Source organism: Ammospiza nelsoni, chromosome 23 (assembly GCF_027579445.1).
Source record: "Ammospiza nelsoni isolate bAmmNel1 chromosome 23, bAmmNel1.pri, whole genome shotgun sequence".
Classification (NCBI taxonomy): Eukaryota; Metazoa; Chordata; class Aves; order Passeriformes; family Passerellidae; genus Ammospiza; species Ammospiza nelsoni.
The window spans coordinates 1,942,311-2,012,655 of record NC_080655.1 but is presented as its reverse complement, the minus strand read 5'-3'; the positions used below and the strand labels follow the sequence as shown (position 1 = coordinate 2,012,655).

At 54.6% G+C, this 70,345-nt stretch overlaps 1 protein-coding gene across 1 annotated transcript; it reads right to left on the bottom strand.

Annotated features, from left to right (window-relative positions):
* Positions 1-38,495: 38,495 nt before the first annotated feature.
* GRM4 (glutamate metabotropic receptor 4) lies at positions 38,496-67,884 on the bottom strand. The gene is made up of 10 exons (XM_059488063.1): positions 66,844-67,884; positions 60,727-60,943; positions 54,555-54,690; positions 52,134-52,288; positions 51,607-51,747; positions 48,184-48,384; positions 47,289-47,425; positions 45,904-46,839; positions 41,330-41,576; positions 38,496-39,310 (listed from the first exon to the last, which is right to left on the bottom strand). The coding sequence occupies exons 1-10, from the start codon at positions 67,360-67,362 to the stop codon at positions 39,261-39,263; spliced, it is 2,739 nt and encodes a 912-aa protein (XP_059344046.1). The 5' UTR covers positions 67,363-67,884; the 3' UTR covers positions 38,496-39,260.
* Between the last annotated feature and the right edge of the window lie 2,461 nt (positions 67,885-70,345).

The window sequence follows — 70,345 nt, the reverse complement described above, 5'->3', positions numbered from 1 at the left end:
AGGAGCCCTGGGACAGCTTTTCCCCAGCCTGAGCTGCAAAGAGATGTCAGGCTGGTGTTTTGACATCTGCAGCTGCAAAGAGACGTCAGGGACCCATCCTGGTGCTCCCCAGACTCAGCAGAGCTGGCAAAGCAAAGCCCCAGAGCTGGTGCTCTCCAGGGGTTCTTTTCATCCTCAGAGTGTCTGGGAGGATTCAGGATCAGTTGCAGGAAGCCTCTCCTGCTCAGCCCCGTTTGGGGTCAGGCCATGGATTGGGGAAGAACAAAAGCCTGAATTTCTCACCCTGAGCTCCTCACACACCTCGGAGCTGTTTCTGCATCGACTTCCAGAGCCTTTGAATCCACATTTCCCACACTGAGACCAGGCTGGAGCTGAGCAATAACAGGATGCCATAAACTCCATCTCTCCCAGTAGTGAAATCCAGTGGTTCAATACATTCTTAATATTCAATTACTATTTATGTAACATGCAGCAAAGGATTATCCCATTAAACCGAAATTAAGTGCTTCGTTCATTAATTAATACAACTTATTTCAAGTGCTGCCAACATTTATCCCTGGAAACGTATTGTTTAAAACCAAAACTCACAAATGAAGGCAAAGGAAGTTATTTGCTTGCTGCTTTTATGTGTGCTCAGAGATGAGCTATGGAGCCTGTGAAGGATCCACCCAGAACACAGGAGAGGAATCTCCCAGGGAACAGCAGAGGAGAAATCCTGGCTGGAAATGCTTTGTGTCCCTCTGGGTGAGGAGGTCCAGGCTCTATTTCCTCCATTTCAGCTTGAACAGAACAGAGAAAACTCTTCTTTCCCAGCCTGGAGAATGAGCTCCACCAGGCACACCCAGCTCCAGCTCCTTGGGGACTGCAGGATGTCACCACCTATGGATGTGGCATCACCCATGGCGTCAGATCTGTGCTTAGACCCTCTGTGACTGTTGCCAGGGGACACTGGCTGGTTATTCCATCCCTAAATTCCTGGAGAGCCACATCCTGGTCCCACTCACCCTCTAGGAATTACCCAATTGACCCATCAAACCTCCAGCACCGGCAGCGAGCGCTGGGAAGGAGCGTGTAATCTAAATTAAGTCGAGAGCCTCTTTCCAAAACAAATTCCTTCTTGAAGAAGCAAGCCCAGACTTCATTACAACAACCCAATTATCCACGAGGCTGAGCTCTGGAGACAAGAGCTCCCCACGAGTGCTTCTCCGTGCTCTGCTCCCGTCACAACGTCCCCTCCATGCAAATGGGAGGATTGGAACAGCTGGGGCTTCCCCAAAACTGGAAATGGGAGGATGGGGAACAGCTGGAACTTCCCCAAAACTGGAAATGGGGGGATTGGAACAGCTGGAGCTTCCCCAAAACTGGAAATGGGAGGATTGGAACAGCTGGAACTTCCCCAAAACTGGAAATGGGAGGATTGGAACAGCTGGAGCTTCCCCAAAACTGGAAATGGGAGGATTGGAACAGCTGGAACTTCCCCAAAACTGGAAATGGGAGGGTCAGGAATGGCAGGAGCTTCCCCAAAACTGGAAATGGGAGGATTGGAACAGCTGGGGCTTCCCCAAAACTGGAAATGGGAGGATGGGGAACAGCTGGAGTTTCCCCAAAACTGGAAATGGGAGGGTCAGGAATGGCTGGAGCTTCCTCAAAATTGGAAATGGGAGGATTGGAACAGCTGGAGTTTCCCCAAAACTGCAAACAAGAGGGTCAGGAATGCAGGAGCTTCCCCAAAACTAGAAATGGGAGGGTTGGGAATTGCAGGATTTTCCCCAGCATAGCCCAGCAAACAAATCACAGCAACAGAGGCAGAACTGGAGCTTCTCTGTGGCAGAGCCTGCCCGGGGCTGGGTTTCTCTGAGCTCCCTCCAGGGCCACTCTTCAGGGTGGAAAAGCAGAATTTGATCCCCAAAGTGCCCCATCTCTCAGGAAGGGGAATTAAACATGAGTTACAAGAGCTGTAAATTCATTTTTGAGCCTGTGGATCTCTCTCTGTTGAAGGAACTCTGCAGGATTAATACTTTTGGAGTCATCTTTCACTCCACCTTAAGTCCCACTCTGAGACCCTCCTGCTCCAACCCCAACTCCAACCTCCAGCCTCCATCTCTCTTTGGAAGCACCAAGGAACAGTTTTCCCCTCTTTTCCTTCCTGATTCCAGCTCTGTTTCCATCCCAGCAGCAGCTTTCCGTGGGCTCCTGCGGAGGTCACAAAATTCCAGATGCATCAAATCACCTCAGGAAAAAAAAAAAAAAAAACAAAACAAAACCCTGCAGAAAATCTTCCTGACTGTTATTTTCTAGATTGAAGAAAGGGAAAAAAAATAAAAAAAGAAGAATTTACAGGTAATTTCCTTGTCAAAAGTTCCTGTCTGTAAATACAATCAAGATAAGAGTGACACGGCAAATAGCTCCTTTTCTCTCCTGAATGAATTATTCAATCCGCCACTGATCCCCTCTAACTGCTCCAGGATTGCCTTCTGCTTCCCTGATTTATTTTACTTTATTTAGTTCTGTAGAGAAGCTGCCGCCAATAATCGAAAGGAATTCAGGCAATTTCAGGATTCTACAAATCCCTCCCGCAGCCCCGGCAGCTCAGCCCGACCCCGGCTCCTTCCCACTCTGATCCAGGATTTCTTCTCCCTCAGGAGCAATCCCTGGATAATCCAGATTACCCTTCCCTTGGAATGGAGCTGAATTTTGGGACAGGCTGCAGAGAACCTGCAGGAATAGGGGTGTCCCATAAATCTCCCTCCCCATTCCCAAAGGATGGAGGAAACCCCATCCAGTACCTGGGAGTGGGATAACCCTGCTGAGCTGCCAGATGTCTTGTCCCTTAATTTCTCCTGATCTTGTCCTTTAATTTCTCCTCCTTGGAGACACCACAGCCCCCATTAGAGAGTGGGAATTCACCTCTCCCCATCCCCACAGGGAATTATTTTTTAGGACAGCCCCAAAATCCCTGTAAGACATCAATAAAGAGCAGCGCTGCAGCCGGCGTGGAAAGCGAGGAAATTATATTACAGCTGCAAAAAAACGCTGCTCTGCAGCCACACCAAAGCTAATAAAAATATGACTGGAGAACAGAACTGTTTCGGAGCCGCCAAATAATATCCAGAGGGTGATTCAATTACAGGGGATTAGCGCCAGGCTGGCTGCAGAGCCCGAAGTTCCTCTGCAGGGTTGGGAAGGAGAGAGGGGCAGGTGACGACTTCATAAACCCCCAGCCTGCAGTGTGGGGGCTCCAAAGGATGGAGAGGAGGAGCAGCAAAGCAGAAAGCAGACAAATAAACCCCTCATTCGGCTCACGAAACAAATCATGGGGATTTTTGTTCTTTTTCCCCCGGAGCAGGTTTCAGCCAGGGCAGCGTTTCTTTAGGTTATCGATTAGCAATTAGAGAGGTGTTTTAGCTGCTTCTCTGCTGTGTCCGTTCCTCCCTCCAGAATTTCAATTCCACAAGAGCTTTTCCCACCCAGCAGTGGGGGACAGGAGGAAAGCAGCACTGCCTGACCCCCTGCCCTCAGGCTTGCCAAAAAAGCCTCGGGGAGGAGAGGGGAAGGCGGCACTCGGAAAAAGAAAAATAGGCTGGAAAAGAGAAAGAATCTCGGTTCAATCCAGCAGGAAGCTTCCCCCTGTGGTTTTTGGGAAGGGAAGGATGCTCTCCAGCAGGTCTCTCGCTGAGGAGAGGGGTCGGGATGACAGGGCCAGGGTATGGGGACCTGCTGGTGCCTCTGTTACTGTCACCCACAGGAGGTGGCCCCACAAAATGCCACCACGACATCCAGTGTGAGGGGAGGCTCTGTGGGAAGAAGGCAAAGCTGGATGGGTCTTGGAACACCCTGGGGGATGTCCCTGCCCACGGCAGGATGAGCTTTAAGGTCCCTTCCAACCCAAACCAGCTGAGGATTCAGTGATTCCAGCAGTGGCACATTCCAGCCCAGAATCAATGAAGGAAAAACCGCCGGAATCTCTGAGGAAAGAGAGGCCAGACCCTTTCTTCAACAGCAATTTTCAAACCTTTTTATTTGCTTCCTTGTAAAAAGGGGGAAAATAGAAGGAGGAGAAATAACAAACTGATTTCAGATAATTTGCTGGGGCTCCGGGTGCATTGTAAATGTGTGCTCCAGCCAACCGGCAATTTGATGGATTTCACAGCCAGCTTTTGTGCCGAGCTACATCCTCCACTGAAATTGTGGCTGCCTTCATGTTCTCTTTAGCACACGGCATAATTGCCCCCTGCAATTTGTTGCCTGGAAAGGTTACCAGGAAAGAAAGGAAAAGGGAGAGAAGGACAACTTTGTTGGCGGGGGAACAAGGGAGAAGGGGAGAGGCGAAGCTGGCGGCATTTGAAATGTGATTTATTCCATGGCAGGAAGGCACAGGGGCTTCCCAGACCCTGGTGGGGATGGAGATCCCACAGGGATGGGATCCCAGCAGCCCAGTATGGGCTGTACATCCCCGCTCTTGTTGTTAGGAAAATTAATCCACAAACACCAGAGGTTTGTGTCCAAAAAGGAGACAGAGGAGTCCTTTTACTTTATTCCAATAAAGGGAGAGGCCATGGGGCATTCCCCTGAGATCTTTCAAATTTTTGGAGGACTAAGCCTCCCTTTTTATCCCAATTTTCAGCCACATTTCCCTTCTCTCTTTCCCCATTTCTGAGGTACTTGAGAGGTTCAGACTCCCCAAAACACCTGATACCAGAGATTCCCCTCTAATGTACAACCCTCCCTTTTCATTTTTAATTCTTATGGAATTTAGTGCTTTTTCTTCCCCATTGTTTCTTTCCTCTTTCAATGTCTAATTTCATTTCTCAGCAAACCTTGAGTTTATTTGTAAAAGCAAATACGTTTTCCCATTCATCAACCAGTGCAATCCTTCCCATCGTATCTTTTATCTCCCAGAGCTGGTTTTATCCACCAGCAGCCCCACAGCTTGTTTGTAAAGACAAATCTGCCATTCCCCTCCATCCCAAGGGGGCTGAAACGCCAGGAGGAGAAAAGGAGGAAGCAGAGGGGAAGGGAAGGAGGAAATCCTGGTGGAAAGGCTGAGCAGGGTGGGGAGGGGGCGGCAGGCAGCAGCAGCAGCCAGTGTTTATTAATTTTCTGCTTGGCTGCTCTCGGTGCCACAGCTCCGAGATCATGGAGCAGCTCCACACTCTATTAAATAATTCAATCTGCGAAGAATCCAAGTGTGTAAGCGAACACTCTTATGCGTCTTAAAATTTAATTGTGGAGCTAAACAAGATGAAGTGCGAGGAAGACATAAAAGATATGAAAATAGATGCTGCAGCTTTTGTTTCTCAGGCTGCTCCAGCCCTGCCCAGGAGCCTCTCCCCATTTTTCACACGCTGCCGCTAAAGAGCCTGAGCCTCCTTCATCTGCTGCCCCCCTCCCCTTTGCTATTTACAGCTGTGTTTGCAAGCAGCAGGCCTGCAAATCACTTAATATCCATTAGAGCAGCTCCATTCACCCCGCTGGCTCCTGCTCTGGCAGCCCTTCCCTTATAAATCCTTGTGTTCCAGGGTTTAGGGAATCAGCTGGGAGCACTTGCTCTGGCTGCCCCTCTGCAGCCCACAGCCTCCCCCTGGCCAGGCTGGAGAGCCCGTCCTGCTCCTGCAGATCCTCTCCTCCCTTTCTGGAGCCTCTCCAAGCTGAGACTCCATAAATCAGCCCTGCTGGAGGGTGAATCTCAGCTACCTGCAGGCCCTTGCTGCACAGGCTAGCTGGAGGGATGAGGGCATCCCATGCCCAGAAAAGCTGGGAAACCTCAGAGAAGGGATGAGGGGCTGAGATTTATTTGGAAAGAGGGGTGAAATTGTCTCTTGGGACTGGGGGGTGAAGGAGAAGCCATCACTGGCAGAGGATCAAAACCTGAGGCCCCAAAGCCCAGCAGAAACCCTCGTGAGCTCATCCCCGAGCCAGCCTCACATCCAAGGTGCCAACAAACTGAGTGCAGCCCTGGAGGCTCAAAGCCCAGCTGTGAGCATTAGGGATTTGCTCACAACATCTGCAAGTGCACAGAACACCTGCTCCTGCCCCAAAAACCACACACCAGGCTCGGGGCTGGTCCCACAGCCCCAACAGCTGGTCCAGCACTGCTCCCACCTGCTGCCAGAGCACATCCCCTGGGGCTGGATCCCAGGGAATGGCTCAGTTCTCAGCCACGGAGCTGCAAACAGCCCAGGAGAGAGGTTTGGGGTGGGAGCACAGAGCTGAGGGTCCCCTCTGTGGCACAGCCCTGCTCAGAGCTGCAGCAGCACCGCGCAAACCATCCCTGCAAAAACCACTCACACTGAGCTGCTGCATTTCCCTCTCCCTGCTGGAAGATCAATCACAGCCCTGGCTCGTGGCAGGAGCAGCCAGCTCAGCCCCTCCTGCACCCAAATTTGTGGAATTTCAGCTTTGTTATTGTGCCCAGGCTTGCAGGTGTATTCGTGTAATTTCTTTTTGCAAAGGGCAACAAGTGAGACCTCGGGCTGCTTTGTCTTCATTTGCTCTGCTGCTGAGATTTTTGGGTTGTTCCAGGGGCTGGTGGGATGGGAACTGCCACAAAACCCTGCAAAGCCCCACAGCTTGAACCTCACCAGCTCCCCAAAAGACAGGGGGGGTTTGCTGGGTGGGGGATGAGACAGCAAATCAATATCAATAATCAATAAAATACACCAGCAGGCTGAGGCACACTGGGACAGGGGACCAACAGCAGCAGCTCCACATGGATGTCCCCACTCCAAAAAAAATTGAGGGGGTCTCACCAGTCCCCACACTCCTCCCTGCCATCCCCCCGTGTCAGATCTGCTCCAACACTGACAGTGATTGATGGGGGGCAGAGCAACAGGTGAATTAAACAGGCACAGCCACCAGGAGTGGTGCTAAATGTCAGAAAAGATCAACCCTGGCGCTCACAGCGCGGCTCTGCTCCCACCCAGAGAGGTGACGGAGTGGAAAAGCAGCCTGCAGAGAGGGGAGGGCAGCTCTGGAGGGTGCTGAGCACAGCTCTGAGCCTCGCCGGGCGCCGCAGGCGGGGAGCCTTCAGCTCGGATCCATCAGCTTCAGGGTCTGAGCCAACCCACGGAGCAGGGGTCGTGTCCTCCCCCTGGACAGGAGGGACCTCTTGGACACCTCTGAGCTCTGCTTTGGCAGGGGCTGTGTGTGCTCCCTTCCCTGCCATGTGAGCAGCAGGCTGGAAGCAGTTCAGGACAGCAATGAAGGTGTGAGAACTAACTCTAATCCCAACGCTAACCCTAACCCTAATCCTAAACCTAATTCTAACCCTAACCCTTATCCTAACCCTAACCCTAATCCTAACCCTCATCCTAACCCTAATTCTAACCCTCACCCTCACCCTATTCCTAACCCACTGGCTGCTCCAGATGCAATCCAAGGCATCCCAGCCCCACCAGCCTCCCAGGACCTGCCTGCCTTGCACAGTGCCAGGTAAAATCTCCCTGCTCTCCACAAGGGATGTGTCTCTTCCCATCTCCCTTGCCTTCCCCACACGTGGCACAATCCTCCAGGACAACCCCAGAGAAGATAATATCTGTATTCCAAGGACACCAGCCCTAAAATAATGTTATTTTTCAGTAGTGCCACTTTAAATCTCGAGCAGTTGAAAAACCAATTTGCACTTAGAAGCATTCAATTTGTTTGCAGGTGTTTTCCTCTAAAGTGGCACCAGCTAATCGGTGCTGGCAGGGGAGCCCCAGACAGGTGCCACGTTCTGGGGCACCAGCTGAGCCAGGGTGGGACATTCCAGGAGGGTCCTGGGGCTGGAGCACTGGGAAATTCATTTGTCACATGAAATGAGCGGGGGCAGAGAGGGGCTGAGCTGAGCATCCTCCAGCACGTGGTGGTGCGGAGGGGACACCCTTGTCCTGTGGACATGGGGGACAGAGAGGGATGTGGGGACAAAGAAGGACACAGGAAATGGAGAGGGATGAGTGGCAAGGTTGGCTCTTTGCCCACCTGAGAGTCAGGAGGTGAAAAGGAGGGGAAAGAGGCCAAGAGTCCTGTCCTGCTGCAGGAAAGCTGCTGCCGTGGCATGGAGCTGCCAAGGCTTGCTCTGCCCACAAGATTTCCTCTTCCCAGCAAGAAGAGAGAGTGACTAACCCCAAACCCGAGCCATACATCACCTTAATCGATGTCCCTGACACCTGGCACCCCCGTCCCTCACCTTGCAGCCGGAGCCTGGAGGTGTGAGGCTATTGATCCCCGGATGCCCGTGTGATTGGAGTCCACAATCCACTGCCTGCCAAGCCCAGCCGAGCCCAAACCTCTCAAATCATGTTGACACCTTTAGGAGGTGCCGGGCGCTTCATCCTCGCCGGTCCAATATGTAATTATGTCCTTGTCACCGTGATGTAGGGGCTTGGCAGGGCAATAAACCCCGGGGGCCCCGCGCCGCCGGCCAGAGCGGCTGCTGCCAATCCTGGGCTGGGGTCAGACTGCAGCAAATAGAGCTCAATAAAGGCATGTGTGCAGCACCACAGCTGGAAGTTTGTCTGGGAAAGCAGCTGGGGGAGATGTCAGGGGCTGCTGTCACCGTTATTCACTTCCTCACCTTCCTGCTGCCTGCTGTGGAAGGGAGGGAGCAGGTAAGGGCTGGGAGTGCAGGATCTAACCCTGCTCCTTTCATTTCTCTGCTTCAGACATCACCAGCCTGACCCTCCAGAGATAACCAAACCCTCCCTCTGCTTGTGGCATCCTGGACGCTGCTGGCAAACCAGTGCTTCTCTCCTCCCCCGAGGGCTCCAGGGCAGCCCAGGCACGGGTGGGCACAGTGGGTGGCACAGCACGGGGCCTCTCCTGCTGTCACAGCCTGCCGGGCTGGGAGGACATGGGTGGCTTTCAGCATGGCACAGCCAGGTCCTCAGCAGCCTCACGCTGGGCTGCAGCAGCAGCAGCCGTGGCGAATCCCCTCTCTGTGACAGTGCTCACAGGGGTTTTCGGACTGGGGAAGAGACGAGGATCTGACTCCGTGTTTCAGGAGGCTTGATTTGTTGTTTTGTGATATATATTGCATTAAAACTATACTAAAAGAATAGAAGAAAAGATTTCATCAGAAGGCTGGCTAAGAATGGAATAGCAAAGAATGATAACAAAGGTTTGTGGCTCGGCTCTCTGTCTGGACTGTGATTGGCCATTAATTAGAAACAGCCACATGAGACCAATCCCAGATGCACCTGTTGCATTCCACAGCAGCAGATAACCGTTGTTTACATTTTGTTCCTGAGGCCTCTCAGCTTCTCAGGAGGAAAAGTCCTAAGGAAAGGATTTTCCATAAAAGATGTGTGAGACAGCTCTCTGATTCCCAAATCCCTTCCAAGCCCTGGAAGGCTGCTCGGGAAGTTGCCACCGGCCCTGCTGGGAGGCAGCAGAGCTTCTCCCCTGGCTGATTGTTCCCCCAAAGAGCACAAACAGTTCCCAGCAGCTCGATTCCTCCCCTCGGGGCTCGGCAAGCATAATTTTTCTTCACTAATACATCTTTTGCTTGATGAGCTGTCGATGGCAGGAGGATTTAATCTCCCATAGCCTCCCTCTCTCCCAAATCCACTAAGGTGAAGGCACTTCATTACAGAAGCACTCAGCTGTCCGTTCCTATCGATCACACCTTGGCATGGGTGACCTTGGATCGATGAGCTGCCGATAATTTAGTGCCTGTTTGCCCACACCAAATGCCAGCAGGGCCAGCACCAGCACCTGCACCCAGATCCAGACAGGAGCCTGGCACAGTCAGGAGCTCACAGGCAGGAGCAGGGACACACAACCAACTCAGACAGCAGGATTTGCCATCTGGGGACAATTTGTCCCTTCTTCAAGTGGATTCAGGCCTTGGGTGTGATGTTTCCCATGTCCTGCTCCCAGAGCCCATCCTGGGCAGCATCGCTGTGCTGCAGGGCAGTCCCACTCCCTGAGCAATCCCCCATCACAGATTTGCCTTCAGGAACCCAAGATTCCCATCAGGATAAGGGCAGTGAGAGCCAGGACAGCCAGTGATGAGAGAGGCCAGCCCAGAGGGGTGACAGAGTCCCTCACTTCCCTCCCAGACCCAAACCTCCCCCTGCAACTCTCTGGTGATTCATCCGCCTCCACCACGTCCCCTCCAACCAGTCACTGCCTTTCTTTTTTAATCAAATCCTTCGCTCGCCTTCCCCTCAGCAGCCAGAGCCATTTTTCTATTACACCCTGATTGATCAGGCCCTGTCCTGGTGCTTCATTTCCCATCCCCACCCAGCGGGGCCGAGGGCCGAGCCCCTCGCTGGGCACCACCAACACATCCATAAATGCACACAATCAAGGAGAGAAGGCCAGGGGAAGTTTGATCCTGCTTTTGATTTGCTGCCCCCCCAGCTGCACAGCCCGCATCAAAGGGAGGGAGAAGCTGGTGTTAACCCTGGAACACGGGGGCACAGGAGGAGGAGGACACGGAGGTGAGTCTGCACTGCTGCTCAGTGCTGGGAGAAAGAGACTCCATCCTCGTGCTGTGCAAAAAAAAAAAAAGCAGGAGGAGAGACTCCGGGGCTGCTCGTTGCTCGTGCTAATGAGTTGTTTTCCACTGTAAGGAATCGGGAGAACAAGCCCAGACTCTGCTAAACAAGGACTGTGGCTACGCCAGGTCAGAGATCAGCCACCCCCCGAAGAGAGCGCTGACAGGGTGGTAAAAACACGGAATTAAACCTCTTTTCCCTCCTCCCTGCTCATTGCTTGGCAAATTGAATGGCTCCTGTGTGCACAGGCGGCTGCAAAGGCTCAGTGGCACCTTGTGTGGCACCTTGAGTGGCAGACACCCCTGGGATGGCCCAGGTGGGCTGGGAAGTTGTGACCGTGTTCACAGGGGTCTCAGGATGAGGGAAGAGATGAGGATCTGACTCCATGGTTCAGAAGGCTTGAGTTATTATTTTAGGATATATATTATATTAAAACTATACTAAAAGAATAGAAGAAAGGATTTCATCAGAAGGCTGGCTAAGGATAGAATAGAATAGAATAGAATAGAATAGAATAGAATAGAATAGAATAGAATAGAATAGAATAGAATAGAATAGAATAGAATAGAATAGAATAGAATAGAATAGAATAGAATAGAATAGAATGATAACAAAGCTTCTGTCTCAGAGTCCAAGCCAGCTGACTGTGATTGGCCATTAATTAGAAACAACCACGTGAGACCAATCCCAGATGCACCTGTTGCATCCCTCAGCAGCAGATAACCAATGTTTACATTTTGTTCCTGAGGTCTCCCAGCTTCTCAGGAGGAAAAATCCTAAGGAAAGGATTTTCCATAAAAGACGTCTGTGACAGAAGTGGCTTTGGGAGGGCGAGTTGTGCCTGTGCTCCACGGGACACAGCCAGGACAGGAGCCTGCCTGCCTGAGCTCTGCAAAACCCACACACAGGTGAAGAGAGAGGCTGGACCAGTCCATCCTCAGTGTCACCAAGCACAAGGCAGGGACAGCTGGCTCAGCCCATCCTGCCCTTCCCCTGCTCCTGAACATCCCTGCTGGCCTGGAGCTGCCTTATCTGTGCTGGCACACAGCTCAGGGCTGCCCTGCCATCAGCCACCGGCGGATTACAGAGGTTTATCAGTTTATTAGGGGACAAAAGGCGCCCGGCAGAAGGGTTCTGAGACAGTGCAAGCGGCTGATAAGAGCTCCTCAGACACCTCAGCCGTGTCTGGCGCATCGTGGGCAGCGGGACCCTGGTGCAGAACGGGAGCTCTGGGCATGGGTGGCACTCAGGGAGGCCCAGCTGTGCTGCCTGGATGGGCAGGGATGTGGGAGAGGCTCCCTGGGAGCACCTCCTGCCCGAGCCCTGGGTACCACTCTGAGGCACGAACCCCTTGGGGTCCCCCTGGGCGTGACAGTGGCAAAAAAAGAGCAAAAACCGCTCTGGATGAAGCACCAAGGCAACATCTGTGGGAGCACCAGTGGAAAATCCTCAGGAGGTTTTCATTTTCCTTCTAAAGTTTCACCTGACTCCATCACTTCTCCTTCTCCTCTTCCTTTCCTTTTTCTTTTTTTTTTTTTTTTTTTTTTTTTTTTTTTGTTTCTCCTCCTATTCCTTTTAATTAACAGCGTAATGGAACTCAATTCATTCGCAATCTATTCTGGCAAGCAACAACCCTCCCCGGACTCCCGGACTCCAAATGACCTGACTAATAGGGTTAGAGGCTGTAAAAAAGCGCACGGCGAAATTTTTCAGCTTCCTCATCCTAATTATCTCCTCTGAGCGCCGCGACAGCGCCGTGACACAGCGGCACCGGGGACACGCTCTGCCTGGCCAGGCTCCCTGCATCTCAAAGCTGCAATAAAAAAGCAGATTTTTCCCTCAGCCTCCCATAACACACAGCCCAGGGCGAGCAGAGGGAGCTGGGGAGGGATGAGGAGCAAGGGCCGGCCAACTGGGCGAGCTGGTGTTGGAGGGTGAGAGGGCAACGTGGATAAATAGGCTGCCAGTTAATGCTATTTAGAGACAGACAGACACAGCAGGTAAATAATGATAATTATCTTCTAACGAGCTCGCATCTGCACAGCACCTTGCCTCCCGACTGGATCCCGAAATGCTTTACAAAAAATAAAATGGTCCCAGCACGGTCCTGCAGCCTTTTCCTGGTTTGTTGCCAGTACTGAAGGGGGAATGCTCAGTTGTGCCCAAGAGCACCCTCGGGACAATCCCACATCGCACTCCAGGACCTGTTTGGAAAAGCCCTTCCTGGTGGCATCCCTGAATTTTTCCCGGCCGGACATCTCCCAGCTCTGGGAGCATCATTTATGAGCTCTTAAACTGATTATTTTGGGATGTGATCTAAAAATGAAAGGTTTGATCCAGGCCTTGGTTTCCTCACAATCTCGGAGCAGAAGCTTTCAACAAACCTGGTTGGGGGCAACCTCCAAATCCTGATCCACCTCCAGGTTAATCACCACAGTAACCTGGAGATGTTGGGAGCTCTCTGCAGGCTGGAATGGGTGTGATTCCCCAAGCTGTGGGGGAATCTCACCTCCAAACCCTTTGGAGTAAAATATGAGTATTCAGGGCTCAGTTCCAGTGCAGCCCTGCTCTAATTTCCAACTCTATTTGTTCTATTGAGTGGTTATCAAGTTAAAAATGCAAGGACTATGGATTTCTCTCCAGCTTAAACATCTGAAAACAAATGTGCTAATGAGCAATCTGACCACTATAAAAATGATTACTGACAGCACTTCAAGGACCCGACTTTGCTGCCTTCAGAAGCACCAAGAGCAGCAGAATGCACCCGGCAGTGCCAGGGCCATCCATCCAGCCTTGGCCAGCGGGGATCTCCTGATGAATGCCTTGGGGAGAATAAAACAGTCAGGGAGGTAGAAAGGAAAGCCAGGAATCAAATCATCTTTTGCCAAAGCTGCTCCAGGTCTCCCACAAGTGATTCCTGCTTAAGAGGCCGCAGGATGAGATTTGCAGATGCTCTGAATCTCTTCCACCAGTGCAGCTCGGCAGAGAGAGATGCTCCAGGTGGGAAGGGACACTCCCGATGCAGGTGGGGCTTTTCCTTCACCTGGGGCTTTTCCTGGTGGACATTTCCAGGTCTCGCCTCACCGAGGGCTTTTTCCTGTGGGATATTTCCTCCTACACCCACCAAAGGGAGAGAGGGAAGCAGGGAAAGAGAGAAATTACCGGGCTTCAGCTTGGAGGTATTGAACAAAGCCGTGCCCTTCCTCCGGGCCTGGTGACTGATGGTGCAGTCGGAGCTGCCCATCTGTTAGGATATAATCCTCACCGAAGGAACAAAGAGGGGCATTAAAATCCAAACCCTGCTCCATTTGAACACAGATTGGAGATTTATGGGCGTTTCACCGGCCCCTTGTTCCTCTGGTGATTGCCCATTCCGGGCGCTCTTTGTTTTCACAAACAATCGCCCATTCTCTCCGCGCCACCGCCTCAGAGGCAGGGAAAGGGACAGGTGCCAAAGACAAAGTTATTTAAAGTGTCGTTCTAGCATCCCCTGGAACGGACAGGAGGGACGGAGCCAGCCTGAGGCCACGGTGCCAGCACAGATGGGATCCACTCCCATGCCCTGGCACGGCTACTCCTGTGCTGGCACAAGCAGGGCTGGCACTGGGCATTGGGAAGGGCTGCCATGGGGGATCCCATCCTATCCTATCCATCCCATCCCATCCCATGGATCCCATCCCATCTCATCTCATGGATCCCATCCCATCCCATGGATCTCATGCCATGCCATGCCATGCCATGCCATGCCATGCCATCCCATCCCATCCCATCCCATCCCATCCCATCCCACATCCCCTGGGGCTGCTGGGGAATGCAAAGATTCCTCGGGGGACTCTCTGGCCTCATCCCACGGTCATGCCCAGGGCCCTGCAGGAGCAGGACAGGGCAGGAAGAGGCTGAGAGCGATGCAGGAGGGTGGCATCAGTGACTCAGCCACCCCAGCCTGGCCATGCCATCACTGCACAGCTCCAAAACTTCTCCTTCTGGGTGAGACTGAACGAGGCCAGGGAAATGGCCTCATTCCCCCTCATTCCCCCTCCAGGAGGAGGAGGAAGAGCAGGTCAGCTGAAGCTCAGCTCCAAGGCATGAACAGAACTCTCCCGTGCTGGCAGCTGGGCCAGAGCAGGCAGCTGGAGGCAGAGACACACTCAGGGTCACGTCCCGGCTTTGTCACCGATCTGCTGTCCCTCAGCTTCGCTTGCATCCTCCTTGTCCCTCCAGACTGGAGCATCTTTCACACCTGCCGAGAACTCACAGCCTCCCCACCACGGACAGCTCCAGTCCTCCCCGCAGTGGAATCGGTAACACAAATAAAAAGGAGAATAAAGAGCAAGAACGTTCCCTTGGGGTGGTTTCCTCCCCATGCCCAGGGCCAGCAGCCCCAGGCAGAGCTCAGGGTGCTGCTGCAGGTCTGCCCTGTGCAGGCAGCCAGGAGCAGACAGAATTCCCAGTCCCAGGGCAGCAGCAGCAGCCCAGGCTGACTCCGAGGGCACGCCAGGATACAGAGAACACACTCCTGCCTTCAGATGAATTGGAAGTTAACCACAAACTGCTAAAAGCGTTTGGGGGATGAAAGAGGCTCTGCTGCTGACTAATTGGAGCTCAGGAGCAGCCCAGCTTTGGGTGGTTTTGCCAGAGCTGCCGTGGGCATCCTTGCCCTGGCAGCTCCAAGGCGGGTTTGCTTTAAGCCCTGGTGCATTTGCCAGCCTGGCTGCCCCAGCCCTGCCCTCCCGCGGGGAACTGAGAGCCCAGGGCTGGTCCTGCAGCCACCATGGTCCCTGCCATGCACAGCAATCGCTGCAGCTGCTGTGCCAGGAGCCAGTGCCTCTGCTGGCACCCCCAGCCGGCTCAGCCACGACAGCTCCTGATGCTCCTGAGCACCACGGACATGCCCAGCCCATCCCCTGTCTGCTGTTCCCTGTCCACTCTCCTTTGTCCCCTGTCTGCTTTCCCCTGCCCACTGTCCTCTGTTCCCTGTCCCTTGTCCCCTGTCCCTGTCCCCTGTTCCTGTTCCTGTCCCTGTCCCCTGTCCCCTGTCCCCTGTTCACTGTCCCCGGTCCCTGTTCTGTTTCTTGTCCCTGTCCCCTGTCCCTGTCCCCATCCTCTGTCCCTGTTCCCTGTCCCCTTTCCCTGTTCCTGCCTCTGCCCCCTGTCCCTGTCCCCTCTCCCTGTCCCCTGATTCCTCTCCCCTATCCCCTGTCCCTTCTCCCTGTCCCTGTTCCCTGTCCCTGTCCCTGTTCCTGTCCCTGTTCCCTGTCCCCTGTTCCCTGTTCCCTGTCCCTTTCCCCTTTCCCCTTTCCCCTGTCCCCTGTCCCCTGTTCCCTGTCCCTGCCCCCTTTCCCCTGTCCCCTGTTCCCTGTCCCTGCCCCCTTTCCCCTGTCCCCTGTTCCCTGTCCCTGCCCCCTTTCCCCTTTCCCCTTTCCCCTTTCCCCTTTCCCCTTTCCCCTTTCCCCTTTCCCCTTTCCCCTGTCCCCTTTCCCCTGTCCCCTGTCCCTGTCTCTGTCCCTTGTCCCTGTCCCCTGTCCCTGTCCCTGTCCCCGCTCCAAGGATCGATGGGGATGAATCAGGCATCTCGGATCTCCGTTTTTCTCGAGCGCTGCTGGCGGATCACGGAGCGCATCCTCCCTCCCTGCCAGCAGAGCACTCCAGAGAGCCTTCGCAAGCAATTAACGTCGCCGGCCCCCCGCGGGCAGCGGGGACATTCAAGGGAACGAGCTCCGCAGCCGCACAAACTCCCGTTAATTTGTTGACACCGCGGATCGGTGTTTTCTCCTCGCTCCCGCTTCCCAGGGAGACCTCCATCACAAGGAGCTGAGTCGAAACCCAAATCTGTTTTTTCCTCTCGAGTTCCTCTGAGCTTGCTCCATCCTCAGAGTTCTCTCCTCGCTCCGGTTTTGCCAAGCTGGGGCTGGTCGTTGATCCCCAGCCTTGTCCGTCACCTCCAGGCCATCCTCAGGACCTGTGTCCACCCCCGGAGGGCAGGCGGGACATCCCCATCGCTGGCACTAAAATCCAGCTGTGCTCCTGGACCTCAGCAAGACACCAGCTCCCACTGTTAGGAAAAGTAATCCACAAACACCAGAGGTTTGTGTCCAAAAAAGAAGACAGAGGAGTCCTTTTTGTTTGAATAAAGGGAGAGGCCATGGGAATCTCTCAATTTTTTGGAGGACACAGCCTCCTTTTTGTCTCAATTTCCCGGCCACATTTCCCTTCTCTCTTTCCCCATTTCTGAGACACCTGAGAGGTTCAGACTTCCCAGAATATCTGATACCAGAGATTCCCCTCTAATGTACAACCCTCCCTTTTCATTTTTAATTCTTATGGAATTTAGGGGTTTTTCTTCCCCATTGTTTTATCTCCCAGCGCTGGTTTTATCTGCCAGCAGACCCACAGCTTGTTGCAAAGACAAATCCACGATTCATCTCACCATTGACCCCACACCCTCAACTTCTCTCCTGGCTTTAGGATTTCATAAAGAACCAAGCAATTTGTTCAAGCAGTTGATGGGAAGAGTTGAAACTTCAGTGCCCCCAAGCCCCAGGCCATCCTTTCCTCCCCTAAATCCTCTGATTTCTGATTTCCTAAATCCTCTCCATTCCTGGGGAGGTGCCCAGCAGGCGCAGGGTGATGCTGCCAGTGCAAACACCAATAATTACAGCATATTTACACCCCACGGCTTGCACTGAGCTGGATGAACTCATTTAAGTCAGCAAGCACGGGTCAAGCCAACAGCAACTTGTCTCCATCAGACCCTCGGCAGGGCCAGGGGAGCTGCGGGAGGGAGAAACCCTTTTATCCTAATTAAAGCACAACCTGGCAGAGCTCAGCTCCCACCTTTCCAACACCTTCCACCAAACTGCTTAATCACAGGCAAATGAGTTGCTGTAATTACAGCAGGAAGGGATTTATCTCGGGATGCAGAGGTGGAGAAGCACGACCTGCAGAGAAAGGCGGTGTCAGCAAAGAGGCTGCTGGACCTGCAGGGGGATCTCCGAGCTCCTAAATCCCTCCCTGATCCATTCCAGAGCCAGCAAACATCAGTTTCTGTGTGCTCAGACTCCGGGGATTGGCTCTGTGTGCTCTCTGTGCAGGAGCATCCCTGGGAAGGGAAGGATCCACACCAGGTGGGCACTCACCTGCTCTCTGCTCAGGGACTTTTGTTCCTGGCTGAGAATCAAACCCCAAATCTGGTTTTTTTTTTTTTCCTCTCAAGACAAATGAAGATGTTTTTCCAAGCTGGAATGGGGTTTGATCACTCAGCTGGGTTTTTTTTCCTGCAGCACTGTTCCCTCTCCCCTGGAACTTTACCTGCAAAGCTCTTTGGGAACAAGGGACAGCCAGAATGGAGAGGAGAGGGGCTGCATGGAGGTGTGGGGATATTTCTTCCTTGGCACAGCTCTGTAACATCATGGGTGATGTTTTGAGGGCTCAGGCTGGGCAGGGAATCCACAGGAACCTTTTGGTTGTTGCACTGAAGCAGAAACACCAAGGAGTCACAGCGTGAGAGAGCCAGAGGGGCGATGAGGGCACTGGAAAGGGGCTCCTGCAACAGCTCCCCCTCCTCTACACCCAAACCCTGCCCCTGCACACAGCTGGAAAAAGGCATTCCTCCGCTTCACCGGGGTCTCGTCGCAGCAATTGAGTTTAAGTCAATATTTATTCACTGCGTATGGCAACTTCAGTAAGGGACTCAGGAACACAAACACCGCTCAGTGCCTGGGAAAGGCAGGGTTTGTCTTTGCACCATCCCCATCCTGGTGAAAGCTTTGGAGCTGGAGCTGCCCCTGGAAAGCTCTGGAGCATTCCACTGTCTCCAGCAGCATGGGGACCTGCCCGAAGCCACCAGGATCAGCACAATGTGTGTTTTTCTGGCAATTGAACCCAGCAGAAGGGGCTGCAGCCCCGGCCAGCCCGGTCTGATCGATGCTTCTCACATGCAAATAGGCAGCACGGCCTCTCTCTGAAAGCTCAGCAGGATTTTTCCATCTCCGTGGGCTCTCCAAGGAAAACTGCACGGAATTCATTCACGACAGCCATCACCGGCTCCATTGCCCAGAGCCTGGCTGCACGTCCCTCAAAATCAAGAGGAAAAACATTTCCCTCGTGCCCTGGGTTTGGAATTAAGTGCATGCAAAGCACTCAGAGCAAGGCAAGGAAGGGGCTGAATGCTCCCAGTGCTGCCCATCCAAGGCTGCCCCCAAAGTCCTGCCTGGCAATTGTTTGGGAGCTGCAGATCTCTGCTCGCTTTCTGAGCACATTTCCACAGCAGCACCCTGGCCTTTCCCAGCTCCTTCCCCTTCTTTGGCCACAGATTCTTCCCTTCCCACAGCATTTCCCACCTGAGCAGGGTCTGGGCTGCACCCCCTTAGCAATCCATGGGCTCGGTGGGAAGCAGCTCCAGCCTTTGGATTAAACAGGCAGGAACATGAATAAAAAACAAAAAAAAAAAAAAAACACTCAAAGACCAAAACTGCAACACTAACAACAACAAAAATCAGAAGCTTCTGTTACACCCAGAAGCAGCAGGTTCATGCACTTTTGGAAGCACTTCTGAAAGGCAGATTGGATCAATGCAGAGATGGAAAGCACACAGGCAGCGGTCCCTTGTTTTATTCCACACAGACTCACATTAAAAAAAAAAAAAAGAAAAAAAAAATCGCCTGAACCAAAAAAAAAATTACAGTCAGAAAAGCAGAGCAGGAACAATGATTTTTTGATTTCCCATATTTTATTTTCCCCACCAGCGACTTCCAGATCAAACCCACTCACTTTCCAAGCTCCAGCGAGGGCTCTTTGCCCCCCCAGCTCAGGCTGAGCTCTTTGACTTCACAGCCCGACCCCAGCAGGAGCCTGCGATGGCTCCGTGCCCGAACTGGGCAAAAACAGAACCCAAAACCCAGCCGGGTTCATTTTCCTGCCCGGGGACAATGCCCCAGGGTGCCGTTCTGGGGGCTCCGGCAGCACTCGGTGCTTTCCCCATCCATTCACCCCCTCCGTGCCCAGAGCTGGCACCAGCGCGGGACCCGGCGCGTTAATTAAAGGTTAATGAACGTGCTCAGAGCGCAGACATCAGTGCCCTCTGCTGGGACCAGTCAGAAGGTCTGTGGGGAGCGCTGGGCGCCCTGAGGGGGTGGATGTGCCCTGGCGGGGGTGGATGCCCCGCTGGGTGCGGGGGAGGCGCGGTACCCGCTGGGGGAGTGCTCCTCGCACGGGCTCTTCCATCCTCATCCCCATCCCATCCCCATCACCACCCCTGTCCCCATTCCCTTCATTGTCCCCATCTCCATCCCATCCCCATTTCCACCCCTATTCCCATCCCCATCCCCATTCCCATCCCCATTCCCTTCCTTGTCCCAATTCCTGTCCCCGACCCCATCCCTGTCCCCATTCCATTCCATCGCCATTCCTCTCCTTGTCCCCATCCCCCTCCACATCCCTGTCCCCATCCCCATCCCCATTTCCATCCCCATTTCCATCCCCATTTCCATCCCCATCCCATCTCCATCCCCGTTCCCATCCCCATTCCCCTCCTTGTCCCCATTCCCTGTCCCCATCCCCATCCCTGTCCCCATTCCTGTCCCAAACCCCATCCCATCCTCATCCCATCCCATCCCATCCCATCCCATCCCATCCCATCCCATCCCATCCCATCCCATCCCATCCCATCCCCTCCTTGTCCCCATCCCTGTCCCGGTCCCCATGCCCGGCTCTGCCGCCCCTCAGGGCTCCCCCAGCCCCAGCACTCCGTGTCCCACCCCCGGGGTGGTGGCGTTGTCCCTCAGGGAGCGCAGGGAGGAGCTGTCCCTTGTCCCCAAGCCGGGCTCCTCCAGCGCTGGGAGCGGGATGGGCTCTGACAGCGCTCGGGAAAAGCAAATCCCCAGGGCAGGGAGGGAAGGGGAAGGTGGGCTTTACAATTGCTAAATCCACTCTCAGTTTGACTGCATTAGCTTTGCCTTAGGCTCCAAAACACGACGAAAGCCAAGCGGGGGGGGGGGGGGGGGGGGGGGAAGGGATTGGGGGGAGAGTGGGGATGGCAACGAAGGAGAAAGCTGTAATTGCAATTGCTGGAATTCACTTTTAATGCTGGTTGCTGAATACAGTAAACACACTCTCAAGTCCAGGGAATAAGCATTGATTTTTTTTTTTTTTTTTTTTTTTGCAAGTGTTCCAGTGAAAAGCTTCAAATCAATCCTGTTCTGTCAGACACTTTTTTGCCTCTTGGCCTCCAATTACTCACTGCCCACATCCACCCTTCCCAGATCTCACCTTCACAGGCACACCTGATGCTGAAGAACTGTTTGATCCAGAATTCACCCTGCTCAGTGGGGCCAGGGAGGAATTCACAACCTCAGCACAGGAAGGGCTTTGCCTGCAAAGCTCTCTTGGGAACAAGGGACAGCCAGAATGAAGAGGAGAGGAGAGGGGCTGCATGGAGATGTGGGGATATTTCTTCCTTGGCACAGCTCTGTAACATCATGGGTGATGTTTTGAGGTCCTGTTGTCGCACAGACAGGGAACACAGTCTCCTATAAACTCAAGGCTTACTCAATGATCTTGGAGGTTCTTTCCAACCTTTTTTTGTGACGATGAGGCAAAGCTGATTCTTTGTCAGGTTTTACTTTCAGGCAAGGCTTAAACAGCTTCTCTGCTCCTGTGGCAGAGGGAAGCTCCAGCTGCCCACACTCGTGACAGAATCCCACACTGGAAGCACAGTGGGACAGGGCTGTGCCAGGGAAATGCCACCCACGAGGGGGACAGAGCTGTCCTGGTCAAACACATCCTGCCAGGGAGCCAGAGCTGACATTTCCTAGCACAAAACTTCCTCCAAAGCAGACACAGATGGAAGCAGACGCATCCCACAGCTCCTGCCACACATTCTCCCGTTTCCTCCCCGTTTCCCCCACATGGATCAAGACCTCCTGGCACAGAGGATTTGCTCTCTTTCCCAACACCCAGCACAAGGAAGAGTTACCACTGCAGTGACATGACCTTCAGCTGCTCACAGCCCAGATACTTCCTTCTGACAGCTCCCACATTCACTCTCAAATTATATGTACTGTATATGACTGTTAAGAATAATCACAGTATTTGCAGTGGTGTGTTAGGCACCAAATTATGTATAGGCAAAGCGATTAGAGAGCAGAACAAAGTGGTTGTTCATGCAGCTAATGGCCAAAGTACCACTATTTTCCATCAAGACAATTTGCAGCCAGCGTAGCATCTTCTCACTCCCCGGCCAGGAGAAGCTTTGCATGAAATCTTCAAAAACAACTCTTGTTATCACAAGTCTCAACAGCAGAGCTCGGAGGGGGTTGTAACAGCCTTGATAGTCTTTAATTCTTCTCACCCCACTGCCTTCCCCTCCTGTCCCAAATGCCTTCCTCTGGGAGATGTGGCTGAGCCTTGTGGCAGCCAAGTTGTGTATCCAGCACTTAATGGCATTAAAACTTGTGCTGACTCCCATCTTTAGATAAAAACCTGCTCTTTAGGTTTGTTTACTAAAAATCAAAATCAATAACCATCTCAGCTTGCTGTCCTACAAGCCTTCAGTCTCAGCCAAGCATCCAGAGCCCTGAGGATGCAAGAATATGCTCAAACCATACACAAAATCTGTGCCCTTCACTGTCACCAAAGCCTTTCCATGGGTAAAATATCCTGGTCCAGCCCCTCCTGATGTCCTCCCTCCTTTTTTCTATGGGTCTTGACCCAAAGCCAAGCACCTGCTTTATAAAGCCTGTCCAAGCCTAGAAGGAACTCTCCTGTGCCGGGCCCTTGGAAAGAGATCCAGCACAGTAATTCCTCCAGCCAGACCAACAGGGAGATTATTTTAACAGCAGATTGTCCCATGGGGTAGGAAGGAAACGCCAGAACTTCTAGGGAGAGGAGGAATCTCAGGCTGGGGCTGATGAGAACCTCAGACAAAGGGTGGAGAAGGTGCAGGAGCTGCAGGGAAGGAAGGGATGAGGCTTTGGGAGCAGGAGAACAGGAATGCTGGTGCCCTTGATAGCTCTGGCTCCAAGGTTGATGGAGCTGCCAGGAGGTACAGCATGTTCTCTCCTATTGATCTATCAATGTCTGCTCTCCACAGGAGGGATTACTCACTTCTGATAACACAGCAAGGCTGCCTCTGATGAAAATCAATGGCTCTGACCAGCCAGCCTTCGTTTAATTACATCACGCTGTAAATCCGGCGGGAGCAGAGCGGGGACATTCTCCACCACCACCAGCAGCTCTGCCTCGTGCTCCTCTCCCCAGTTTTTCACCAGTATCTTCCTGGGATTATCAGGATAAATGGCCTTGACGAGCAGAGTTTCGCTGTCTGTTCTGCAGCCAAGGAAAGGACGCGGGGATTTCTCCATCACCTTGGCCCACAGCTGGCAAAGCCGGCCAGGAGGAGAAGGACACCAGAGATGTGCAGGCACATTCCTGGCAATTAGCTTGGTGGGAACGAGGATTGGATTAAGACCGAGTGCGAGATCAGGCAGCTTTTTACAAGCTAAATAAGCAACAAGCAGTTTGAGAGAGATTTCTCCCCCTGTTTACAAGGCCAACCAAGGCCAGGTTAATTAATCTCTCTTTCCAGCTGCCCTTCTCACTAGGGCTTGTTCTTCACTTTGAGCAAAACACCCGAGACAGCTGCTCAGATCTCTCACATTGCAGGGTGATGAAAACAAAGGCACAGATGAAAATTGCTTTAGAGCTTAGCCTCTCACAGAAAACAAACGTGCCCGTGCTGTAATTAGGAGTAAGCATGCGAAAAAAGCACCAGATCTTTGACCGGTGCTTAACCAGGGATAGTAAATAAAAATAACAACAATCCCTTCCCACACACACAGAGCACACACAGAGACACTAAACCAGGCAGGCCTGTTTTCCTGGAGCTCACAAAAGAGGCTGGTTCAGTCTCTTGATGTGGCACAAAGGCAGATCCCAGGCTGTGGCTCTGTGCATGCTAAACCCGGCAGCGAGGCCCTATCACAACAAGGCGTTCAAACACACTCTGCTGCCCCTGGGGAGGGTTTATACCGGCACAGACAGCAGCCAGCAGAGCTTCATGAATGGCTCAGAGCTGCTCAGCCAAGGCTGCAGTGCAGAGCATCATCTGAAGCTGTGCCACAGCCCCAGCCAGCAGCTGGACGTGCCAGCATTGCCATTTGGAAATGCCCTGCTGCCTCCTCCTCCTCTTCCTCCTCCCCCAGACATGGTTTAAGGCATTTAGTGGCAGAGATAAATTGTCCCGTGTTTATTTTAGTGAAAAGGCCCCCACGATGTTTTCTTTCCCTCACCATTAACAGCACAATAAGAGCTGTGAGGCCTCAGCCAGCTCTCCCCACACAAAACCCTCCATCCTCAGCCCATCCCTGCTCCTTTCCCAGCGCTCATGCAGCAAACAGAAGGCAAAGGCACAGCAGGCACCAGCAGCAGACACTTGCACAGCCCTGCAGCCAGCCACCAGCTAAAGCCAGGAGCTGTGGTGCTTTAACACAGCTGGCAAACATCTGTGTGGATCTCCTGTCTGAAACTCCCCCAGTTTATTGGGGTTTGGGTAGTGGGGCAGCAAGATCTGTCTGGCTGTCCAGAAGTCTCAGTCAGCACCAGGCTTTGCCCTGTCCCAGGCAAACATTTCTGATCTCACCAACCCCACGGACAGCAGCCACAAAAGGCCAAAGAAACAGGTCAGAAAGTGCAAGAGCTGCCTGGCCGTGGGAGAGCCTGCAGGCCCTGAGCATCCCTCACCAGAGATGTCTCCCTTCCTCCTCTGTCGAGGTCTCCTCTCCAAGCTCGTCCTCCCTGCCAGCCGGGCACAGCTCTGCAGCCAGGCTTGGAGCAGGAGGCAGGTGCCAAAGCCTTGAGTCACAGGCTCAGAGCCCTGCCAGAGCCTGGCACGTCCCTGAGAGCTGGGCATGCAGGGAAGGAGCAGTCCCCATGTGTGCTTGCTGCTCCTCAGCATCCAGACGTCATCTGCAGCCCACTTGCTAAGGCTGACGCGTTCCAGGGAGGAATCAGACACCCTTGGGAACAGCTCTTCCTCCTCAGCCAGGGTGTCCTGAAGGAATTGCCAGAAATATGGTTTTCTTTGGGTTTTTCTGAGGGCTCTGCTGGCAAAAGGACAGGCTGCAACTCCAGGGAGAGGGGCTCTGGAGCCAGGCATTCATCCTACAAAAACAGGGGCAAAAGGTTTTCTGGTCAGGAGCTGTCAGCAGCTTTGGGTTGGAAGGATTGTGGCAGGGATTCTCTGGAGAGAGCCCTCTAAGAAAAAAGACAGCGGAAAACACCCTTAATTTCTAGATTATCTTATTTCTTAGCCCTTTGCTATCAATTGCTTTGAGATGTGGCCATGGATATCAGCAGACAGCTTGCACTCCTTATCCCCGGCTGTGGAACAACTCCAAACCGGGGAAACTGCTCCTGGCCCAGTGACCTCGGAGATCAACTCCCCTTTCTCTGCTGTCAACAGAAGGACGGGCTGAGTTACCCACAGCACATTCCCAAGATTCTTTCCTCAATCGTGGCTCAAATTGGCTAATGCATTAGGAGATTACAGGGTGGAAAGGGCAGGGGAGATGGAAGGAATGCAATCACCAGGGCCTCATTGCTCCTGGAAGCTCCATTAATGGACAAGGAGCCTTTTGGCACCCAGATAAACCCCAGGCAGGGGGTAGCAGTGAGGAAGGCAGAAGGAAAATGCCTGCAGGGATTGATGTTTTCCTGTTCCACTGGCACCTTGTCCCAGGCCTTCCCTGCATCAGCATTCAGGGGACAGCTCCCTGTCACACACAGCAGCAGCTGACCGCTAATTAATCCCAATGCCAGCGCTGCCCAACCTTTCCCACTCCTCCCACGTTAATTTATTTAATTTATGGCTGTATTACTGCCAGACCCATGAGTTAACTTCTCTCCAAGCAACTGCAAAGGGGAAAGATCTGGAAGTTATCCCAGGGCCGTGTAAGACAGGAAATCATTTCCCACATCAGGTCCTGAGGCTCATTTTGATCATGTAAACACACACAAATCAATTGGCTGCAGGACGGATGCCAGAGGTGGGAGACAGGTATTCCAGGGAGCCACAGCCACGGCTGCTGGAGCCTCTGCTCTGAGAAGAACGTCCCTTATCCTGGCTGACTTTGATGGAGGGATGCCAGCTGGCATCAGGGAAGATTTATCCCTTGTCACACAGCTCCTCTGCAGAGCTCCACAGCAGCGCTGGGAACACTCAGGCCCAGGAGCAAAGCCTCGTTAATGGATCCAGCAGACCTGGGCCAGCTCTCAGCTCCAGCAGCCTCTGGCCTGGCCTGGCGTGGCCCAGAGCGTGGCACAGCCCAGTCTGGCTGGATTTAGTTCAGAGCTGCTCGCTCGCACCCTCTGCCACGCCGTTCCCTTGCTCCGAGCCCTTCCAGCCCAGCTTGTTAAGCCTCATCACAAACTGTAAAGCTCAACGCTGAGTTCCAGCACTGCCCCGAGCTCGCCACCCAAGCGTTGGGAGATCTCTGCAAGGCTCCAGCAAATCATTTAATCTCTGTTCCTCGAGCCCTCCAAGGGATCATTGCTCCTCCTCTGTTTCCCAATCCCCAGATAAAAACCAAGCCCAGATTTAATGGCTGGCACTGGGGCCCCCGAACCACACAGATGGGGCCCAGCCATTGATGCCTTAGGATTTTAGCTTTTATGTTTTTCATATATTTGTAATCCTGTAATTCTTTAGTGTATAACTCTAAACTCCATGTACAGTGTCAGCTGCTGCTTTCCTACTACTATTATTATTATTATTATTAATTATTTAAAAATTAAGTCCACTTAATGAGACTTTGCTCCTGGGCTGTTGAGCTCTGCAGAGGAGCTGTGTGACAAGGGATAAATTTATTTATATGATTATTTATATGATTATTTATATTTGTATGATTATATGATTATTTATATGATTATTTATATACTTATTTAGGTAATTATATAAAATTTATATATAGTTATTATTAGAAATGAATTAATAATGAATAACGAATAATTAATAATATGTAATAATGATTATTATTAATAATAATGATTTAAAATATATAATAATATATATAATAATATATATAATAATGATAATAAATTAGCAATATAATAATAATAATAACATAAAAATAAAATTAAATTTAAAATTAAAAAAATAAAAAATAAAAATAAAAATAAAAATAAAAATAAAAATAAAAATAAAAATAAAAATAAAAATAAAAATAAAAATAAAAATAACAATAACAATAAAAATAAAATAAATATCACCACTTTTTATTTTCCTAATTTTATCTGGTTTCTGTTTTTAGGTAGACCCGAAAAGGCATCCCCCGATGGAGATGCCGCCGGAGCCCACACGCGCACACACACACAGACACACGCACTCACACACTCACACACAGACAGACACACACACACACAGACACACACACTCACACACTCACACACACAGACAGACAGACAGACACACACACACAGACACACACACTCACACACTCACACACACAGACAGACAGACACACACACAGACACACACACACACTCACACACTCACACACACAGACACACACACACACACACAGACACACACAGACACACGCACTCACACACTCACACTCACACACGCACTCACACACTCACACACACAGACACACAGACAGACAGACACACTCACACACACTCCCCACACGTGCTGCCGCCGCACGCGGCGCTGACCCCGCCGCTTCTCGCCTTCCCCCGGCTCATCACACCTCGGCCGCTGTGTGGCAGCGAGAAGGGAGCGCCGCGAGCCCGTCTGGAGCAGGGCTCCGAGAGCAGGGAGCTGAGATAAACACGGGCCCGCATTGTCAGGGGCTCCTTATCAGCCCGGGGCTCTGCGCGGGCAGGGCAGGAGCCCGCCGGTATCGCAGCAGAACGCTCGGGCTCTGTTCTGGCAGCTTTGCAGGAAAAGGAGGTTTTTATTGCCAGGAGAAAAGGCAGGTGTGCAGCAGGAGCGTGAGTGGGGTCAGCAGCCTCTGCCCAGCACCCCCTGGCACGGTGTGCCCGCAGTTTAGGGGAACAGAAGGATTTGGGGGGTGACATTACATCCTCAGCTTTCAGGGAGGTGTGGGAACAAGGGGAGATTCTCCTTAACCTGGAGATCCCAAGGGGAGCATCCCTGAGGGGATGGTGCAGGGACAGCAAGGCTGGGCACAAAGGGACAATCCCTGAGGGGATGGTGCAGGGCAGCAAGGCTGGGCACAAAGGGACAATCCCTGAGGGGATGGTGCAGGGCAGCAAGGCTGGGCACAAAGGGACAATCCCTGAGGGGATGGTGCAGGGCAGCAAGGCTGGGCACAAGGAGACAATCCCTGAGGGGATGGTGCAGGGCAGCAAGGCTGGGCACAGTGGCTCGGCTATGACTGCTGAGCAGAGGGGGCAGGAGCAGGTCCCTGTCACCCACAGGGCACAAGGCTGGGCTGTGGCAGCTCCCTCCCTGCTCCCAAACCAGCTCCAGTGCCACCATGGATCAACCCATGGAAATGAGCTCCAATACGGGCACAGTGTTGAAACATGCTTAGAGATGCAGTTTAAGGAAATCAAGGCATCCTGGAGCCCCAGGCAAGCTCCCTGCAGAGAAAACACCAATGTGGTGTAAAACAGATTTTTCCTTTTATTTTGGACCCCCTCGGGCTGAGGTGAGGGCAGGTGGGCACTGCCCCACACTGGCATCACCACCACGGCCTCAAACTGCAGATGAGCTGCCCTGCCTTGTCAGCAGAGCGTGTAAGGGGAGTATTTCTAATTTAAAAAAATCAGAAAGCTGCCTCAGAAAGAAATAATTTAAAGAAAAAAAAAACAATTAGGAAAAAACCCCGACCATATCTCAATTGCAAAGTTCCTGCCTGAGCGTTTCATTTCCATTTTGCACCACAATAGGAAGAGAGCAAACAATGGCTGAGAGGAAGCAGCCTGATTGTGGGGAGGCAAAGTGCCACCAGGCTCGTTTTTCATCTAACGTGGGTGAAGTCGATTTAAAAAAAAATTAAATATAAATATATATATATATATATATATATATATATATATATATATGTATTCAAATCTGAGCACCGATTAGTTTGACCACAACCTCCCAAAAGACTCACTTCCTTATTAAACCAGGACAATTATAAATTATATATATTATAAACTATATATATTATAAATTATATCTATTAAAATTTATATATATTATAAATTATATCTAAATATTATACATGTATGTATGTATGTATGTATGTATGAATATGTATATAAAATATGTAAATATTTTCTCACTTCATTGTGTCCCCCCCAAATAACCCCAGACCCACAGGACAGCTCATTGCAGCTCCTTCCCAGCCTCAGACCTGCTCAGACTTCTTCTCTCCCCCCTTCCTCCCCAGACTGGGAGGTTTGGGAAGGAAAGGGACATTCCAGTGCCACCATTCCTGGTGCCACCAAAGTGCCACCTCTGCCAGGCTGGAGCTGGGGGGGACGAGCTCATCCCACCCAAAGAGGAGGAGAAGGAAGAAAATTCCGCCAGCATCACTTCCAGGAGGGCCGTGAGGGCGTCCCTTGGCAGCAGGGCACCTGCTCAGGGTGACAGCTCCGGGTGACAGCGATGGAGAGGCGCCACCAGCGCGGCTTCCAGCGTTCCCATGGCGACGGGCGCTGGGTACCGCCGGTGAAACACTCCATCCGCTTATTGATTGAGCCGCCGTCAAATTCAATCACAAGTGAAAATGGATTTTTTAATGCGACTATTAGCTGCTTTTGAAAGGCAAATTGAGTTCAGTTATACCGAGCCAGCCATCAGAAAACAATTTGCCGTCAGCCAGACGGGCCGGAGAGGAGCGCGGCCGGGAGCAGCCCGCGGGTCGGAGATCCGACACGGGAACCATGGGGAAATCCGGCTTTTCCTCCCCAAAAATGCCCTGGATCAGGAAGGTGAGGCAGGTGAGGGGCTGGCAGGGACACGGCTGCTTGTGGGATCCATGGCTGGAAGGGAGCAGGGGGAGAAAGAGGAGAAACTCAAGGAGAAATTTTAATGGGTTCGCGCCAAAAACCCAAGCAGAGCTTATGGGGATGCACAATGGGTGCTCTCCCCAAATTCTGGGGTGCACAAGGGGAGCCAGGAGAGAAGGACACATGAACCACAGTGCTGTGGTGAAGCCCAGGCAGTGTCACCCCCTCCCTGTGCCACCCCACTGCCACCACAAGCCAACCGAGCTCATTTCCTTCCAGCCGCTGGAAAATAAGATTTTTCCCTCGCTGATTAGGGACGCAGATTCTCATTACTATGTTAAGTGAGGATCAATATCGCAGCCAAGTTTGAAATCAGCCCTGTCTGGCGAGGTGCTGAGCACACCAGTTTCCCCAGTTTGGGGTTGAGTACCATCTCTGGGAGGCATTCACAGCATTGCTCCAGGATGGGGATGGAGGAGGGAGGTGGGACAGGACAGAGCGGTTTTTCACTTTATCTGAATTTGAAGTTCAGATAAAACTCTGTCAGATGTGGGAGGACTTGCCTGTACACACATATTTATAAATAAAACCCTCTATATATTAAAAAAATCCATATAAAAATAAATACATTTTCCCCCCACAGAGCTCAGGGAATGTAATAGACCCTGTTAATTAAAAACCCATCATTTTCACCCCTCCGAGAACCCTCCAATAAAGAATTAAAAATCCAGCTTCACTTTGGGGTGCCAGCTTTCCCAATCCTCCTCTCAATCCCATGAACGAACTTACAGGCCTTATTAAACACTTGCAGGAGCAGTCCAGGAATTTCTATAGCAGCATAATCCAAAGATCTGCTTTCAAAGAGCCTCTGCTTCCCACAAAGCTCCAGCCTCGGCTAATGAGAGCTTAACCACATGTTTGTGGTGGATGAAATAGTATCATTTTGCAATTATTATCATTCAAACATTATTTATTTAACCCGCAGCCACATTATATTGACTGCAGAATTGCTGTCATTTTTACTTTTGATGGCTCTCTCATTGAGCTGAGTGTGAGGAATTGCGTTCTGTGTTCCCAGTGTGGGGGAGGCTCCCCCTGCTCCCTCAGCCTCTCTGCAGACAGGTCCAACTCTCTGCCCCAGAGCTGGTGGTGTTTGGTACCAGAATCCCAAAAAAATGGGCACTTTCCCATCTTTTCCTCTGCTTCACCTTCCCTCACTGGTCATATTTGGGGAGTTAATCCATTCTGACCACCAACACAAAGCCCTGCGCACCAAAGTGCTCCAGGTAAGGACAGAAAGTGGATGTGGTGTCACCTTGTACCCCCCCCCAGCAGCTCTGAAAGCTCCTTTGTAAGAGCTGGAGAGGGAAGGCAGCAGCTGAGGAGCAATGTGCATCCCACAAAGCCCAAATGTGGGGATAACACACAGCCTTGGGCTCAGAACCCTTCTCCAAGGAAGCAGCAGGATGAGCCCCAGCCAGCATCCCTGGGGTTTGCAGCAAAATAAACACCAAGGGGTGCACAGCTCAAGATCTGAATGTCAGCAGGGTAAAATAAATTAAAAAAAAAAAAAAGTCTGGCCTCCCTCTCCCTCCTGGTCCTGGTTCTTCTCTCACACACGTCACTCTCCCGAAGCCTTGCAAGATGTATTCACACAACAGGAAATCCAACATTCCCCTTCGCCTTCTTCTCTCTTCCTCTCCTTTAATTTTCCCCAAATGTAAATGAGGAAGTCATCTCTCCTCCGGTGATGAAACATCTGCCTGGAGAAGCTTGCAGTGCAATGCAACATATTTTGATCACTGCTCCATCTAATTACAGAGAAGAGAAGAGAAAAATCACAAAGCAGAGTTTGGGACTTTTTATTTTTTCCCCCAAAACACAAGGCATCTGGAAAATAATAGAAAAACAGCAGCACTGACAATGAGAGCAGAGGCAGCTTCCCCATCAGCCTTGAAAAACAGCACTGGAATACAGAGCCTGCTTGGAAGGAGAGGGATCTCAGGGTGAGATAGGGGAAGATTAATTGCTGGTGCCAAGGACACGTGGTAATGGAACTGGAATCTCAGAATCCTCAAAGGCAGAGGCTGCTCCAGCCAGGCCACAGGGATCTGGCTGCACATCCATCCCTTGGGGCTCAGCAGCTGCCTCACACCTACTCCAGAGCAAGGGAAAGGAGGGACGCAGGGGAAGAGCCTCAAAGAGCAACTGATGCTCATCAGGACCCACCAAACACTTGATGTTCAGGAGCCAAGATGCAGAAGGAGAAAGGCTGAAGCTCAAAACAGGGGTGGAATGGCTCAGCCAAGACGGGAACAAGAGGTTTTTCTCCAGGAGCAAGCCCAGGTTCTTCCATGGAAGCTCTGGAGATGCTCAGACACAGCTTCAACCTGGCAGCAGCAGGGGCAGAGCCCTCGAATTGGCCTCGGCTGCTGAAGTGACAACGGGAGAGGTCTCAAAGGCACAGCAGGCAGCACCACCCACACCCCTCGGCATTCCAGAGGGGCTGATTGCTTCCCTTGTTTATCTCAGAAAAAAAATCCACCGTGCAGCACCGGTGGGGCCCAGCCTCCAGCCGCTGGAGGAGGTTGTTCACCGCGGGGAACGGAGCGCTCAGGAGCTCCAAATAAAACCCTAATCATAATCGTTGCTGTTTCCCTGTCTTGCTCTTCAAGCTCCGAGGGAGTCCATGGCTAAGCAGCAGCAAACAGCACCTCTAACGAGATCCTGCATGGCAAGGAACCAAGCCCAGCTCCAGGGGAGCCTGTTCAGCAGCCTCACTGGAGGAACGCTGACAGGTTGTTTATAGCAGCTTAGAGAAAGGCAGTGCAAAACAAACAGGAGGCTACCTGCCTTCCACCCCTCTCCCACCTGGATTTCCAAGGGAAAACTTGATTTCTCCTTTCTGAGCGTTTCAAGTTTCCAGAAGAGGAAAAACAAAACGCTGCCTGTGATGAATGGGGGTTGGCAGCTGGTGGGGACAGGTACGGCACTTCAAGCCGTGGGAAAGCGGCTCAAAACGTTCAGGAAACAAAAAGAGCTGATGGGAAGGATGCCCACAGGCAGGCAGGGGGGTCCCAAGCCCCCGTTTTTCTTCACAGAGATCTGTCAGCAGCGTTCTGCTGGCAAACAGGGCCCCGTCCATCCTGCCTGCCAGCTCTGCTCCAAAACAGCTCCAAGGATTGTCCTCGCCGTTTGTTATCCTGCCTGAGCACAGACACACACAAGTGAGCAGCAGGTGCCTGTCTGGAGCCAGCAGAGCACAAGGGTTTAATCCAAGTCCATCTGCACGTGGAGAACAGGGGGGAAGAGCTGGAGCCTACAGAACTCGTCACTGCCACCAGGAAAACAAATGGATCCACTTCAAAATCCTGCCTGCCACGGACACCCTGAGCTGCTCCTGAAAGGTCACATCTCTCCTCATTGTGGGTTTAATCCAAGTCTTGGCTGTCAGAGAGAGAGAGAGAAAAACGCAGGCCTGGGGCTCTCCAAGATGGAATTAGAGCTCAGAATTCTCCCCTGTGGGCACAGGCACGTGTGCTCGGAGGGAGTGCTGTTGTCACCTTGGCGAGCGCCGTGTGCTCCTCCGCGGGTACAGCTGGTGCTGACAAGGTCAGCAGCAAGAGGAGAACTCACCCTGGGCTAACGGGAGGCAGAGAGTTGGAAGATTAGTCACCATGCAGAGATCCACGTTTCCTGGCAAATGAACCAGCTGACAAGGAGGACAGCAGAGACGCAGGACGGTGTGGGACTCTGTGATGGAATTCAGTCCTTGGCTCTGCCCCAAATCCACACAGCCTCTGCCTCCCTCTCTGCGTGTCCTGATTCACCTCCAGCTCCTCTGGGGCACCCGAAGCTCTCTGGGCTTTGCCAAGGGCAAATTCTTGCCAGCACAACCAAAATCCCCCTAGGGTCAGAGGGAGAAGTGGCCCCAGCCCCAGCCAGGACAGGCAGAGAGGGGCTCCTCCCCAGATATCCTGGCTGTCTCCCAGGACACAGGAGTGCTCCCAAACGGATCTGCCGGTCTATTTGGAGCACCAATGTTTGCCTAAGCAAATAGCTCGGAAAGCTCCACAAATAGCAGGAGGGCTGGTTAATTGGGAAGAAGGCAGAGAAGCACAGAGCAAAACTCACGCAGGCAGCACCAGAGGCAGGGGAGAGCACGGCTGAGGGGATCTGGCCACCCCAAGGGCGCGTTTGCCCTCCGTCCATTGCTGTCCCGGTCCCAGCACCACTGTCAACAACACTTTCTGCATATGCAAATAGGACCGTACTCCCGCAATTACACGGCAATCAGAGGCAAATTACATTCTTGCTGTTTACTTTCAGTGTCCTTAATTAATCCGGTTATTAGACGATTAATGAAGCTTGTTGGGTGAAAAACTCATAGCATTTACAGCGTGTGCAGCCGGCTGGCATCTCCAGCACGTGGGGCTGGGGACAGCGCCTGTCCCCAAGGCCAGCAGGGCAGGGTGACACCGACATGGTCCCCACCGGGCCCAGGGGATGCTCAGGGTTGGCTTTTCCAGCTGTGCCTCCTCTCAGCGCTCTCCAGGAGCTCAGCCCTGCAGCTCCAGCCGAGCATCCCTTCCCATCTCCCTGTCTGGAGTCACAGCCCCCGCATCCCTGCTCCTCTCCAAAGGCAGCAGGACCCACACCAGCGGCTCCCACCGCTCTGGAAGCTGCTGGAGAAGGTTCCCAGATCCCTGCGGCTGCTGGACCCCCTGCATCCCTGTCCTCAGCCGGCTCCCAAGGCACCCTGCCCTCCCCAAAGGTCACCGCAGCTCGTGTTTGGTTAAGCTGCCGATAATGAAGTGGCATGTTCATCTAATGATCGAATTGCCGCACCGCGAGCATGAAAGGCTGAGGAGAACTAATTAAGAAGCTCATTTGCATACTCCGGCGTTTCCGGTGCACGTATGGGGTTCCCATAGCAACCGGTACAAAAGCGGGCGATGGTGTGTGGATTTTAGGGGGGTTTGAAGTGCTGTTCCTTCCCTTTGTCATCACAAAGGCTCTGCGATGAAGGTGCGGGGACAGCGGGCCGGGGAGGGACATTTCGGCACACCAGGGGTGGGGGACAAACGAGCTGCGACAGTGGCAGGGGCCTGAGCCTGCTCCCAGTGCCACCAGCTCAGGTATCGCAGAGGGGAGCAGGGATTTGGGGCTTGAGCAGAAATCCTTGGCCTGGAGCTGCTCTATCCAAACTTTCCCGAGTCACTTTGGCCTCAGCTCGGTGAGGAGGGGAGGGAAGTTTTGCAGGGCGCTGCGGCAAATCCCGCAGCATCCCAGAGCCCTGAGGGGACACCGGCTGCTCTGGGTGACACCTGCAGCACGCGGGGCGTGGGGACACTGCAGGATGGCACCCCAAATGGAGGAATGCAGGATGGCCAGGTGAGGGTGGCAGCTCCATCCCAGCGGGTTCCCCGCAGTGCGGCGCAGTCCAGCCCCGGCTCCTTCCATCATGTCACTTTTCCCAAGCACAGAGGTTTCTTTTCTGCTTTGTATTTCTGGCGAGAAACCTTTGCATTTAGATAAGGAATAAAGCCTGGAATCAGATCTGAACTCTGCGGCAGAGATCAACATTTTAATGAATTAAATATATTCCAAACTAAATGTAACCTCTTAGCGCTCGCATTTTCGAGTGAGGCTAACTTAAAGAAAAAGCCAACAATCCAACTCATTCCGGCTCTCCCCGGCTGTGAACTGGCCACAGGCCAATCAATTATCTCGAATTTATTCGTTATTCAACTTCCCTCCGACAGCCAATTTCCAGGCTGTGAATTGCAGGTGAGCGGCTCCTGCGCTCTCCTGCCAGCCCAGTTCGCTGGTTCCACTGGTTCCACTGGTTCCACTGGTTCCACTGGTTCCACTGGTTCCACTGGGCTGCCCAGGAGCACCGCCTGGCCCGGAGCCACCAGCCAGGCAGGACACCGGGGCTGGCACATTCGGCGTCACGCAGCCCCGCAGGGATGGAGGGACAGCGGCTGTTGGACATCCAGGGCGGCGCTGGGAGATGCAAATCGAGCCCGAGCATCCCCCGAGGGCTGCGCAGCCGCTGCCGGGCCTGGGAAGAAGAGATGTTTAATTCCTGGCTGTTAATTGGTGGCTGTGCAGGGAGGGCAGAGCTGCCCCAGCTGGACGGAGCCCTGAGTGCTCCAGATGTTTGCTGCGCCGGGAAGGGCAATTTTGGGAGTGGGGAGGGCAGGGATGAGACCTCGGCTGTGCTGCCCCAGGCTCAGCCAGCAGAGCTGAGCGTTTGGGGGGCACGTGAGGGATGCCAAGGAGCAGAGGAAGCCCAGCTGGTCCTTCCTGCAGCCCCCACTACGCTCAGAGCTTGAGGAACACCGGAGTTCTCAGCCCTGCACTACAAACACCTCACCCAAACCTTTTCCTCTGTCCCCAGCCTACCCAGCGTCCTGGAACGAGCCCCAAACCCATCAAGGTGGAGCCCCAGAGCTCTCAGCCCCCTTCAATTCAAACACTTCACTATTTCCCACTCAAACCAGGAGCTCTTCCTCTGTCCCCAGCCTACCCAGCATCCTGGAATGAGCTCCAAACCCATCAGGCTGGAAGAAGTCCCCTTGCCCGTCCAAAGCTTTCTCCTCCTCTAACATTGTTTTCGTTTCCCACCCCCCCCCCCGCCATTTTTTATTCTCAATAAAAACATAATTACAGGCTTTTTAAAAAAGCAAATTATAGTGACATACTTTAATTATCTCCAAGCAATGGAGGACTAAATTACACAGTCAGGGAATCGGAGGTTACCTAAAAATAAAAGCAAGAAGCTTCATTAAATGCTAATTGCAGCTTTCACCGCTGAAGTGAGATTTCAACACAGACCACCATTGACTCACTGGGCCCTACAAGAGAACATTGGGGCTGGGGAGAAGCCCTCAGATACACAACTCGTGCCTCCATCCGTGGCTGCAGACACAGGGATTGCTCCAAAGGGAGCTCCAAAGGCTCCACATCTGCTGGACCTTCCCCAAGGTGCTGCCACCTCCCTCCACTGTCCCCTCAGAGGCATTTCCCACCTTCCAGCAGCACTGAGGGGCTCATCACAGCTCCTCCAATGCTTTGGAGCAGAGAAACCAGCTCCAGTTTGTTCCCAGAGCTGCTTCTGCACCGTGGATGGAGCCACAGCAGCTCTGAGCCTGAGTCCCACCTTGCTCTGAGCATCACTCTGCTCTCCTGGGGTGAAAATGGGTGAAAATAGGTGGAAATGGGTGAAAATGGGTCCTTGGGGCTCTCCTGGTGGGAGAGGAGCTGAATGGATGGAGCCCTGTCCTGTCCAAACCATTCTCTGCTCTAACCCTGCTCTCCCCATCCCTTCCTCCAGGTTTCCTCCCCAAGCAGGATCAGGAGATCTCCCCAAGCCCAGAGGGGCTGATTTCCCCCAAGACACAGGAAGGGAGGCAGGACGTGGCAGGCAGGCTGGAGAATTCACAGGGAAATTATCTTGTTTTTCCATTTCCCATCGAGCTGGCCTAATTATGCCACCGAAGTCTGTAATTTGCCTCTCACAGAAGAGAGTTAATGACTGGTTCCAGGCTGCTGCTGCTCCAGGCGGGGGCACAGCTCCCACTGCAGCCCCCAGCTGTGCCCTGGGACCCCGAAAATTCCCGTTTGTCCCTGGAGAAGGGAGCTCAGGAGGAGAGCTGGCCATTGGGAGCAGCAGCCAAGGACAACAGAAAGTTCCAGGAGGGAGGAAGAGACACGGGCAGGGCATGGAGGGAGCTGGCACCAGCCCAGGCTTTTTCCTCACCGCTCCTCAAAGTCCCAGGAAAAAAGTGAAAAATCTGCAGGTCAAGCACTCAGGGAACTCAGGCAATTATCGTTGTTTAAATTCAACAGCCCTTCACAGAAATAAGAGGAAAATCACACAAGGGCTTTTAAAGCTCTGAGGGAGGTGAGGAGGAGGAGGAACGATGGCAACAATTTCCAGATACCTCATTAAAAAAAAAAAAAAATACCCAAAATACCCAAAACTAGGAATGTGATATCCAGGAATCACTATCCACTCTGCTCTTCTCCCCAAAAAGATGAAGCAAAGCAGAAAAGCAGAATGTGGATCCTCACAGGCCCCTCCTGCAGCTCCCACGGCGGAGCCTGGCTGGATCCCCATCCACCTCCATGGCTCACAGGCTGCTCCCTTTGAATTAACTCCTCATCATCAAAGAGGTGCTTGGAATTAAACAGGATCAAACCAACCAGCTGTGCTGGGAGGTCACTGGAAAGGCTCGGGAGGGACAGCAGCTCAGGTTTGGGGTGACAAGAATGGGGCATTTCCGCAGGGTTTGGAGCACCCCCTCACAGGCACGGCGAGGGGAGGCAGGTGGGGGCTGGAATTCAGTCAGAATCAGCCTTTCCACTCATTATCGGGCAGAATTCAGGGCGAGAGCTGCTGGTGACACCCTGAGAGCAGAATCCTGAGGCGGGAGCTGCAGCAGAGGCATCAGCTCGGGTTTCCTCAGAGCCCTCTCAGCCAGGCAGGGCCTCACATCCCGCCCGAACAGTGATGGATGCGCTGGGAGCCGAGCAGTTTTTCCTCCTGAGAAGCTCTTTTGACAAGTATGATCTTATCAAAGTTCCCAGCTTTTCATTACGCTGCTTTATTTCTCCTTTTTTAACTCCTGCCTTCAAGGCAGGCTCTGTCCTCTGTGCGTTTCCCTCTGGCACCAATTCCTGGCTGGGGCTCCTGTGGGGTTCAGGTGCCCCCCAAACAGCCCAGGGGGAGAGCAGGGCTGTGATTAACACACAAACAGCTCTGGAAATGTGCAAAATACAGGGCTGACATCACACAGGCTCAGAGAGGGGGAAATAGCAGCATTTTGGGGTTGGGGAAGAGGCACAAAGGGACAGGGAGCCACCCCAGCACCCCATGCCAGGCCAGGTCCAGCTCCAGCAGTTATTGGGCTTTTTATTGAAACAAAGCCTGTCCAGAAGCTTTGGCCTATATATATTATTGGGCTTTTTATTGAAACAAAGCTTCCCACCAAAACTTCCCCTGGCACCTCCTGAAACCAAGTCACCAAGAGACAGCAAACGCCGAGTGCAAAACCAGGGTCTTTTATTAGAAATTCTCCTCGTATAAAAATGATCATGCTCTACACAGTCATCGAATAATTCATAAACATCCAGGCACTGAACTTTGTTTTTTTGTGTGTTTTTGTTTTTTGACTGGTCAGTACATAAAGCAGACATATTTCAATCCATATGGTCATCACATACATTAAGGAACCACCTATAGAAATCAGCACTTTGAACACAGTCTAGGTTTTATTTTATTTTATTTTGCTGTCTGTTTTTTTTTAATGTAAATTTTAAGTATTTTTATTTATTTTTCCTTTTTGCAACATATAGAATTTGGTAGGATATGGGGGGTTGAGAGTGAAGAGGGACGGAGGAAGACAGGAACGAAAGAAAAAGGAGGATTAAAAAAAAAAATAAAAAGAGAAAACAGAAGGCTCTGCACAACCACAAACAATCTCACAAATTCCAGAAAAGGGAAAATGCTGGGGCTCTTATTTTTTTTTTTCCTCTTTTTTGCCAAAATACAGGAAAAAACAAAACCCAAAGACTTGCTGAAGTCCGTGCCCGCTTGCCCGTGCTCCGTCCCCCCTCCGTGGGAGCCATGCATCGCCACCGTGGGCGCTGGAAGAGTTTTTGTGTTTCTTTATGGATTTTTTTGCTGCTGTTGATGGCGTTTTCCCCCAGGATTCTGCCCTGGGGGCTGTCCCCTGGCTGCCACCTGCCTGTGCTGTGGTGCTGTCCCTGCCAGGCCCAGCTCGCTCCTGTTTGCTGCTCCTGGAGCTAAATGGCGTGGTTGCTGTAGCTGACGTAGGTCTGCTTGGTGGCCAGTGCTGGAAGGAGACACAGAGCTCACGTGGGTTATCAGCAGAGCCACCTTCCCCTCCTGGCTCCTGTCCCACCCCCTGATCCTATTACTGCGACCTGTGTGGGCGCTGCTGGTGATAGAGAGACGGTGAATCTTGTTTCTTGAATCAGAAGGCTTGATTTATTAATATATGATATAATACATTATAACTATACTAAAAGAATATAGAGAGAGGTTTGCAGAGCTGCTAGCTAAGCTAAGAAGAGATAGAAAAGAACCCACAACAAAGTTGTGGCCAAGGACTCAGTCCCCTGGCTTGAACTGGTGATTGGCTCTTAATTATAAACATAGAAAATGAGCCAATCAAGGTGAATCCTATTGCATTCCACAGCAGCTGATAATAATTGTTTACCTTCTCTTCGGGGGCCCCTGGCCTCCCGAAGATGCAGAAATGTGAAAGAAAGGATTTCTGTGGAGAAATGTCTGCGACATGATCCAGCTATTATGCCAGCAGGGATGTGCGAGGGTTTGCTCAGGGATCTGGGCAGTGCTGCCACTTGGGGTCCTTCCCCGAGCCCCACAGCAGCTGTGGGTGCTCCTCAAGGACACTTCACCCCAAAAACAGCCCCCAGGATGTGCTGTGAGCAGGGGGGATGTGGTCTGAGGCTCCTGTCCACCTCCCACAGCCACCTCCTACAGACAGACCCGGAGGTGCTGCACCTTCCCAGAGCTCAGCTCGTCCCAGCCAGCCCCGCCTGGCACAAATCGTGGGGTCCCAGAGGGTTTTGGGGTCCCACACCCCTGTTCCCCACTCCACAGCAGCAGCAGGGCACAAAATCCACCACCCTGGCTGTCCCCTCATGCACAGGGTGCCACAGGGACACAACCCTGCTGCCACCCCCAGCTTCCCCAGCGCTCAGACGCACCAGGAGAGGAGGCAGCGATGGCTCCAAAGCCACCACATGTCCCAGGGTGGCACTGGGGGCACAGCAAAAGCCACAGAGCAATGAATTCCCCCAATCCCTGCAGAGCTGTGCCACTGCCCTCAGTGGGGACAATGCTCCGCTGATGTCCCCAGGTAGCACAGGGTCAGCGGGCACAGGGACACCAGCCAAGGGCACGGGCAGGTGCTGGCACAGATGGCACAGCCTGGGACACCCTGAGTAGCACTAAGGGGTCCCCACAGGGAGGGGACACCGGCAGCTCACAGTGCCTGGCTGGCAGTGGAACCTTGCTGCAGGTCTCCAACTGGTGTTCCCAGATAACAATTAGATAGAGCAGAAGGAATTGGAGCTGACAGAGCTATTTGTTAGCCGCGATGTTTTCCTAGCTGATCTGCCGGTATCAAAGCCCCGTGAATTATTTATTCTGTTGTTTATTTAAGGCTACGTGACCCGGCAGTGACAGAGTGAAAAATGTCCCCTCGGTGCCGCGCTGACGTCCCCCGCGCCTCACACCCCCAGCACAAGAAGAGAAAACGAGGAGGGATCAGCCCTTTCCACCCCAAAGCTGCCCCTGTGCCCTGTGCCAGGGAAGTGCCAAGCTCTCCTCTCCCACAGTTTGCAGCTCCCTGCAGTGCCCATTCCTTCCTGACACCACAGGAGCTGCCAGCCCTGCTCAGCGCCAGCTCCCCCAGCCCTCTGGAGCCAGGGGTGTGCAGATGGAGCTCAGCTCTCCCCATTCCCATTTATGATCCTCTCCCTGCTCACTGCGAGCTCCCCCAGCCCTCTGGAGCCAGGGGTGTGCAGATGGAGCTCAGCTCTCCCCATTCCCATTTATGATCCTCTCCCTGCTCACTGTAAGCTCCCCCAGCCCTCTGGAGTCTGGGGTTTGCAGATGGAGCTCAGCTCTCCCCATTCCCATTTATGATCCTCTCCCTGCTCACTGTGAGCTTCCCCAGCCCTCTGGAGTTTGGGGTGTGCAGATGGAGCTCAGCTCTCCCCATTCCCATGATCTCTCCCCATTCCCCATTTATGATCTCTCCCCATTCCCATTTATGATCTCTCCCCATTCCCATTTATGATCCCTGCAGGAGCCACCTCACCTTGCGTCTCCAGGTTCTCGCAGAGCTCCGACTTGGCCTCTCCGTTGGGGCGGAACCCTCCCTTCTGGGAGAACTTGTTGGACATGGTGGCCGCTGTCACCACGGCCTTGAGGCTCCTCTTGCGCTTGGGGACGTTCTGCTCCGGGTGGAAGAGGATGATGTACACCTTGGGCATGTAGAGCATGCCCAGGGACACCGAGGCACTCAGACTCACCGAGATGGTCAGCGTCGTGGTCTGGATGTACATCTGCAAGACACAAGGCCAACCAGCTGAGAGCCCAAAGCCTCTGTGGGATCCAAAAGGGAAAGGAGGAAATGGGGAAACGAGGGAAAGTTGGGGTTAAATGAAAGGAGTGGGGAGGCAGTGCTGGAATGGTGTTCAAGGTGAGGTTTGATGCTCCAGCAGCCTCAGGGCAGGAGCTGCAAGGCACAGCAAGGACACCTGGTCCCAGGGCTCGCCCCACTGCCCTTCTCCCTCCAACAGGTAATTCCCATTCCCCAGCTGACTCCTGGGCTCTTGTCATGTCAGTCACATATTACACACCGACGCTGCCTTTTCGCAGTCAAAACTAATTTCACGCTCACTGTCCAGGACTAACAGTGACAGATGTTTTGCAAAATGAAAGCCCATTAATCTGACTGTAGAATAATCCATTTTTCTATGGAGAGCAGTTTGGCAGGCTCCTCTCAAGCCGGGGCATCTGAAGCAGGTGGCAACTGGAAGCAGAGACCCCCTCCCTCTGCCCATCCCACCTCTTGGGGAGGCCAGGAGGACAGGTCCCTGCTCCGTGGGCATCCCTGCTCTGCCAGCATCTGGCTCCTTCCTCTCCAGCATCCCCTTCTCTACCAGGCTCTGGGGATGAGCAAGGGAGGGAGCTCGGGGTCTCCAGATGCCTTTGCACACACCTGTGTGCAGGACACCCACAAGGCTTTAAAAGGAGCCTTAAAGCAGTTCCTGAGCTTCAATATCCAGGGGTTCCCCAGGTGGGATTTCATGTCCTCGGAGGAGACAGCACCTGGAGGAGGCAGGGAAGCCTGGGGGCTGCAGCAGCAGCCAGAGCAAACCCCCAGGGGCACACCTGAGGGTTTCTGAAGAGAAAAGGTGATGGAGAGCACCCGCAAGGCAGAGGCTCTGCACAGCTCCCAAGAGTGAGAGCTGGTGGGACACAGCATCTCCAGGACCCACAAGTCCCACTTGTGACCCTGTAATGCCAACCAGCACCTGGCCCAGAGCCCAGAGCGTTCAGACTCAGCCCTGGAGGGAAAATGCCACCAAGCTGGTTCTGAGTCAACTGAAAAACTTCGGTTTGTCCCCAGAATAAAACCTCCTGCTGTCACACGCGCCAGTTTGTTTGTTCCACCTTCTCTCTCTAGGCAGTTTTTGGAAATAAAAATGTCATTTCATCAAGCAAAGTCAAAACACATCTCTGTGCCAGAATATGTGTGCTTTTTTATTTCTTCCTTTTTTTTTCTTTTTTTTTTTTTTAATCTACTCCAACTCTCCAGACTCTGCCACGGGCGTCCTGGACCAGCCAGGAATGAGGGAAGCACTGAGAGCCCAGCTCCAGGCACCCCAAGCCCTGCCTGGGAACCAGCCCAGCGTGACCCTGGTGGGGCACAGCTCAGCTCAGCACCCTCACCTCCTCGGCCAACCCAGCCATTTCCATATTTTGTGTCTCTGCAGAGAGTCCCCATCCCTGTGCCTTGGGGGCGTTTCGGCGAGGAGGGAGGGAGGAGCTGAGCCAAGCTGAGCTGAGCCAAGCTCAGATGTCTCCCTGCATGCTCCCCCCTTGATCCTTGGCCAGTTCTCCCAGTGCTACCAGGGATCCCCTGTGCTGAGACCCCCCGGCCCCAGCTCCCCACCCCACTCTCTGCCTCCTGCAGCACTTTTGGGGTCTCACAGGGCCACTGTGGCAACCTCTCCCCCATTATCCGTTTGCAGGAAGCGTTTTCTGCCCACTCCAGCCCCCACAGCCGTGTCTCGCCAAGCAAACCCCTCATCAGCTCAGACAGGAATATTTTTAGCCTGGAGCCTCCACAGCTCTGCTCAGTTAACCTCTTGCCACTGCAAAAAAATGACCATTTCTCACAGTTTCACTTCCCACTCTCTTAATTGGCTTCCAGCCCAGGACCTCGCTTTGCCCCTCCGTTAACGACGCTGGAGCTTCCTCCGGAGCCCTGGGAGTGTGAGCTGTGCTCATTGAGCAAGTTCCAGCTCCTGCTGCCTCCAGGGCTGGATCAAAGAGCACAGGCAGCCCTGGCTCAGGGCAATGATGCTGAGGGACAGCAATAACCCAAAATGACCCCACAGCAGCCCCCAGATCTGTGCTATGTTCAGCTTTGGGTGAGCTCCTCCTGCCCAAGGCAGCAGCCCAGGCTTGAGGCACAGCCCAGGCTTGTGCCTGTCCCACAGCAAATCCCTGCATGAATGGGAAGCTGCCCCCACTCTAAATCCACACCTGGCCCCACTCCAAGGGGTTTTGCACTGTGGTGGGTGCTGGGGAAGGGCAAACCTGCTCAGCATTCTGAACACCACAGGACAGTCCCTCTCACTCCTTCCCTTCTCTCTTTTCCCCGGCTAAAAGCGAATGTGATAAACAGGGAAGCAGACAATGACTCCACTGTTCTGCTGCCACCTTATCAGTGCAGGAAATTGTCTCTTTCTTTAGATGCTCTGTTATTGCTATTCCTGTAATCCGCCGGGATCGGCGGGGATGAGAGGCTCTGCTCAGAAAAGGCTTGGGGGACTTGTTACAATAATGTGCCACCTCCATGCAAAGCTGTGGGCACGAGGTAAAGCAAATAAAAGTAAAAATGGGGATTGTAATCCAACTCCTCCACACCACGAGGAAGCCTTTGCTGCAGCCTCAGCTGGGGTCACGGGTGTGGGTTTGCCCTGTGGTATCCTCACAACCTCAGCCATGAGAGAACAGCCCAGATAACATTTCTGGATTTCCTGTTCCCAAGGGTGCAGAAGCTCCACAGAGCCCAGGAGGCCCTCAGTCCCAGCAGCAGTGGGGTGAAGGGGATGGGATCCCTCCCCACAGTGAGCTGGGGGTGCCCCTGGAGCATCCCAGAGCACCACGGGGGTGATGCCAACACCAGTGCCCCCATCTGTCACCCTCAAAGCCATACCCTGTGTGCAGGCTGTGTAACAGCTCCTTCTCCACCTTTTTCTCCCCAAGAGTGCAAACCAACAACTAAAGCACTGAGGGAGCCCCAGTCACCTGCTGCTCCCTCCAGCCTCATCTGAGCACATCCATCATCTCTCAGCTGTGGCGCAGGGACACTCAGAGCCCATTCCCACAGCCTGGGGACACTCAGAGCCCATTCCCACAGCCTGGGGACACTCAGAGCCCATTCCCACATCGGCAGAGCAGAACTCCAGCCTGGAATCCCCAAGCCCCTCGAGGGTTGGCTCAGCAGGCTCGAGGCAGGGCCGGGCTGTGAGACAGAGCTCCGCGTCAGTCCGAGGGGAGTTGGGAACATCACTTTTTCCGCCTCTAATCAGCTTGTTAGCAGCCTAATAACAGAGCAGGCCTGAGCATTACAACCCCCAACGAGAGGCACAGCCTATTGTGGAGCTGCTGCCTGACAGGCAGCGTTCAGCAGCCCTAAATTATCCCGTGACAAGCTGCAGTGAAGAGGTGAGCAACCTTGCGCATAATCTACAATCATTATCATTTCCATCTTTATTACCCACAGTATGCCAAGCACATTAAGGAGGCTTTCAGGGAGCTTTTGTTTTGCAATAATTTCTTTAAAAACCTGCTTTCTTGTTAGTATCTCCCCTGCCATCTCATCAAAATGGAAATGCTGCAAAAGGCTCCATTTATTTCCTTTAATTCTCCTTCACACTTCCAGCCAGAGAAGGCCTGGTGGGACTTTCTGGTTGAGCCAAGGTCAGAGGTGGCTGGGCAGACTCAGCCGCCTCGCGGGATGTGGATGCTCTGAGAAGAGATGCTCCAGGGCACGACCAACTCAGCAAAAGCTCCCTCAGAAAACCTTTGCAACAGGTGTGTCCGAAAGCCATGGTGTCAGCAGCATGGGGACACACTGGGGGGATCCAGAGAGGAATCTGGGTGCTGGGACACCCCAGGGATTTCCAGGGAACAGCAGCTCCAAGGTTTGTTCATCAGAGCAGCGCTGGGCTGGCAGGCGGGAGCTGTTTGCGTTCAACAGAAACGCGATGATTCCTGTTTTGGCTGGCAGGCAAAGGGATTTGGGTCTCATTCATGAGATTTTTATTCTTTGTTCTTAATCCCTCGCACTTGAGCACGGAGCCTCATCCAGGCTGGCCTCGGTCCCATGGGAACCCAGCACTGGGAACAGGGGCCAGCTGGGCAGCACCGGGTCCCTTTCCATGCAGAAATTGTGCCCATGACACCCTGGACCTGCCCTGGGGGGTCATCCTCCCCCAGCCCACCAGGGGCAGTGGGGCCAACATGGAAAACTTCCCACCCTAATTCCCAAGCTGACCACGCTGCATGGAAGTTCTCCTCTTGCTCAAGGCACAACAGCCTCTCCCAGCCCTGAACACCAGACACCAGTCAGGCTCTCCCTTCCTCCCTTACCTTTTCCGCCGACTGCGACGTCCCAAAAAATATCGGGATGAAGGCTAACCACACAATGCAAGTGGTGTACATGGTGAACCCAATGGGCTTGGCTTCGTTAAAGGTCTCCGGGACCCCGCGGGTCTTAATGGCGTACACAGTGCAGGTGACCATGAGGAGCATGCTGTACCCGAGCAAACAGATGAGGGACAGGTCCGAAATGTCACATTTGAGGATGCCCCGGGCAAAGTGGGGGTTTGTAGTCCGCTGGTCCTCGTAGTCAATGACAGAGTGGGACGGGTCCACGATGAACCAGATGCAGACGCCGACGAGCTGCAGGGAGATGAGGCTGAAGGTGATGACCAGCTGCGAGGCGGGGCTGATGAAGCGCGGGGCGCTCACCGACTTCTTGCCCTGCTCGAAGATGCGGTAGATGCGGTTGGTCTTGGTGAGCAGCGCGGCGTAGCTGATGCTCATGCCCAGCCCCAGGAAGATGCGGCGCAGCGAGCAGGTGCTGAGGTCGGGCTCGGCGATCATCAGGAAGGTGGTGGCGTAGCACAGGAAGATGCCCGTGAGCAGGACGTAGCTGAGCTCCCGCCCCGACGCCTTGACGATGGGCGTGTCGTTGTAGCGCACGAAGGTGATCACCACGAACAGCGTGGCGATGATGCCCACGATGGCGATGAACACGGGCACCACGGCCCAGGGCGAGCTCCACTCCAGCTTGATGATGGGGATGGGCGTGCAGCTGGTGTGGTTCTCGTTGGGCCGCTCGTTGAAGTGGCAGCGCTTGCAGTGGAACTCGTCCAGCTGGTACTGGTAGCCGTCGCAGCGCTCGCAGTGCCAGCAGCAGGGGATGCCCTTCACCAGCTTCTTCCTCTCTCCTGGCTTGCAGGGCAGGCTGCAGATGGAGCTGGGCTGCTGGCTCCCGCCCCCCGGCCACAGCATGTTCTCCACCTGTGGGGTAGATGGCACCAGCCATGCTGAGGGCACTGTGGGCACCTGCTGGGCACGCCTGGGCACGGGGGATGCCCTGTCCTGCTTGGATGTGGACCCTCAACCCATCAGCACATCCCACAAAGGGTCCCAGCCCAGCCTGGCATGGGGCCAGAGAGGCGGTGAAGCTCTCCATTGGCCTTTTGGGAACATTCAACAACAGGAATCGAAATGAAGCCCCTCTATCCCTGAGGAAACTGCATCTGCTCTGATCTGGCTCCTGTCTCCTGTCCCACACCCAGAGTCCCTAGGGTGTGGTCACACGTGCTGAAGCACAGGTGTGTACCTGGGGGACACCTTCCCCTCTGCCCCCACACCTTTGGCTGCCTGGCTTTGCTCCCAGGGGCTCCCAGACTCTCCGTGGTGAGAAGAGAAACCTGCGGGACCTTCCCCTTGGGCCACGCCCTTACCTTGAGGTGCAGGTGGTCTGTCCACTGCCCGATGACTTTGTACTCAGGGGTGGAGTTCCTGATCTGGTACTGGTAGATGTCATAACGCCCTGGAGCATCTCCGTTCTCATTGAATGTCACAGGAGTCCCAGCAATGCCTGTGGGAAAGGGGGGGCTCAGCACCCACAGCACCCCCAGCACCTCCACCCTGCTCCCTGGGGTCCAAGGGGGCTCTGGATTGATGCTCCCCCTCACTGCTTCTTCTAAGAAAGGGGTAAAAGCAGCTTTAAAAGCTAAATCAAGTGAATTCTGGAGATAAACGCTAATGAAAAGAAGGAAGAGAAGAATCAAGAGGGGAAAATAAATAAAAGAGACACTGTGGAGGAGATCAGAGGGTGGAGATAAATAGAAATAATAAGGGGACCAGACAGAAAATGTTTATTAAGGAGAAAGGGCAGAGGAAAAGATGTGATTCCAGAGGAGATCTGAGACAGACAAGGGCAGAGCAGCAGGAGGCAGTGGGACCTGTGCCAGCTGGGAGGGAGGAGCTGGCAGGGGGAGAGGCTGGGCAGGACAGAGGGTGAGGGCAGGATTAGGGCAGGGTGAGGGTAGGGCAGCAGGTGAGGGCAGGATGAGCACAGGGTGAGGGTAGGGCAGCAGGTGAGGGCAGGGTGAGAGCAGGGCAGCAGGTGGGGGCAGGATTGCTGCCGGATTTACGCTCCAAAGGCACTCAGGAGATGTGGAAGCTCAGACCTCCTCACCTGCTGATCTGCCACCCTCCCTCCTGGCTGCACTCACAGTGCAGCAGCTGCCAGATGGTACCACAAATAAACCGTGGGTGCTGCTGTGTCACCCACACTGGGGACAAGCAGAGACCCCAGGGCCGCCCCTGCCACCGCCCCAGGGCACAGCAGACCTGAGAAGTTGACGTTGCGGATGTACTTGAGCAGCTCCACGCCGTCCACGGGGTCCATGCGGGGGCACAGCCCCACCTTGCCGGGGCACAGGTTCTTGTGCATGTTGTGCAGGGCGTGTCCCATGGCGTAGACGGCGTCGATGACGAACTGCACCTTCCCCTCCTGCTCGTACGAGGAGTCCTGGCCGATCCTCTCCCGGTCTGCGGGGACAGGGGAAGGGGGTTCCACCTCCTGTGCCCACCAGGATGTGTCTGCTGCACCCAAAGCCTTGCAAACGATCCCACCCTGGAGTGGAGCAGCTGGAAATTCCAACCCCACTCCCAAACCTGCACACGCAGCCAAGGAACATTCCCTGGGGAATACCCAGCCAACCTCCTCGTTGGGAGGTTCTGGAAATGTGGGTGCTGCAGCCTGCTGTGCTTCCAAGAGCCCTGGGGGTGTCACGTCCCTGTGCCATGGGACATCTCAACTCCCAGATCCCCAACAGGATGCAGGCTGGACTGTGACTGACATCCCTCCCTCATCTCCCGGGAGTTTCCACCAGCTCAGGCTCCAGCAGTGGTGTCAAGGACCATCCAGGATGCATCCATCACTACCTGCCTGTCCCCATCTCACTCCCAAAGCCTCCTGTCACCGCACTCCCCTTGTCACCCCTGCCACCCCCCTGCCTTGCTGACCCCACAGCCTCCCCGGCTGGCAGGATCCTGCAGGGATCTGGCAATTACCAGTGACAGCTGCCTTCCCCCCTGTCAGAACCGCCCCTAATGGGACCACAAACATGTTAATCACTTAGCAGAAGACACCGATTAACGCAGCACGCTGTTAATTACAGCTAAGAGAGCGTCTCCCAAGGGGCACCGCTATGGAGAGCCTTGGCCTCTGCCCCTCCATCCCTGCCCCGAGGCATGGCCAGGCATCCTGCCAGGCCTCCAGTGGGAGGGAGGGCTTGTCAGGGAGCCGAGGGCACCACCTCCCTCCTCTGGAGAGGCGGCACATCCTAGAAAGCCACGCCAGGGTGCCCAAAATTAACTCCAGCTCCACCACGCAGGGATGCGCCCTCATGCGAGGTGGGACTCACAGGGACTGCAGGGAACCAAGCACTGTGTACTGACAGTCCTTCCCTGCTGTGGGGGACTGGGATGAGTTCCAGTGAGAGGGGACAGCCCTGTGAGCTGTGCTGGAGGTCCCTGTGCCGGGACCTGTGCCACTGACATGACACTAAAGCGAACTGATAAGGAACTGACCGACAGGAAAAGATGATATCGGGGAGGTGAATACATAGCCCATCCTTCAAAGTTATAAAAACGCTTTTGGAATGTGGAGATTACTCATGCAAAGCCCGGCAGGTGATCCCTCCTTCCACATTATTGACAGGAGCCATTAATCTTCTCCCTCAACTTCAGGCCCTTCCCCATATTCATCTCCAAAGGCGCAGACAGGCCACTCTGTCTTGTCAAGATAATTACCCATTAAAAGAAGAGCTGTAATAGACTGTCCAGGGAGCTGAGCCCACGGGGATGTCACAGCCCTGCCACCATCCCCAGCACTGTGCTGCCCAGGGCACACACAGGACCTGGGGCTTGTCCTTGCAGCTCCTCAGCTTTCCTCAGTCACCTCAATCCTGCGCGCATCCCAAAATCCAACCACCGCAATAGCACAGGCTGTGGAGGCTGCATTTTCATCCCTGTGCCAAGGCTGAGCAGTGCAGATAAGGAGCCATCCCTGGGGCTGTCCCTCTGTCTGTCAGCACCTTGCCCCCGGCCCCAGCTGCTTTTTTCCAGACGGGAATTAGGCCGGTGCACAGAGGGGCAATGTGTTGCAGACAGACGAGGCTTGTTCCCAACCTGGAGACAATAAATCTCTGCCAAGCTCCAATAGACGAGGGCCACGGAAGGGAGGTGACCTGCTGATTATAATAGCAGGGTCATGCATCGTTTTACAGGGCTGGTAATTAATTTTCAAGAGCGTGACGAGGCTCGGCGGCCCCCTCGGAGGAGGGACGCGGCTCTTGCCGAGCGGCGGATGAGACGGGATCAGAATCAATTCGCAGCACACCACTGGTGCTGCCTTTTGGCAGGACTTAATCAAAATCACTCCCAGCACATCTGTGGGCAGCTGGGGACGGAGAATCTCCAAATTTTGTGGGTGCTGGTGGCAGCACCCAGCACCCCTTGCTGTGTTTTTGGGCTGGGCGAGCCCATCCAGGAGCAGGGATGGTCCCTCCATATGGGAGGCTCGTGGCAAACATCTGATGGGTGCTAGGGCTGGTCCCAGGGGTAACCATCAGGAATTCCATCAGCTCAGCCTTCCTCCCAGCCCTCCCATCCAGGAAAGGGAGCCAGGAGCTGTCTGGTTCAGAGTGGGATCCTTTGGTTTCGTTTTTGGGGTGGAATAAACTAGCCAAGCTGGCATTTCTTGGCCATGTTGGGCTTTACCCAAACCTGAGGGAAACAGCCCCAAACTGGGCATCTGCCATCAGCCCAGCAAGGCAGGAGCTCATGGATCTGCAGGGGCAGGTGATTTGCTTCACCAGGCGTTAGCTCCCTGCTCTATCTGCCAAGGAATCACTCGGGAGATGGTTTATTTGCTGACAAATTCCGATGATTTACAGACAGCTCCTAGGACATTTGCCACATCGTAGTTTCAGCTGCTTCCACTGACACCATGGCCCTGAAATATCACCTGTTTAAAAGCTACATCACGGTGGAGATGAGGAGATCAGTGCTCACAGGGCCTGCTCATGCATCTCCTGGGGCCAAGGGTTCCGTGATGCTCTGGAGAAGGATGAGGAGCTCTTGGCTACCCAAGGCCACGGCCACAAGCCAGTTTCCTGGCGTGCCCTTGCTGCTTGTTCAGCTCCCACCCACCCAGATCATCAGCTGAACCCTTGGGGAATGCCTGCAGGGACGGGGGTGTGGAAGCACCATCTCACTCATCCTCAGTGGTGAAAGCAGGGGGAAAACAAAACCTTCACCACCCAGCTTCACAGGCACAGCCAGGTCCCTCTGTCTGATGCCTTCCAAGACATCCCTCCCAAGGGGACAAAGGGACGTGCCAATGTCCCCAAGCCCTGCGACGTCGCAGCCCGCGAGCCACGGCGCCGTCATCTGTCTTCAGGCGGTGCCAGGCAGGCAGTAAATCTCTCCCATCTCTCAGTAAACATGTCACCTCCCCGAGCCTCCAACCATCACCTGACAGCAGCGCTGTCAGCAAGACAGATCCCCGGCTGCCTTGTTTACTGCACCAGTCCCCAAAGCCTCTTTTGGCTGGAAATGACTCAAAATGCACACTGGGGCTTGAGGGAGCAGTTAGGAACCTGGAATGGGGATCCCCACCAGGATCAGAATAACTCCATGCTCACGAGCAGAGCCACACCCGCCCCGTGAGCCCCCAGCCTCCCAGAGCAGCCCCCCAGCTCTCACTGGTGCATTTCTTGATGCTGCTGCCCTTCCTCAGCGCGTGCCGGCTCAGCTTGCAGTGGAAATTCTCCTCCCAGAACTCAGCAAACCAGATGTTCCTGCGGTTGTTGTCCAGGGTCCTGCTGGAGAAGTAGCGGTCGAAACCTGCCCGGGGAGAAAGGAGATGGAGGGGATAAATCCCAGGGATGACAGAGAGATGCATCCAACGCTCCCAAATTCCCCAGGCAGAGGGAAAGGGAGTTTATGTGAGCCATGGAGACATCAAAGTGTGGTGGGATTGTGTCCAAAGTGTCACTTGTGCTGAGATGCAAGTGGAAAGTCCACTCAGGGAAGATCCTCTGCAAAGCAGAGACTTTCTGGGACTCTGAGAGCAGCAGGAAATGCCTCACTAGGTACGTTGGTGGTAAAGGGAGAGTAGGGAAAACACGGCATGTGGAAAATAAGGAGGTGGCTGGTGGGCAAATCAGGAGGCCTTTAAAGTCCACAGTGGTTTCATAGCCAAAACCTGCATTCAAGGAGGGCAATCTCACCTCTGACTGAGACCCTCTTGGGCAGGATGGTGACAGAGCCCTCGGCCACCTCCTCCAGGTGCAGGACGGGGGCAATTTTGGAGCCCCAGCTGTCCGAGCCCATCCAGATGAAGTGCCCCGTCTGGTTCGCCCTCTTGGCCGCCTCCAGCACCCTTCTGTGGAGAGAAGCAGCAGAGGCTGGGCCACCAACTCCTTGTCTGGCCCCAGGGCAGTGGGGACACAGTGCTGGTGGTATCTCCTGCTCCAGGCACAACCCGGTGTACATGGACACACAAAATCCAGCGGTGCCACTCAGCTCCCACACCCTCTGTCCTGCCAGCCCAGGCACACAGGCTGCTTCTCTCACTTCATTTGCATATTTGCTGACTGGTAATTGAATTTCCCCTTAATTACCCAACATTAAGAAAGGAAAAGAATCAGGTTATGCCGCAGCAGGCAGGGAAAGCAGCAGCGTGGAGAGCACGTGCCCCCAGCATGGCCAGACCTGGGAGAGGAGCAGGCAGTGGTGCCAGTGCCCAGCATGGAGCTAAATTGGGCTCTGCTGAGCTAAACTGGGCTCTGCTGGGCTCAGCTGGGCTCTGCTGAGCTAAACTGGGAGCAGAGATGCCATCGGTCCTGCTGAGCATCCCTCCTGGTGCCAGCCACTCCTGCACACTCTTCCAGTGCCAGCCAGGCCAGGATCTCGTTGTGAGGATGGGAACAGCGCTGTTCCTGCATCTGACCCTGTGGGCTCTGTCTCCCAGGGCTCGCTGTCCCCTTGGGGGCTCCTGTGGGTCCCCAGCCATGTGGGAGCAGGGCCCAGGGCAGCTCCATCTCCCTGTGCAGAGCCAAGGCAGGTTGTGACTCAGCCCCCGTGTCGGAGCTGATCATTTCAAGTCCAGATGGTGTTTGAAACGTGTAATAAGGGAAAAAAGCCCATAGAAATCCAGCAGAGTGCAGAGATGGGAAGAGGCAGGCGTGCAGTGGGAGCTGTGCAGGCTGCTCCATGCTCACCCCGGGCTGCCCTGGGCACATCCATCCCCAGGACAGCCACAGCCCCTGTCCCACTCTGTGACAGCAGCACCTCCAGCTGCCCCTGCTCCCTGTGCAGGGCAGGATCTCCCCAGGGCAAACCCAAGAAATTCCCATGGGAACTGATCCAGGCAAGAATTCCAGCTAGAACCCTCCCAGTCTGTCCTTCCCATCCTCCAGGCTCCACGATGCAGGGTCAGGATCATGGAGAACCTCACTCCTGGGCTCAAGGAGGCTGCAGAACCCCCCGCCCAGAGCTGCAATCCCATCTGGACGTTTCCAGAGCCCTGACAACAGGACCTGCCATTTATCCTGCAAGGTAAATCCCTTTTCCCTCTCACTCCCACCCGATGTCAGCTCCACAGACATTTCTATTAAGGAAGGAAAAAAGAAACTGGGAGAGTTTGCACATCTGATGTAAACTGATTTAAACTTGCAGTTTACCCACATTTACATAATGTTTGCTGATTAATAAATTAGACACTTAGGAAATCAGGGGTAGCTCCATGTGAATCATTCTGCTCCATAAACAACAGAGCTGCAGCCGCCGCTTCGCCTGCAGAGCAGCTCATCACCCTGAGTGCGGCCACGTCCCCGGCCCTGCTGGGCACAGAGTGCTGGGGACGTCCCCAAAAGGTCCCTCAAAGGTCCCCCAGATCTGTTCCTCTGCCATGCTGGGGCTGGGGCTGCTCTGCAAAGCAGAACCAGTGCCTGGGTCCTGCCCTGGCCAGCTGGAAGCAGCCTCTGCGTGGTGTGAGCAGCAGCTCATGATATCCAGGGCTGCCAAAACCGATGGGAAGAGGGATTTTCCTCTGCTGGCTCTGTGTGGCTGTGGTTGGATAGCAGCCACGTGCCAGGTGTGAGTGGGTCCCCACTGCAGACACTCCCTGCCACGCCACACAGTGCATCCTGTCCCCACTGCAACTGCAGACACATCCCAGTGCATCCCAGTGCATCCTGTCCCACTGCAGACACATCCCAGTCCATCCCAGTGCATCCTGTCCCACTGCAGACACATCCCAGTCCATCCCAGTGCATCCTGTCCCACTGCAGACACATCCCAGTGCATCCTGTCCCCACTGCAACTGCAGACACATCCCAGTGCATCCCAGTGCATCCTGTCCCACTGCAGACACATCCCAGTGCATCCTGTCCCCACTGCAGACACATCCCAGTCCATCCCAGTGCATCCTGTCCCACTGCAGACACATCCCAGTCCATCCCAGTGCATCCTGTCCCCACTGCAGACACATCCCAGTGCATTCCAGTGCATCCTGTCCCATTGCAGACACATCCCAGTGCATCCTGTCCCACTGCAGACACATCCCAGTGCGTCCCAGTGCATCCTGTCCCCACTGCAGACACATCCCAGTGCGTCCCAGTGCATCCCTGCCCAGAGCCCCTGCACACCTGATGTCGTCCTCGTTGGCGAAGATGATGACGGCGCGGGCATGCGAGGTCTCCAGCAGCCGGCGGATGATCTTGTCAAACTCCCCCGGTTTGGGCTCCCTCGGGATCTTCACGGACTGGGCCACGCAGACCCCGCCTGTGGCAGAGAGAGCCCTGGCACTGAGGCACGCCACGAGTCCCTGTCCCCTGGGGATGGCCCCTCTCACCATCCAGGGCTCCTCAGCCCAGCAGGCCAAGCTGGGTCTCTCCAGCGCTCCCACTGAGGGGCTGAGCACTTCACCACCCCCTGGCCACCACCCAATCCTCTGGGACATGTCCCCCAGCCCTGCCCTGAGCCCTCCTCTCACAGGTCACTGCCTTCACCCCTCCTCTTCCCCCAGCTCAGCCCTTCTGCACCACATTCCCTCCCACCCTGTATCTCCACAGCTCCTCTCTGCCTCCATCCGCTCCTCTGGTATCTGTCACCTTCAGCCACCACCACGTTACACTCCAGATGTCCCCAGGACAGACACACAGTCCATCCCAGCAGCTCAGTGAGGATTTTCCAGCCATTTCCAAGCACCAGTCCCTCCCCAGCCCACGGTTTGCAAAGGGTTATGCACACAGAATGGTCAAATCCTGGCAGAACCACCCCATGGGAAGAGCAGACAAGCCCTTCACCACCGAGCAGCCGGGCCCTGCAGAAGGGTTTGTTCCATCCCTGTGGCACTGGCCAAGTTCCAGACCAGCTTTCCAAGGAGCCAATCCAAAAGCAGGTAATTAAAATTAAAAAAGACAATTGGAAGAGCCCCCACACTTCACTGCTTGGCTCCCACCCTCCAGCTCCTAAAAGCCAGAGCCCTCCTGCTCCTGCATTTCTGCAGATGCCAATAAAGAGAGAGATGGGAGAGAGAATTAAACATTGTGGGACCTTCTGGATGTAAATGATGGGCTCGATTTGCATAGTAAATGACACGGCTGATGCCTCCTGCCACTAACAGATCGCAGCTCAAGCAAAGGTCAGCATAATTACCACTGTGGCTGGGAGAGACTCCCAGAGCAGGGCCCTGGAGAGGAGCAGGACAGGACAGGGTGGGGACAGGCTCCAGGAGACTGCAGGAAAACTGGGAAAATTTGGCAAAACCCAAGAGAAGGGCGATGTGCTGGGTGCTGAGCAGGCAGGGAGAGCTGCAGGGATGGGGCACAGCATCCCCCACCTGGCTGGGGCTTTCCAGGGGTTTTTTGGGGGTTTGTTTTCCCGTGGTAAGAAATTGGGCCAATTTGCTGCTTGTTTCCCATATGGGGAGCCAGATGGATGGAGAGGAGGGAGTTGGATAAACAGACAGATCAGCCAGGCGAGGCGGGCAGCAGCCGGCAGCGCCAGCAGGACAGGAACGTCCCAGCCTGGGGACACTCACCCTGGCCACCACAGAGCCCCCAGCCAGGCCAGGGTGTCACAGCACACTGCCAGGGGCCACCAGGCAGCTTAATTACAGTTTCCATGGCAATCAGTGGAGAAAATCCAACAAAAGCAGCAGTTTGCAAACACCGAGAGCCTTCCAAAAGCCCTGGCACGGCCAGGCAGGAGCGTGCACGCAGGAGTGGCAGCTGGGGGCTGGCACAGGCACACACCTGAGTGCCACCAGCCTCTTGTGCTAGGGAACATCTCCCTGCACACGTGGCAGAGGAGATGGAACCATAAATAAACAAGAGGTTAAATCGATGGCAGTTCAGAAATGACCGTGATGTTACTCGGCTGCTTAGTTTAAATCAAACTAACGAGGAACACAGCTCCTCCAGGTGACAGCCTGCAGGGCCAGGGAGCCCCTGCTTCCCACAGCAGATGCTGGCAATGTTTTCATCTCCTTAATTAATGAAAATGTAATCACCAACAGCAAGAAGTCCAGGGTGTCAGGGGGGCAGTGGCTGCGTGGTTTGGGAAGGGGATTTGCCCAGTGATGCTCCCACTGTCTTTGCACAAAAATCCATTTAGTCAAAACACTCCTCTAAAGCCAGAAATCAAAGTGAGGGGTGGCAGCAATGGCGAGGAGGTGACCACTCTCCCTTCTCCAGCAGGATGGCACAGCATTCTCCCTGACTTGGGACAAGGTGTGACGCAGGGCGAAGGCAGCAGGTGAGGCATGGGGACCCCTCTCCTCCTCCCCCAGCTTGGGAAAGGACCAAAGAGGAGCAGGAATATTGGGGATGGGGGGGAACACCCCACAGGCAGCTGCTGGAGGCAGTTTGGGGCCAGGCAGTTGGACGATGCTCAGATGAGATCCCATGAGTTTCACCACTGGTGCCACAGGACACGGGGCAAAAAACAGCCTGGAAAACCCAGCCTGAGGCCACTTCAAACCTGCCCTTCCCACGCTGCCTGCGCCATCCTCCATCCCTCCAGTCCTCCCCCAGGGCTGCAGGGACTCTCCTGGGAACTCCTGTTGTCAAACACGGGTCAGGGTTTAATCTCCACCATTAAAGCTCGGTGGGAGCGCAGCCACTCCGGCTTCCCCTCTTGATTGCCGGTGCTTAATTAGCTCCTGGCTCAGGGGGCTCTGCCAGCAGAGCCTGCCAAGCTTGCAGCAAGCAGGGACCTGGCTCAGGGGGTGAAGCAGGGATGGGCTCAGCCGTGCAGATGTGGATGTTGGATGTTCCCCCCACCCTGGGCACCTCAGGGAGGGATCAGCCCAGCAGTGATGGCATTCCCACCCCCAGCTCCCCTCCTAATTCCAGCCTTCCCATGAAATTCTGATTCACTGGGAGCGGTTCACTGCTCCCCTGCCCCAGGACTCATTGCCTCAAAGCCTCCAGGAAGCAAATGATCACAGAAGAAGCCATCAGGGCCCTCTACTGCAGACCGAAATGCTGAGCTCAAAGCTCCTGCCTCGAGATTTGGGAGTGGCTTTTTGGGGGCGACCTCCTGGTGCAGCCACCGCGAGTAATGAGCCCGGCTGGAACCAGAGAGAGACGGCCAGGGATGTCACATGGGGATGAGCAAACGCATCACAAATGTACATCAGGCTCCTCACTAGAAATATGGAAAACTTAGTGAAGGATGAAACAATAGAGGGGGGGAAATGGCAGCAAAATTGATCCAGGTATGTGACTAAGGAGTTGGGCTGGGAATATTCCCCTCTTCCCAGACACAAGGTGTGGCGCAGGCCAGCTCCATTACACAGGCATCCATCCCAGCCCTCATCTCCAAGGGCTTGGAGACAGCAGAGACCTCAACAACGCAGAGCCAGAGGGTCCTGGGTGGGCCTGAGCACCAAAGTGATGCCACAGGTCAGGGGCATAGGGAAATGCTGGACAGAGGGGCTGGAGGTGAGGACACCAGGGACACCCCAATGCTGTCCCTGCCATCCAGCTGACAGCCACTGCCAGTGCAGCATGCTCTGGGGGAGTAGGATGGATACTGGGAGCAGAATGCACTCAAAACACTTTAAAATGGCCGAAGAAAACACATCCTTTGCAGACTGAACATCTCTGCAATGCTAAAAACCCAAAAAGCAGCGCTCTGGTGAATAAGGACTCTCCAGCCACCAGCACAGCCACCAGCAACCACCAGGGGCCAACAGCTCCATCACCAGAGCGACCGCAAACACGGATAAAGATAAAAAGATAAATGAATAAAGATGTAACAGCCACCCAGGTCAGTGTGCTGTGGTAGCCCAGGGCCAGCCCCAGCTGCAAGAATAACCCATCTCCAGGGCGAGTTTCCTCCCCGCATCGCTGTCGGAGGTCGCTTTGTGCCTCAAGCAGAACCGCTTTCCACCGCGCTGCGAAGCTTCAACGCGAGGCTCTGCTAAAAATTGAAACTGAAGGTCAAGTTGATAATGCATCAGAAAGCAAACAGCTTGAGTGCGAGCTGCTAACGACAGCAATGAGCATTATTGCCTGATGGAAATAAAACCCGGCTCCGAAGGCTCGGGCTCGGCATGAGAAATGAAGCAGAGCGCTGTGGGGAGGAGAGCGGGAGCTGCTCACCCTGAGCCCAATGGGTGAGGGAACCCCGGGCACAGCCGGTGTGGGGGGCTGGGAACAGGGCTGGGGTTGTTCCCCTGGCATAAACACCCCCATGGGAATCTCCAGCACTTGACAGAGCCTGGCACAGGCCAGATCCTCGCTCAGCTGGCAGCCCCGTCCGTCCCTCTGACAGGCCCCTGGGAGCTGTGACAAATCACAGGGTCCTTTAGGCTGCTGGAGAAATGCAACTGAGAGCCAGGAATATCCCAGAGATCCTTCACCCCCTCCCAATGGCTCTGTGCTTGTGTAAAGGTGTCTGGTGCCAGCAGAGCCCTTTGCACAGGGGGAGACAGAGAGGTGAAGTGGGCAGAGCCTGCTCTTTCTCCAGCCTGGCATGGCCACCACAGATGGCACGGCTTGGGGGGGTTAAATACATAAAATAAGGCAGAAAAAAAAGAAAAAGCACAGTTTTGGTCCAGCCTCACCATTGTTCATGTCTGTGGCTCTATTTCCATGGGCAAAGCAGCGTGGCTGACACCCCACACTCTCTCCCAAGGGAGCAGCTCAGAGCCCACCCAGGGCCCCACAGACAGCTCCCACAAATCTCCACATTCCTGCAGCATGTCAGGGCTGCAGCATCACCACTGGCACCACACGGGCTGCCCTCACACTGCAGGCACCGTGGAAATCTGCTTTTTGATAACTAAATTATCACTAATGCACATAATCGCCAGGTTATGTGGATACCCAAATTACAGGACTGCAGCAGCCCCAGATTAACACGTGGCTGCTCTGGCTCCCTGTGCACTCCTTTACTCTGCAATTACGCTGTCAGATCGTTAACATCTGGCTAGAGGAGCTCACACCGCAGCAGGACCACCAGTCACAACCACCACTCCTTGCTGGTGCTTAGTGGAGGAGGAGAGTGGGTTTGAACCTGTGCAGACCCTCAGCTGTCCCACAGATCCCCTGGGTGGGGGCTGCACCCATGGATGGGGCAGCAGAGCATCCCCAGCCCCTCCCCAAACCTGCCAGCACAGCCCCTTTGCACCTGCAGCCCCACACATCCCCTGCAGCCACCCCTCCAGAGCATCCCCACACGCTGCTCCTCGAGAAGCCACAGCCCCGTGAAAAATATTCCACTTCTCAAGTGAGAATCCTGAAGAGCAGCTCCCGGGCTGGATCCCCAGATGGGTTCCTTTGCATGCTAAAAGCACAGCCGGCTCCAGTGCCAGGGCGCGCGCGCGACAGACGGAATTAACACCGCTCCTATTTATAGGGCTTTGATTAGGAGCTCGTCACCTCCAAGTTTTTATTCCCTTTATCCATTTATAAGGCCATAACGCAGTTTGACTGGCTCTGGATAGGCCGGTGTCCCACCGACTTTGCCAGAACCTAATGTGCCATTCAGACACACTTAAGCCTGTAATAAGCAGCAGCCTGCGCCCTGCAGGGGTTTAACTGCCTCAAAAAACACCCTTCAGCTCCCGTCCCACCCCGTGCTGGGGGGCTGAGGTGATGCCAGAGCCAGGAGGGACCCCAGGGCTGTGCCAGCCCCTCCGTGGGGTCCCTGGGCACCTCTGGTTTGCGGTAGCAGCAGCCACAGCAGCCATTCCCAGGGCTCCTCACCCATCCTGGGGTTGGTGTTCAGGTCCCCACAAGCTCCTGCGCTGCTCCCAAGGCTGCTAATCCCCCCTAAGCATCCCAGAGCTCCCGTCAGCAAAACGCTTTCTGCCTCCAGACAAATCCTCCCAAAGAGTTTTGCTGAGCACGGACTTTCTGCCTGTCCAAAGCCCATAGACAAATTAAAGCACCTGCCCTGGGGGATAATTCCACTAAAATTGGGCGCAGCTCGTGCTGGTGCCAACTTGATTTTCTGTTAAAACCTGGGAGTATTTGTAAAAATCTTGTCTTCTGGAAGGCGCCCAGCGCCGTGGCTCAGGCACAGAGGGAGGGGTGAGACCAGCTCAACAGAGCTGGGGAGCAAAGAGTGGGATCTGGAGATGCTTCCCCAAAGCAGCCTGCAGGGCTGGAGGCAGCCCAGGATTGCTGGTCCCAAGCCTCGCTGGAAAACCTGGATCCTTGTTTGGGCAGCCCCAAAACCCACATTGCTTCAGGGCCATCCCCCAAAGCACAGCATCCATCCCAGCTCAGCCCAAGGAGCCCAACCAGACACATCCCTCCATCCCATCCTTTTCTTCTCCCATCCCGGGAGAGATCCACTCACCATCCTCCCTGGACTTCTGGATGAAGGCCTCCACCCCGCTTTCGCCATAGCTGCCCTCAGAGGCCAAGGTGGAGACGTAATTCCACTTGAGGGCTTTGACAATGTCCACCATGGCCTGGGCCTGGTAGGTGTCCGAGGGGACGACGCGTGAGAAGAAGTCGTAGCGGCTGTTGTCACTCAGGTCCGGCGCCGTGGAGGCGTAGCTGATCTGGGGGATCTGGGATGGAGGAGGCAAAGGCACAGAATCAGGGCAGGGAGGTGATGATCTCCACCCCACAGCCGTGCCCACGGTCCCAAAGCCTTGCTCTGGAGCAGAGAACTCAGGATGAGCACGGGGTGGGTGGGTATGTGCCACCATCAGGTGCTCCAGGGGACATCGGGGCTTGGGGAACACCTGCAGCTCAGGAACACCTAGCAGGACCCCAAAAGGGTTTCTGGAGAATCCAGTGTGGGAGAGACCAAATAAAAAAAACCATAATTCTGCCGTGGCCAGCACTGCCAGGGTCTCCCTTTGGCTTCTTCCCCAGGAGGGACAGATCCAACCCATCCTGCCCCTGCCAGCCCTAAATAAGCCCCTTAAATTAACCAGAGCCCCTGCACCTCTCCCAGCACACTGGAATGATTTAGCACTGTGGGATCAGGCAATGTTTAACACTTACACAGCAGTTTCCATTTCCAAAACGCACCACACATCCTCATTTATCTTAAAGATGGAAAAGGCTTATTAAATTATCAAGCCCAGGTTCTCCCCACCAGCTGTTGGAATCAGAGCTGGTGTAATAAGCCCCAGCCACCTCACTGGGAGCTGCAGCCCAGGGATGAGGTGTGCACCAAGGCTGGGTGTCCCAACCCTCCTGGCCCCACTCCATTCCCCTCCAATCCTGCATCTCCCAGTTTCTCCTTTGTTTCTCTGTGATTTCCCCTCTCCCACTCCTGCCTCTCTCTATTAAATGCGATTCTGGCGTTATAAACCCACGACTCCACCTGAATGCTAAAAGGCCCCTGGAAAGGAGCAGCCACCCTTCTACCTGCCTGCAAAACAGGAGATGAAAAAAAGGGAGAGATGAAGCAGGAGTGGGAGAGGGAGAGGAAGGAATCTTTATCAAGGCACAAATAGGATTACTCCCCGTGACAATCTGCTTTGTGCTCCGTTCCGAGGGGCTCTGATCCGCTCGTTGGGGATCTCTGGCTGGAGCCGGTGCATGAGACTCCATTAAAATTCTGCTCAGCAGGTGAGGAGCTCGCCTGGCAATGGCTCGTCCCGGGGGGAGCATGGGGGCTGCTCCCAGCACGGCCCCTTCCCTTCCCTGCCCAGCCTGCAGGAGGGACACGGGCTCGGGATGGAGGCAGTGCCCACATCAAAGGTGATTTGGGGGCAGGGATGCACCCCTGCCCTTCCAGAGGCTCCTTTCCCAATGATTTTTCCCCTGCCAAGTGTTTTGGTTTCACCTCTTCCACAGAGCACAGTGGAAGGAGGTGGAGAGGTCCCAGCTATTCCCCACGCCACTGCCATCCCACCCAAGCTCCAACAGCCTGGATTAACCCCTGGCCTGCCCATCCTGCTCCAGCCTCAGCTGGAAAGCAAAGCCCAGAAAATACCTGTTGATCCACAGGCTGTGGAGTGGAAGCTGCATTTTAATAAACAAAAGGAAAGGGCTTTTTCCCCTCGCTCCTCTGCCTTGGATGAAAGTGAAAATAAAATACCAGTTCCCAAATGGCCATTTCATAGATTTCTTCTGCCTTTTCCCCCCTCTGCCTTTTTGATAGCCCAACTCCTGGCACCAGCTATTTTCTCAGATAAAAGACAAAAGTCCTTTTAGGTACATAAAAGCAAAATGCAGGCAGGGAATTCAAGGTTCTTAGAAAGAAGGATGCAGTGGAAGAGGGAGCTGGAAACATCTCTCAACTGCAAATTTGCTGCACTGGTGGTCCCTTGTCTGGCTCATCTCCAGCCTGGGACAAACACTCCTGTGTTGAGGAAATTAGTAGGACCAGGTTGAGGAAATTAGTAGGACCAGTTCTCCTGCACCCCAAGAGTTCCTTGTCCCACCAAGAGTAGGGAGCGATCCCAGGGCAGGGGGCAAACCTCCTTTCCTCTGTTGTTTTGAGTCAAAAATCATCACCCAAAGTGCCCTGAGACTGGAGAAACATCCCTTGGGATGGTGGGAGCTGGGGCTGGAGATGTCATCCTGCTCCTCCAGGATCAATGGACTGGTGTGACTGACCTCAAATGCACTGGGAAAGCTGCATTTGGTGCCCTCCATTATCACCCATCATTAATGGGGCTCAGGAGCTGCTGTGGTGTTTCCTCCACCGGCAAGAGACAGAATCCCCCCAGGTTGGGAAGAATTAGGCAAAAGTGGTGATTTCAGCACATCCCAGCTCAGGCTTAAACCATTGATGCCAACATCAGCCTGAGTAGGCAAGAAGAACCAAAAACCAACCAAAAACCAACCAAAAAAACAACCAAAAAACCAACAAAAAAACCAACCAAAAACCAACCAAAATCCAACCAAAAACCACTGCAGAGCCAGAGCTGAGCACACTGGTCAGGAGCACCCCACAAGCAGGGGCTCCTGCATCAACCCCCCCATGCCAGATACAGGGTCAGGAGCAGCTAATTCCCTCCCCATAATTATTAATTTCATGCATATCTTATGCAAAGCCCTGCTTCGCTGACAAGATGGAATTGATTTAATTAGAATTTCCATCATCGAGCCATTTGGATGGCAGCTTTTAATTAGGGAGAGCGTAAAGCACCATAGGGGCTGGGGCAGGGAGGGGCTGCTCAGAACTCAGTGCTGGGATGGAAGGAGCTGCAGCCCCATCCTGCTGCCCCTTCCCTGGGCACAGGGTCAGGCCCAGGATGCAGCCCTTGGCATCTCCCTGGAGAGGGAAAAGGCAGAGCTAAAACTCCAGGCAGCAGGCACAGGAGGATGCTGTCCCTGATCCCTGCCACCACCTGTCCCACCCCTCCTCAACAAGCTGTGCCCAGGGACCCCTCAGGGCTGGGGGCAGCCCAGGGGAGCCAGGCAGCAGTGATTTGTTTCAATAAGCCCAGTGAAGAGCAAGGAAATGAAGTGGCAGCAGTGGGTGATTAATCAGAGCGTCCCCCTTCCCGCTCGGTGAAGGTTATTTACCTGCTAAGTGGGGATGTCCTGAATCCCTCCATCCCACTGCCCCACAGCCTCGGGGCACCCTGCCATGAGCCAGGAGGGGCTCAGCACTGCCAGGAGGGGCTCAGAGCCAGGGCCTGACCCAGCTCTGCACCTGGCAGCCCAGGCAGCGCAGCCTCGCGGGGCTGCGGGTGCCGAGTGCCCGTCTGCAGCGCGGGCAGCGCCGTCCCCAGGTGAATTATTCATGTTGTACAACAGCCCTGCGCTGCAGAGAGCGCCTGCACTCGCTGCCACGGAGAGGAAACAGCCGCCTCAAAGTGCCTGGCACGTGTCAAAGCCATCCTCTGGCTGCTCACCCCACGCTGAGCGCTCGCGCTCCGACTTGTCACAGCTCTTTATGGATGGGGAGGAAAAATTCACCTCAGATCCCTTTTAGGGCATCCCATTTGCAGGAGAAGGGGCTGGATTCCTTGACACCATCCCTGCTGTGGTGGTTCAGCAGCCAGTGGGTAGAGCTGGGGCTGGAGAGGCAGCAGCAAGGGGTGGGAAGGAGCTGGAAGGTGCCAGAGCGCTCCGGCAGTGACGCCAGGGAGATGCTATCACACAGAGCCCAGAGCACGGATTTGGGGAGAGGATTTTCTTCAGGCAGAGCGATGAGGAGTGATGAAACCAGCTTGGACAGAGGATGCCGCATCTGCAAGTTGTTCCACTGATGTACAGCTTTAATTAGGAGGCGGCAGCTAACGAAGGACCCGTTATTTATTTATGTAGCGCAGGAGCGACAAAAGCCCTGGCAGGGAGGAGCAAGGCCAGCCTAGAAGGGAGGGCTGTGCAGGGGCTGGAGCAGGGAAAGGTGCACAGGAGGGAGTGTGGGATGGGACAAAAGCAGGGAGAGCATCATTCTGAGACAGGAACAGCACCTGCAGAGTGCTCATGGCCACAGGAGAGAAGGGGGAAAACTGGGGGGGCTGCTGTGCTGGACTTGTGTGGGCTCCTCACCTTGGTAGACTCTGATTCACTCTATGCTGCTTGCTGGATATCCTGGGGCCCTTCCAGATGTGCCAGAGCCTTCCCAGATGTGCTGAAGCCTTCCCCAAGAACCACCTGAGCTCTCCAGAAACCAGAGCACTCAGAGGGCATTTGGAACACCCCGCAGGGAGGGACCCCCTGTGCCAGCTCCCAGCACTTTCTGTCAATGTCCCCGTCCTGGGGGAGCACCGAGGGGGACAGGAGGGACACAGCAACACAGGGCCAAGCGGGAGCAGAGCTCCAGCAAGTGCCATGCCCCAGAAGCAGCTGCCTGTGCCCGAGGCAGTCAGTGCTTTGCTGAACCTCGGAGCTTAAAGGTCAGCGGCGGCGTGAAATGGAAGTCGCCTTATTCTCATTTTAAGCATGTCCCTGCCATAAAAGCAGTGTTTGAATAACAAAGAGCAGCAGCAGCACTCGGGTCATGGCGGGGGGAAGAGCCTCCAGACCCCCCAAACCCCCAGCCCCTGCCTGCTGCAGGAATGGCTGTGCCCAGACATGACCCCAGTCCCATGGGAATGGTGTCCCTGTGCTGGGACCACCAAGGAGGGCACCAACCCCCCCACTGGGATTCCCTGATGTCTAGGAAGGGCTGAGATTTTCCTTATTCTCCTCTCCCAAGGGGTTTTGAAGTCTCCATCCTCTACCTGCTCATCCCTTCATTTGCATTTCTTCCCCTGCCCCGTTGGGCTGGGATCAGCTCTGCATTAAAGTTCTCAGTGCTCAGGATGCACCAGCAGCAGCACCAGTGCCTGGCTGCTCAGCTGGGGCAGGGCTGCACATGAGCTCAGTGACATCCTTCTGAACAGGTCACACCTCTTTGCCCAAAGATCAAAACTGGAGGAGAAGGTTCAGGGAAAAAAACAAAAGAACCTAGAAAGACTTCAGTTGCTCCCGACTATTCTGACTGTCACTCTCCTTCCTCCTTCCCCACTTCCAGCCTCCCTCCTCCTCTCCAGAACAAGTATTCAATCTTTTTTGTCTTGGCAAATAGCTTTTAAGTTCCTCCCACTCCCTCTAATTTATATTATTTTAATTATTGAATAGCCCTCTCACTCGTCGCCTGGAACATTAACACGTTTTTAAAAAAAAAGGGACCCAGAAAAATCAAACTCCATCAGTGATCTGGTTCTTCCGTCTTCACTTAACAGCTCCCAGCCCTCCCAGGAGGGGACCCAGCTCTCAGCACGCTGGGCTGGCAGAGGAAGAGGAGGGGAAAGACAGGGGGAAACAGCACCAATCCTGCAGAACAGAGGGGTTTAAAGGTGCTGGGAGAAGGCCAAGATGGGATGGGGCCCCCATTGCCACTGGAGGTTCAGAATATTTACATTTCTCCCTCATTTCTGCAGAGGGACCCTTGTTCACACACTCTGCAGCCCAGGGACGTGGTTGTGGATAAATGAATGTACAGCAAGGGGGAAAGGAATTATCAACTCCTCAGCATTCCTGCAGCTGGCACAGAGCAAGAGGAAGAGCCCTACTCATCCCACCACAGCCTGAGCACCTCTGGGGCTGGTGGCACAGGACAAATGTCCCCAGCCTGGTTGATGTCCCCTTGGACTGGAGCACAGCAGCCCCAGCTGTCCCTTGCCATCAGCCATCGCTGCCTCCAGCCCTCTGCCTCAGGTGGGATTTACATTTTGGGGTATAACCCACACCCCCAAAGGAGCATCCCATAGAATCAGCTCCACACCCACCCTCAGCCCACCTCCCATCCAGCCCCCACCACAGAGCGGGAGCACCAGTGCCACAAAGCCGGGGGAGATGAGACAAAAATCCTCCTGCTCCGAGTGTCGTCACCGGAGAGGGATGGAGGAAGGGATCCCCAGGGACCCGGGGGAGGCAGGAGAAGCATTTTAACAGCGCCAGCTCTGCCTCCCCACAGCTGTGGAGGAAGAGGCACACGTGGAGAAACGCTGCCAAAGCACCCGCGGGGGTTTTGCCGAGGGGTTCCCTTCACCTGGCCGAGCCCTACCTTGAAGAGCCGCAGGATGTTGGCCACCATGATGGACACGGAGCTGCCCGAGGCGCCGATGACGCCCACCACCCGCTCGGGCTTGGTGATGATGGGGGGTCCCCCGCTGACACAGCGCACCTCGGTGCTGTCCTTCTCGATGAGGGCCTGCACGAAGGTCAGCGACTGCTCCAGGGCGTGCGTGTCCCGCGAGCACGTGTCCAGGATGCGCGCGCCCAGCGTGATGTTGGGCAGCAGGTCGGGGTCGTTGTTGATGCGGTCCAGGGCGAAGAGCATGGCCTCCAGGCGGTGGATGCCCTTCTCCTTCTTCAGCTCCCCGCAGGCTTTGCCCTCGGCGCCCCGGCCGTGCACGGGGAAGAGCCCCCCGAGCGTGATGTCGCCGTCGATGCGGATGGAGTTCATGTGCGGGTAGCCCTGGCCTTTGGGCTTGGCAGCACCGCCGGGCGCCCACCCCCAGCTCCAGGCACTCAGGAGGAGGCAGAAGGACAAACGCTCCATGCAAAAGTGACCCCCGCTCATCGCCAAGGCCGTGCTGGGGCAGAGCTCGGGCCGGGAAGGCGGCGCTCAGGGGGCCGGGCTGGGCTGGGCTGGCGGCATGGCCCCGGAGGGATCCCGCTCCGGCTCCGGCTCCGTCAGCGGCGCCCCACGCTGCTGCCGGCCCCGGGGGAGCAGCGGGAGGTCGGGATGCAGGAGAGTGCTGGGGTCTGCATGGCTACACCGGAGAGGAGAGGCAGCAGCAGAGCCACGAGCCCACGCAAAGCTTCGGGTCCTTCCTCCGGAGACCTTGGAGGGATGGGGAAAAGGGGAGAGAGACAATTAGGCAGGAGCGGGAAAAGGACATTGGCTGTTCCAGGCTTTCATCAGAGGAAATAAGCACTGGGGATTATTGCAAAAAATAGATATGGGGCCTCGGGGACATTGCCCCACAGAGCAGCACAGGTCAGTGACCAGCTCAGAGGGGGCTCTGAGACCCTGTCCCTTCTTAAGAGAACTGAGAGGGTGTCCCAAGACAGCGCTCAGAGTGCAGCAAACCCCACACACACCCTCAGCCCTGGTCCCTGCCTATCCTAAAACACCCCTACTTTTCCCAGCTGGTTTTTCAGTCACCTTCCACAAGCCCACTTGTCCGGAGCCCACAGACTGAGGTCTGCATCCTCAGCTAGAGCCAGGCACTGCCAAAACCCAGCGTTCCAGACCCGAGTCACAACCCAAAGCCCCGCGCTCCTGCCGCTCTCCCTTCAGGGCACTGATTCCTGCACCAGCAGCTGCTTCCGTTATCCACGGCTTCCAGCAGCAGATATCGACAGTACCTGAGCTGTCCCTGCCCCAGCAGCACAGTCCCTGCCTCAGTTTCCCCCCGAGGCAGGCTCGCCCTCATGCCCATCCCCGCCCGTCGTCTCCCAGCAGCCGCTGATGGATGCTGAGGGCAGCGCATGATTAATGCAGGCTCCAAAAGCAGCGAGGAGCCGAGCAGGCAAATGCATTCCCCAGGCAGGACGAGCAGCAACAGTGAGACCAAGGAAACAGCTTAAATTAATCTCAGCTCAAGCCCAGGGTCGGCACCCAAGCTGGACAGAGTCTCACCAGCCCCAAGGAGCTCCCGCTCCGCAGCCATCCCAGCCAGCAGGACCCAGGCTTCAACTCACCTCCATAAATTATGCACCTCCCCGCCCGCCGCAGCAGCTTGAAGGCCCATCTCCAAAGCGATTCTGACAGCCGGGGCTTTTAAGGAACCAGAATTACCCGGTGCCCAGCTCCGTGCTTCCAAAGGCAGGAGGTTGGGAATGCTGCAGCAAAACCCCCGCCCCAGCCTGCCGGGAGAGCCCAGCTCGGATGGGGATCAGGGACAGGGATCAGACCTCTGCATGGTCCTGCTCCCCTGCAAGGACCACGCCACGCATCACCAGTGGGCACGGAGCAGGGGAATGTGGCTCCTGGCGGGTCTGGGAGCGGGTCAGGCTCTGCCCGTGCTGAGGAGGAGGATGGGGAGATGAAGGGATGCTCAGACACCACAGCTGCCTTCAGAGCCCCGCACCAGGCAAAAGCAGGTCAGCTCTCCCACCCTCATCCCTGGAGCTGCAACACTTGTGCCCATCAAAGGTGGGATGCTCACACCATGGAGCTGCTCCCAGGAAAACCCTCAGAGCCCACGGCAGCTCCCGCAGAGCTGGCAGTGCCCCCAGAGCCCACTGCCTTTCCCTTTCTTCTTTTAAGCTTTTTTCCCTCTCTGTTCTCTCCCCTTTGTGGCTCCTTTGATCATATAATCTGAACGAACTGAAGGTAAAAATATCACGGCAGGCAAGAAGAAAGCACAAATAATGGGGAGAGGAGGAGGGAGCTGGTTCGGATCCCTCACGGGGGAGATGGAGCCGGAGTTACCCGATGAGCCCCTGCTCCAAGGGGTGACAGATGAGCACCCCTGTCCCCCCCACCTGTCCCCAGCAGCTCCTCAGCCACACACAGCTCACTGCTCCCACACAGCCCAGACCTTGGTTCCACCATGCCTGAGCCTCCCCAAAGCAGCTGCTCCACCAGGGGCACATCTGGAGGGAGGTGCACATCTGGAGGAAGACACCTGCCCACAGCAGGTGCTCACGGAGCAGGGAACATCCTTACCCACACACACTGGGCAGCGAGGGGCCACAGCCACCCTCCTGTTCCACCTGCACGGCTCCACAGGGGCACCACGAGGGTGGCAATAACAGGGTGGGATCATCACTCAGCATGGTGCTTACCCCAGCCTGAAGGAAGGAGAAATTCTGTTTTCTCCCACTTCCACCAGCACAGCATCGGTGAGGACAGAGCCCTCCCATCACCCTCATCCCGGCTGTGCCACAGCCCGACCTGGGAGGCGACACAAGCACCAAGCAAACCGAGATCTCCCGGGTGTGGGTCATCCCCTGCCCGAGCCAGTGTGGGCTGGGCAGTGCCAGGGTGGGCTGGGCAGTGCCAGGGCGGAGGGAGCCGGTGCTGCTGCCCCAGGACAGGCAGAGCCCTGCGGGTCCCGGCGCCCCGGACACGGGCCGGGTGGCACGGTGGCATCCTGCTCCCCTCTAGTGGTGGCCACCGGGCCACCGGCACCGTCAGCCTCGGAGGGCCCTGCAAGGAACAGGAGAGGGCTCAGCTGGGCAGGCGAGCCCCTCTTGGGAGACCTGGTCTAGCGGAAAGTGTCCGTGCCCATTTCAAGGGCTGGAACTGGGTGAGCGTTAAGGTCCCTTCCAGCCCGAACCATTCTGTGATTCCATTAAATCAAACTCTGATTAAAAATTCCCCCACATCACAGAGATCTCCTGCTGCAAAACCCTCTCCAGTGCCTGGAGGAGCAACCAGCCACCCCAGGCATCCCCTCTGTGGCTCCTTCCCGCAGCTCCTCCTGCACGTCCCGGCAAGCACTGCCCGGGCTGGACTGTGGGGGACACACTCCGGGCAGACCCCACTCCCCAGAGCTCTGCCTGCAGCAGGATCCATCATCTTCAGTTCAAAGCCAGAGCATTTTCTGGGG

Bases quoted from the DNA above. Each gene is read 5' to 3' on its own strand.
- GRM4 (XM_059488063.1), bottom strand. From the start codon at position 67,362: ATGAGCGGGGGTCACTTTTGCATGGAGCGTTTGTCCTTCTGCCTCCTC. The intron at 54,691-60,726 runs GTGAGTGGATCT...TCTCTGCCACAG, and splicing joins CCAGAAGTCCAGGGAGGATG to GCGGGGTCTGCGTGGCCCAG. The intron at 52,289-54,554 runs GTGTGCAGGGGC...TTCTCTCCACAG, and splicing joins GCCAACGAGGACGACATCAG to AAGGGTGCTGGAGGCGGCCA.